Genomic DNA, 72,089 nt, shown 5'->3' on the forward strand with positions numbered 1-72,089 from the left:
ACAATTTCCAAAGGCAGAATGAAATCAGTTTTTACACCGAGTTGTAGAAGGGAACAGAAGTAGCGTATTTAATTCATTTTTCCCTTCCGTAATTTTGAAAATCAAACCCTGCTAAAAAGGCCAGCATGAATTTATATATGCATTTTAATGCCGAATGGTGGAAAAGCACCATCAGATTGGAAGTCCACAAAAATTATAATTATATAATACATATAAAACATATAATTATATATATATATATATATATATATATATATGAAGAGTTCAGATGCAAAAGCCTCTAAGTGCCATCTGAAAATTTCCTCTAGAATGATAATTTTTATAAAGCTTGTATGTTTAAGTTAAGTAATTTCACTTAAATGACAAATAATAGCTAATTTGCATTGCCATTTAAGTGACATTATTGAACTTAAATATATGAGCTTGATAAAAATGATCATTCTAGAAGAAAATTTCAGATGGCACTTAGAGGCTTTTGCATCTGAACTCTTCATATATATATTATTTAAAATTCCCATGACAGTGAGGACTCCAATGATGACATGATAGAAATGAGAAATGGCAGCTGATGCACAGGGCGGACTGACTGTGAAAGCTCCAATTCACAGGAGACGGAGGCTCCAAAGCCCCTAGGAACAAGGTCAGTGGACAAAACAGTTTTTCCTTTTCGCAGGGGAGCAGCAACAAGCCATTTCCCACGCTTAGACTGCAAATCAGCAGGGGGCTGACCCTTACATATTAGTTTGATTATAATATATATTAACTGTAAATTAATTTAAAAAGCGATCTGTGCAAGCACCAGGTAATAATAAGGAGTTTACAGTTAACTTGCCATTAAAATCACACTGCTCAGTATATTCTCAACCAGCCAGAATATTATTGATGATGCAGGCATTCCGGGAGGAACAAATGACTCAGAGTCACAGTGGCTGAGGGTCTTTGTCATAAACACAAGTGACTTGATGGGACGGACAGTGCTTGATTCGTAACATCTTCCTGGAATAGCTATTCATTTTTTTTTATCCGCACCAAGGGAATGTGTTTCTCAGCGTGTGTTCACAGTGTCCCTTAATTTCCTGCTCACAAAGGGTCATCTGAGGCTGCATCAAACGAGTGACTGCATTCTTTTGACAAGGTTCATAGTGATTGTCACTGGCATGTTCAATCAATTGTTATGTGGTTGCTTTATATTTCAGAGGTATGGAACAGAAACTAGTTGTGGTAAATATATAAATATATTTATTTATTTATATTTAAGTTATATAATTTATTTTGATCAATTACTAAAGGTTTCAGGTCTTCAGCAGCTGTTTAATGTGCTTAAATCATGTTGTTGTTTTCATGACATGCTGGCTCATGACTGCCACCTATCTATTATTAGACTGTTGTGGTCCTCCTCTTTCTTTGCAAGATGCTGCCCTCTGCTGACACACATTATAAAAACCTTTTCGAATTTCCCTAGAATGAGATGCTAGGGAACTAAAAAAAGAAAGAAATCGGAGAAAGTGACAAGGACAATGCCATCTTTGCTTCATGGGTACTACTCAGTGCCTTAAAAATAACTGTCATGTCATTTTATTTTATTTTATTAAATCAAATTAAATATTTCTAAATTATAATAAGCATTTCACACTTTTAAGAGCCCAAAAAAAAAAAAAAAAAACTTAATTATGAACTGTAATACAAGTTTATTTTGTGCTTTTAAAAGCCCTGATAATTATATTAAATGCATATAAAATAAGTACTTCAAAAGCCCTAGTAATAAAATAATATAATATAACATTTATTTAAATAATCTAAATTATAATATAAGCATTCTCACACTTTTAAGAACACTAATAATAAAATAAAATTGCATTTAAAAAAAATAAATAATAATAATTATAAAAAGTTTATTTCATGATTTTAAAAGCCCTAATAATACAATTAAATAATTATAAAGCATAAATACAGTGCAATGCATAAGTTAATACACCCATGCTAAAGTTGACTAAAAAGAGGAATAAAAAATCATATTTTGGAAATTGAACTTAATGCCTTAATTAAAAAAATTAGGAAAAATCCAACCTTTAAGGACACCCATTTTCTTTGTGAATGAATAATGTATCGTAAATAAATAAATGTTCTTCCTTAAAATACATGGTGCATAAGTTAGTACACCCCTATGTTAAATTCCCATAGAGGCAGGCAGATTTTTTTTTTTAAAGGCCAGTTACTGCATGGATCCAGGATACTATGCATCCTGATAAAGTTCCCTTGGCCTTTGGAATTAAAATAGCCCCACATCATCACATAGCCTTCACCATACCTAGAGATTGGCATTGAGAGCAATGCAAATCAAACTAGCTTTTAGGCTAACTGAAATAAAATCATGCCAATCTCTAGGTATGGTGAATGCTATGTGATGATGTGGGGCTATTCTAATTCAATTTCCAAAATTAGATTTTTTATTCCTCTTTTTAGTCAACTTTAGCATGGGTGTATTAACTTATGCATTGCACTGTATTTCACACTTATAAAAGCCCCAGTAATAAAATAATATAATATAAAATAAATAATAATTATTATTATATTCCATGCACTTAAGATGCCTAATAATAAATCAAATTAAAATATGCATACTATGTTATAGGTATAATTCACATATTTATTATTAAGAGTCCTAATTATAAATCATAATAAATCAATAAAATAATATAAAACAGTATAACCACTGTTATTATTATTATGTATTATTAATAATAATAAATGTGATTTATGTTGCTTGTAAACATAATTGTGTATTTATGCAGTGGTCATTTATCCGGTGACACAGGAATCCAGTGTTGATGCTGATCTCCCACTAGGTGGCAATGTTGTGTAAATAATTACAAATAGGAAATAAAGCAGGTTGAAATTCCTCTACTTGTAAATCAGGGTTTCTCAAACTCGGTCCTGGAGGGCCACTGTCCTGCACAGTTTAGCTCCAACCCTGATCAAACACACCTAGCTGTGAGTTTCTCGTGATCCTGAAGACACTGATTAGCTTGCTCAGGTGTGTTTGATCAGGGTTGGAGCTAAACTGTGCAGGACAGTGGCCCTCCAAGACCGAGTTTGAGAAACCCTGTTGTAAATAAAGTAAAAATGCATAAATTGAAGACAAATGCTATTAAAGTTTGTCACATGCAATGCAATGGAATGCAATGCTATCTTGATAAATATGCGAGAAAAACTTCATCAAGGTGAAGCATATTGTCAGTTGCTGCTGCTAGTGCGTCAGAGTCCTCTGACTGTGAGCATTGAGGCTTCACTGCATCTGGCTGTAGTCAGTGTGGTGATGACCTTCATGCTGCTGTCTGACTCATCACTCGCTCTGTTCTATTCAACATCTATGAAGACGTGGGATAACAAACAACACTAAATTTACTTTGAGGTCGGATGCACTGTAGTCTGTGAATGGGCCTTTTAACGCTGGCTCCCACTTCTGATGAACATGTTGGTAGGTTTATGGATTTGATTAAACAACACAGGCGTCATTCAGAATCAATGTTTGGTTCTTACATTTGTATTCGACTATCACACATTCAGTATTGCTTGCTAAAGACAAAAACAATGAAGTAGCCTATAACTGTAAAAGTCAAAGGAGGAAATCGCCATATCTGAATGCATTACCCTCATGCATTTATGCAAATCAAAGTAAACAGGTTTAGCCATGAAATGTGTTTTATTTTTAACTGGCTTGCCTAACAGCAGTGGAAAGGGTTTCAGAATATAAATAGCCAACTCAAACCTCTGATAAATGAAGTGCACTTATAAATTCATTACCATAATGATATAGCCTAGTGGCTATTCAGTTATTTATTTGTTTGTGTGTAGGTTTTATATAACGTGTAATTGTGTTATTTTATTATCATTCATATACCATTATGGATTTTGTTAATATATTTAATTAGATTTTATTTTTATATTTTCTGTTTGCATTAAAATTTTAGTTAAAGGTTTAGTAATTTTGTTGTGTTTGTGTCATTTTTACAAGTTTTTTATATTTTTATATACAATTTAGTACTTAACTGCAACTAAACAGAAATGAAAAAAAACTTCCATGGTAGCTGAATATATATTCATATATATACTATATATATATATATATATATATATATATATATATATATATATATATATATATATATATATATAATTAATTTCAGTTAATTTTTATTTTATATTATTAGAATAGTAATTATTTTGTTATGATTTTTAGTGTTAGTAATGATAAAAACACTCATATATATATAATATAATATAATTGAATAATTAAACTTAAAGGGATACTCCACTTTAAAATGAAAATTCTGTCATCATATACTCACCCTCATGTTGTTTCAATCCTTTATGAATTTCTTTCTTCTGCTGAACAGAAAGGAAGATATTTAGAAGAATGTCAGTAACCAGACAGTTTCTGGTCTCATTGACTTCCATAATATTTTTTTTCCCTACTATGGAAGTCAATGAGACCAGAAACTGTCTGGTTACTGACATTCTTCTAAATATCTTCCTTTCTGTTCAGCAGAAGAAAGAAATTCATACAGGTCTGAAACAACATGAGGGTGAGTATATGATGACAGAATTTTCATTTTAAAGTGGAGTATCCCTTTAAATAAGGAAATTAATTAATTTATTTTCCACATTTAAATTGATTTTCTTGTTTTATTGTGTGTTTGTGGAATGTAAACCCTAAAAGCCCACTGACAGGTATAGCATTTTAGCCCTTGCAATGTATCTTTTTATACTTAAAATCACCCTGTTTGAGATCTAATTACTACGGGAACGCAAAACTCAAGTACATGTAGCCCCTCTTTAATCATCAGGACCATCCATCCAATGAGCTTGGGTCTAATGTTGTGTTGAATATAGGGTGTATATCTACTGGACCATCATCTAGCCCCCATTTGGCTGATGAAATTAAAATATTCAGCCATTGTTTCGTTGTAGAATCATATTTCGTCGACAAATTGTGATTGCTTTTGTAGATCAATAATAATATTCATGCGATTACTGTCTAGGCAATGTAATATAGTTTAATGCATAGTCTAGTGTGAAAGCAACCAATGACAAGATTTACAAATACTTATCAAACGCCGGCTCTCAGACAACCTTCCTTTATTTCATTACACGTCTTAGCAAACACAAAGGCTAACAAATCTTTATGGCTGCTGTTATCAAATGCATTTCCTCTTTCTGAACTCCAGTATTTGATTTTCTAACTGGATGATGAACTTTCTCATTACTGTCAGCAGGAACGATGTGGCTTAATCTTGAGCTGAGAGAATCATGTGGACAGCTTTTGCAACCAGGGCCCAAACAGTTGCCTTGGCAACTGTGTAAACCTACACTTCAGGCTGCTCGTTGCTTGTGGGCATCGATGGTTAAATATGAAACACAGGCTCAGTCTGGCCAGTCATGTGCATAACAAGCCTGTTTTTTTCTCATAGTGAAAGTGAAGCATCTGTGATACATCTGCGCACTGGGGCCTTACATGTTCACTCTGTACGCACTGAATAAAAACGGCCATTTTTTATTTGTCAGAACAAACATGCTGTTTAGATATGTTTCTAATGTGACCCATATCCATGTTAGCAAACACACATTATTTCTTTAGTCAAAATTTTATTAATTTGAATTGGACATTTATGTAACAAAAACATTTATAAAACTAAAATAACTTAAAATAAATAGTTGCACACCAACTGCCTCAAAGCGGTCCAGGCAGATTGTCACTTACATGATGCTACACCTTTTTTTTAATTGTAACATTTTAAAACCATTTTCTTTTTCATGATGGTTTTCATTATATTATTTTATTCTTTAAATTTAGATACACCACTGTATCATGGTACCATTATTTTAATAGTCCACACTATCTATAAGTGACTTTGCAACTACATGTCAACTAACTCTCAGAGTATTAGTAGACTGTTATAGATCAGGTGTTAGGATTTGGGTTGGTAGAATAAGTTACTAAATAAAATAAGTTATAAATAAAAAGTTACTTGTAGTCAGTAGAGCGTCAGTTGGGGGACCATCAAAATAAAATAATAGCAGATATTAAGCAGACGGTCTACTAATACTCTAATGAGAGTTAGTTGACGTAGTAGCAACGTTACTTATGTCTAGTGGACTATTAAAATAAAGTGTTAATGTAATAAAAAAAAGAGATAAATAAATAAATGAAGTAAATGAATGCATTAAACAATCAAACACTTTTCTCCATTCTATAAACATAATTTGCTGAAAGTATGCTATAGGCTATGCATACATCGGCAGAGTCCATCGGCATATCTTTTGTGCCGAATACGTGCAGATGCAACTCTACACCAGTGGCTCTGTTGTTCCCTCTTTTGGACAATATTAAATGGGGTCTGGGAATGCAGTGATGAACTCTGAATCCATTGCATGGTTCTCTTCATCTCATGGCACTCCGACTGCCTCAAGCAGCCTTTTTTTTAAGGATCCGCACCGGTCCCTTCCACTTCTTGCCGAGCTTCCATCTTTTGTAGAGCCAAAACGTACCTATGTTTTTCATTTTGGTTCTTCTTCTTCATGTGCTGGTCTGATCGCAATGGCCTTTTTGGTTTTCGCCTTGGCGCTCTTCATCTTGAGCTGGTTGACTAGATTTCGGTAGGTAGCGGATCTGAGGAATCGTGGGTAACAGTCCTTTTCCATGAGAATATAAATGCGGTACTGGGCCATATCGAAGCAAGATGCTGTGGGGCTTTTCAAGTTGGCTTGAGTGATGTCTCGAGTCTCATAGTCGATGTTAACCTGAAAGTGAATGAGAAGTGAATTTAAACATCAACTGTCCACAATATATAATGAGAAAAAAGAGTTAGATTACTGGAGTACGTTTTACAAGAAAATACTATTTCAGTCTTGAACTGTTACTTGTCATTTCTTTGTCATGGATTGTGAAATTCACTTGCTATTTCTGAATGAAAATTGTTTCTACACCAAATTTGTTTTAGTTTAGGAATGATACTGCAGGATATGGTGATTCATTTCATGTCTTTACCTCTCTAGGAGCTTCACTTCCGATAAACTCCTCGTAGATCCTCTTTGCTTTGGATGGCATCTTAGCCGCAGACTTTGTGCTTTTGAAGTCCTCACAGGCCAAATAGAAAGCAATGTTTTCTTCACTAAACTCAGACACCAGGAAAGATCGGAAGGCATATAGTCCATCTGATAGAGGGAGAAAAATGGGGTTAGAGAGAAAGGATCAGTTGTGTAACGTGTCTTATCAGATTAAAGCCCCCCACGCAGCCAGTCGCATCTGTGCACATCAGTCACAAGGCTGCTTTTTACTTGATTCCGTCATTTTTCTATATCATATTTGTGCCATTTAATCATAATAATTTGCTCTAACTCTTTCATTTTTACTTGTTTCATCTTTAAATATACACAATGTGAACCTACGTTTGCTGGACAGGAGCTTCTCAAAAGACATTTTCCACATCAGACATTCCTCCAAGGTCAACCTGCAAAGACGCCAGCCAATCAGAAGAGAAACATTAGGAGACTATACACTCTTTATCAAGCAAAAAAGAACATGTTATGAAATAAGGCGGAGCCAGTGCATTCAATAACTGCGCTTACCTCGGTTTTCTATATCTGCATAGGCTGCTCAAGTCTTGTCTCTGCAGAAATCCACCTACGCATGCCTTTAATCGTTTGGCCCTGATGTTAAAAAAAACATTTATTTAATACACAGCACATGTACACTTTTGTAATATATACGATTCTTACAACAGGATTTAAAAAAAAGACCTCACTGATATTATATAAAAGAGCAGAGGTTTGTTAAGCATTCAGATGATTTAGCATGCATAAATTATTAAGACAAAAAGCACACAACACCTTTAAAAATGCCAATATGAGCGTCATACCTTTCCAGGCAAGTGTTTGGCAGCCCTGTTATTCCTCTGTACATTGTAAAGCCAGAGAGGAAATAAACATCCATTGCGCAGTGTCTCTTAGAAAAAATTATCAGCAGTGTGTCTGTAGAGAGGGGACTGGGAGTTTATATAGAGCAGGAAGCAGAGCGTCATCTCTCCTCTCAGCCAATCAGAATACAGTCCTCTCTACACTAATGTACTGTGTACTGTGCATCTGTGTAAGTGAAAAGTCAGGAAAGTCCACAGTGATGGAAATGTTCACATGTCTGCTTGATGTAAGTTCTCCAATTTAGGACATTTTAGTGTCCTTTTGCGCTGCTCACACGTTGTTCCAGAAATATAATTATTTGGAAAGCATACTGTAAGTAAAAACAACGTCCTCATCTCTGAATCCTTACAGGGATGTTGGTAAAGTGGTGAGAGAGTAGTGCAGTACATCACTTACCAGAAATGTATTTTCCTGTATATTGATGGTCTCTTATTATGTTCATCACATAGACAAAACAGGGAAAGATTATGGACATACAGTTGGCTTAAAAAGTTTAGTCTAAAAAGCTACAAATCTCTTGTTGAGTAATTTTATTTTCAGTTATTATACAGGAAATATTTTATTTTATTTGATCATGCACAGTTTTAAATGACTGCTTGACTAAAGAATACAGTATGGCAACATAAATATGTTTTTATTTTTTTTTATATATTTTGTATACTTCAAAGAGGCTATATGTAGAATTCAGAAAGGCTTGTTATTAGTGACACCGGTGGCCATTGAGTGAACTGCAGCCAGCAATTTAAAGGGATAGTTCACTTTGAAATTAATTTTTGATATGTTTTAGCTTACCTCAAGGGCATCCAAGATGTAGGTGTCTTTGTTTCCGCAGTAGTTTCAATTTTGATATTTTTAGGTCAAACCGTTCTTCTCTGTCAGTCATATAATGCAGGTCTATGGTCACTGGCTCAAAACACAAGCACAGAGTCCAAATTAAAACAATTCCCCATCGTCCAAATGAAACAATTCCCCATCATAAGTACACATTGATGGCCTAAGACACGAAACGAGCGGTTTGTGTGAGAAAACGAACAGTATTTATATCGTTGTTATCTCTTGAACACAGCACACGTCCAAATGATCTGACGGCGCGGGCGGGTATAGATATATACATAGATGTCGCCTTGGCTACTGCAGTTCATTGGAACGAAACCGTAGCCAAGCGACATCTAGTGTATATATCTATACCCGCCCGCTGGCGGGTATAGATGTATACACTAGATGTCGCCTTCGCTACTGCAGTTCATTGGAACGAAACCGTAGCCAAGGCGACATCTATGTATAAATCTATACCCGCCCGCGCCGTCAGATCATCTGGACGTGTGCTGTGTTCAAGAGATAACAACGATATAAATACTGTACGTTTTCTCACACAAACCGCTCGTTTCGTGTCTTAGGCCATCAATGTGTACTTATGATGGGGAATTGTTTCATTTGGACGTGGGGAATTGAATTGAATATTGTACAAGCATTTCAAGTGTCACTGAAGGGAAGAGAGATTCTCGGGAGTGCACAGGCATAACTGTCACATCCTTTGAAATTTCTGGGTGAAACCAGCCCTTCACATTAAAAAAAAATCTGCGTCACAGGCAACCTAGGATGGTCTCGATTGTTTAGTTTCGTTACAAGCTGTTCACACATTGCCAATACAAAAAACGATACATGAAAATTCTTACATACTTACATATGCAAAGAGCTACACAACAAACAGCTGACACTGATTATGCATTTCCTAGTATTATCTGTGAATCAAAATGATACTGATCTCTGCTTCAATGGTGAACCTCACTGAACATGGGCATGACAGACACTTGCTTTAAAATATTCTCAATTTACAAAGGCTTTTCCGTGGCCGTTATAATGTTTGTTAGACTACAGGTGGGTAAACTTTTTGATTGTATGGCCTTACCTTAGTACCTCATTGCATGATATTGCATGGAATATCAGGCAATATATATACTGTTTATAAAATTAATACCAGGTTCTGGCATGAAACTCTATATGGCACAGCTGATTGGTTGCTGTTGCATCAGCGTCAGCTGCTGCTCAACATTTAAATAAATACCGGGGTGTTGCTAGTAGTAGTCTGCAGCGTGCTTTCAGAAACCCTCCACCTTCCCCAGCTCTACCTGCATAGATCTGCTACGGGGGATTATTTCATGGATATTCTGTAAGGTATGGAACTGGCTTCCAGATGATAATTTAATCAGCAACACATGTAATATACATGAAATAATGCTAAAACATGTCCTAAACTGCTATAATATGACATGATACAATCACAATTGGAACATATTTGTTTTTTATAGAGAGTATTTCCTGTTTTCATCAAAAGTCTAATGAAGTTAAACGCCTCACTTCATTGATCCACAAGCCGAATCATGACAGCCGTACCTAACTCGATCAAGCTGTGCTCAGAACGAGGAGCATTTGATTAGGTTTAATATCCCAGAATGATATTGTACCTGAGGGAATCCCAGCTTGGATCAATAACTTATGATGTCGTCAAACATCAAGGTCTTTCTCTCACCCAACATGACTCTCAGGATATAAAAGACCTAACATCTGGTTAAGTGAGGACAAGGGAACTTCTGCATCAGTTGTCCTTGAGATCTCTGCGTCTGCTTTGATGGAAGGCATTCACTTTCACTCCACTGCTTGGAAGCAATTTTTCAGAGACGTGGAAGACATGCAGAGGGGGAAATAAGCTTGTTGTTCACAGTTTCTTTTTCCTTTTTACAGATAATATGCCTTGCAGAAGGGCAATTACACCACCACAAAGAAGTTCCCATGGGTAGAGCAGGATGAAACCCTTTTGTTATAGGTCTCTTCATAGATATAGTAGTGGGTGTCCTACTGCTGCACCATGAGAACAGGAGATGGAGAAGGTGCACTTGAGAGAAAGCACCTTATATGACACAGTCAACCAATCTTACCTTAGGGTGCTGCTAACTTTTTCATGTTAAAGGTGCAGTAAGCAATATCTGAGAATCATTGTTTAACACTGTTGATATTTGAAATCAACCCAAACAAACACACTTCTCCCTCCATTGATCCGCCCCCAAAATGCACAAACATGCAGTGCAAAAGTGGAAGGAAGAACAAAAAATGAACATAGTACACAAGAGCTCGTACAAGCAAGAATTCGTTGTTAGTCAACCAAACCAACAAAACCAATGTTACTCCCGTATGGAGCAGAAACCCGCTTAGGTCTCTCCAGCGCTGGAAAGCTTCTCTAAATATTTACGCGGGTCCTAAAGCTCTTGTCTGATCATAAACCTTTTTCCAGTGATATTCCTGGAAAAATCGGGGTGTTTCTTTTCTCTTTTATAATGAACTTTTCTCTTTGTAATGTCTCTCAGCCATCTCTATCTACATTCATCACACATTTCTTTTTGATTTTGAGACTATTTCAGGATATCAGGGTGAAACGCACCATCCTCTTTATTTTAACATAAGAGTTACAGAAACACACTGTATAGGCCAATAGGCCATAAAGGCAGCTGCAGCCAAATGTTTAACCTTTGTAAGCTTTCTTCTTCAGACGATGACTTCTGTGTCCTCAAAATTACAGAATTATCAGGATAAGAACGATTCATCCTTGAATTTTACATATTTTTTTATTATTTTTCCATCACTCATGATCATATTCTATTCCAAATGATGCTTTATTATTATAGGAGTTTACAAAAAGCTTAATTGTGTGTGTGTGTGTATATATATTTAGGCTATATATACACAGTGTCCAATCTTCCCAGGATTTATTATAAGCCTAATATTTTTGATGACAAGATGAGAATATGCTTAATTTATGATTATAAGCTAAATTTTAAGTTTATACAATACACAATGCAATTGTTTTTGCCATTATATTATGACCACTCAGAACCTTGAATAAAAGCCCACTAATATTTCTAGCTCACGTGTTCTGCTACGATTAGTTTCCTAGCAATACAGGGGTGGGGGTGGGGGGGACAACACTCGCGGCACAGTGCAAATCTCTCGCTCGAGGTTCCTGTCAGCAGTAATGCTCCTAAGGTGTCATGAATTAGCCCTGAGACTCGGTGAGTGGGGATTTTGTCCGGGAATCCACCTACATCAGCTTATATTGGTAAAGGCCAGGCCTGTGATGATTCCTGGCATTACTGTTTTGAAAACCTTGAGTACTGGTTAACATTCACAAAACACTTACAGTACACTTTTAGTATTTGAACAGTTTAATAATGAAACCACGCAAGGTCTTACATGCTACGTGCTCGGTTGATCCTCATTTCAAGTATACTACATATATGACATTACCAGAAAATGTCAGCTGTTGGTCTACACACATATTTTATGGGTCAGGAAAAGCTCCAGTTCAGATTTTACACCTCAGTTAAATGTAATAGTTTGTTTAATATAAAATTGCTAGTTATCTTATTTAAAATGTCATATTGATACTAGCCATGGACATTTACATTAACTATTTAACATTAACAGCTCAGCAAAGAATGAATGTTAGCTCAAAGCAAAAATAACCATTATTTCCCCCTGTAGCCTTTAAAGATTTTTTTTTTTTAAATAAAGATAATAATAATTTTTTAATTTTTTAAAGAATAATTATTTTTAATTAAAAAATACTGTGAATTTATTAAAAACATATACAAATAACTAAGTAATGGCACAGGTTTATATATATATATAAATATATAATAAATATATGCACATTGAATTCTCAAATAAATGTAGAATCACCCTAAAAATATATATTTTAATTATTAATTACTGAATAGTAAGTTTTACTAAGTACCATCAAGGCTATTGCAATACTAATACCTTAAAAAAAAAAAAAAAAAAAAGAAGAAGAAGAAATTAGTAACTGTAGCTATTCAACAGAATATTTGAATCATATTTAATATAGGCAAATTGCAAATGATCAGACTACTGTTTTTTTAGGCCTATCATTAACAACAATTACAGAATATGATCAGTCTTATAGCAACTTTTTATTTCATGAACTGATGGATGGATTTAGCTTTGCTAACAAATAAATAAACAAATATTAATAAAAATGTAAATATATTTTTTACAACATCAAATCAAAATTAGGTTATGAAGTATATCCATTTTTATTGTTTTTATATGTTCTTATTCTTATATAAGTGTACAGTTCTTGTTAACAACAATGCACTGATATTTGGCTGAGTTTCTTTTGACAATGCACGCAGATGCTCATCTGGTGAGAAGCACATCCTGAATTTGCAGAGGTAGATGCATTTCTGGGTCAACATATTTTATTTATCCTGGAACAACATTCCTGTCTGAAAATTTTATCCTAACCATATCTTTACCCCTAAAACAAACCCTAAGTTATCCCTAATGACAGGTGAATAACACTGATGTAGAAGCACCTAACCCTGGTTGTAAGCCTGAAGTTCACATAAATTGTAAACTTGCCCTCCAAATCTGAGTGGTTGATTGGAATGTTGTTTCAGGATCAAGAAAGATTAAAAACAACAAGGATCAGGTTATTGACCTCCGTGAAGTTGGCACCCCATAAAACGAAATAATTTCCCAAACTATGCCATTCGTTTGTGCTGCGTTTGTGCTGATTTGTGCCGCAAAACGAACGTTTGTGCTGGTTTGGTGTTTGAGATATTGAACATTATTTTTTGGGTTGTGTGACGTCACTCTCCACCCCATGTCCTTCAAATCGCTCCAAACCGGTGTCATTCGTTTGTGCTCGATTTGTGCCGGTTTGTGCCATTGAAAGAAACATTGCAACTACGATCCCCTCTTAAACATAAAAAAAGAAACTTTTTAAGTACAGTTACATAACTGTCCACCCCATATGGTCTAAATCGTTGCAAAACTGTGCCGCTCGTTTGTGCTCGATTTGTGCCGTTACGATGAACATTGTATCTTTTCCCCCTCCTTAGAAATAACACATTGGATTTGGGACAGTGACGTCACTCTCCACCCCATGCCGCCCAAATCGCCCCAAACCGGTGCTTTTTGTTTGTGCTCGATTTGTGCTGTTTTGTGCCGTAGAAAGAACCATCATAAATGATTCCATTCTTTAGACATCACAAAATCTCGTCTATGACCTACAAACCTGTCCGGTTCGTTTGTGCTCGCACAGGGCCGCAGCTGTCAGTGTTCTTTTCTTTAGATATGGGAATGTTTTATTTTAGATTTGTGCTATTGACATTTGGTCTTCTTTATATAATCACCAATGCACTATGATATGTAATGTAGGCTACTGTCACTACTCTGGCTGTAAGCTACGTGTGACTGATGCTTCATTTTGTAAAAAAAAATATGTAGGCCCTATTTAAAAAATTGTGTAGTGTCTTAAGTTTTCGGAATACTTTTAACAGCTTACAGTGCCGGTTTTGTGCTGTAAAAAGTTTCGTTTGTGCTGCTTCGGTTTTTTAGATATTAATAGGCAAATTGCAAATGATCAGACTACTGTTTTTTTTAGGCCTATCATTAACAACAATTACAGAATATGATCAGTCTTATAGCAACTTTTTATTTCATGAACTGATGGATGGATTTAGCTTTGCTAACAAATAAATAAACAAATATTAATAAAAATTTAAATATATTTTTTACAACATCAAATCAAAATTTTGCACAAACCAGCACAAACCGAGCAGAAACGAATGACACCGGTTTGGTGCGATTTAGATGAGGTGGGGAGGAGAGTGACGTCACAGCTCCCGAATTAAATTTGTTATATCTGCGAAAGGAAAACAGATACAGTGTTTGTTTTAACGGCACAAACCAGCACAAACCGAGCACAAACGAATGACACCGGTTTGGAGCGATTTGAAGGACATGGGGTGGAGAGTGACGTCACACAACCCAAAAAATAATGTTCAATATCTCAAACACCAAACCAGCACAAACGTTCGTTTTTGCGGCACAAATCAGCACAAACGCAGCACAAACGAATGGCATGGTTTGGGAAATTATTTCGATTTATGGGGTGCCAACTTCACGGAGGTAAAATACCGCCATACTAGGCTGCACGAGAAAGCACACGCCATCACTTCTCTTCATCACCTTCATCAGCATCACCCAATGCATTCAGCTGTAATGATGAGTTTTAGAAAGATCATTTTGGCAATTTGAACAATGGAATTCTTAAAGAGGATTAGGCTGTAATTAACCTGAGCTCCCACCTGAATGGTTCCCCTCCTTCTCCCATGGTAACAGGGTCTTCACATAGCTTTGATAGGGAGGCATGCGCCTGAGGCTCGTGAATATGTTCACGATGCCTCCAGGGAGAACTTTGCCCCAGGCCAACAGATGTTCTCTCTGTCTTAAACAGTTCAGGGAGCACTGATCTGAAGGGGTGGAAGATCTAATTATTCCATCTGCGCTATAGCCCTTGGAAGAAACCAAATGAGCCAAGAGCTTCACATCTATGTGCTGAAGAGCTTTTATAACATTTGCAATCTGTCTGTGGTCATGTGTACCTATTTATTGTAGAGTATTCTATATATAGAGTATTCTATTGCCATACTGTAAAAAGTAGCAACATGTAATTGTTACCTCAAAGGGGTAATTCACCGCTGGCAATAAACTCTCAATAAAACTTGTCTGCTTATGCTGTAGAAAAACAAAAATTATTCTAGTCTATGTTACCTGATTAGAGAAAACAGAGAAAAAGGGCTGTTGTCTTCCTTTTTTGCCAAATAAGTAGGGAAACTTCAACATCTATAAAGCTCCTATTAAATAGGCTTGACCAGAGTCAAATACTGCCTTGCTTTAGTAGGAAATACTTCTTTGCAAACTTTTAGGCTACGTTTAAGTCAGATGTACGCCATTGCTTACGTTTGCACGATTGCACACTACTAGCGGAACCTGTGCAATGGGTTTAAATGGAACAGCCTAAGCCATTGATGAATAAATGAATCTGCATCGGTCAGGTGGTACTGCGGTCTCGTGGTACAAGTAAGAGCTCTCAGAAAGTACCCATCTTACAAGCTGTAATTACGAGCTCTACAAGGACGTGAAAACTTTTTACAAGTTGAAATCCCGTAATTATGGTCATAAAACATGGTGTGAATGCATGTAAAATCGAGTCTGTCCAAATAAACTTCCCTTGTCCACTTGATGAAGTTGAAGGCACTTCAAAATGGCGGTGGGGATTCCCCCGAGGGGAAGTGCTTAGGGATGTTTGCGAGTGTAGTATGTCTAAAAGTGGAGTTAAATGCAGCCGTAGTTAAAATGCTGTCAACTTGTATGAGTGCAAGAATAAACAAAGATCCAGCTCATTGTAGACAGTGGCTAAAGGCTGCAAAGAAACATATATGGAGAGAACACTATACTTATGCACTATGTACTCAACTGTGGTGTATGAATTTTGAGTTGAGAGCATGAAGTGTCCAACATTCCACACTTCATTTTTTTTCCTGTTAATTGTGCATCATCCAGAATTTTCAGTGTGAAAATGCTACAAAACAACATAGAATAGTGCATTGGGACACAAAAGAGAACACACACCAACACCGTAATTGAAGCGACATGCTTTACTTGATCTAGTACAATCACTGGAGAACATGTCATTGTAAACCATTAGCACATTTACATCTGAAAGAATAAACTTAAATAAATTAATAATCAACAAAGTAAACAAAGATAAATAATACATAATGCCATATACTCGGAAATAGTTTTTTTTTTTTTTTCTCAGAGAAAAAAATATATTTTGTGTGCGTATGTGTGTATAATTATATTTCGATTTTAAGAGAAAGGATTCAATGAGAGATGACACAGGCCGAGGCTGCATGCAGTAACACAGCAGGCATGTCTTATCGAAACATATCAGTGTTAATGTGTACACAAGTTACATTGAAGTTAAGAAAAATAAATTATCATACTCTACTCTTACATATTACCCATGTAGAGACTGATTTACATGTACACCCTTGCCAGCATTCAGAAGAAACATTGACCATTCTATCACAATTGAGAGGGTGAGAATATAGTTCAAATAGAACTGGGAAAATAAGTAAATTACAGGGTCATGTTTTAGTTAAGATGCACAAACTAGCAAGGAACTAGTTAATTTTTTTAAAACCTTTTTTATTTGATTACTCTCATCTAATTATTTTGTAAACACACAGACTATGCTATATATTACAATTAAAGTCTGCTTTATTATCTCAATATCATCTAACCAGGCAAGCAAAATAACATCTTTCGTAGACATTAACTTTTAAACAGATTTCCTCTGACAGTATATCTGTGTCCTGTTCAGTAAGTCCTGATAGATCTTTGATCTTATAAACCTAGGAAAGGAGTCTTTCTCCATGAGGCTGTACACTTTAGCTTGGACTTCATTGAGACTGTTGGACGTTGGCTCCAGAAGCCTCTGTTTGGTTTCTTCTCTGGTCCTGTGGTCTATGTTAACCTTCAGAGATATAACAGTTAGAGAATATTAAATTCTGTACAAATACTCTTGATAACAGCATAGAATCAAACAAACCATTTCCCAGCACAGCCAAAGTGGATAGACTATAAATGGTATGGTCATCAAAGTTCACACAAAAACATCTATCACTGTCTCTGATGATCACGGTTCACGCTTCTCCACCGTCAACATTTTTATTAAGTTTGTTGGTGCACTGTCTGAGCCAAGAGAGCAGGGTTATTACATTTGGCAGATATGTCTCGTCTTGAAGGAGCCAAACTGAAGCTATTTGTGTTTTCTGTGACCCGCACAATCAGGATGCTTAAGGACAACGCTGTGCTTCCCGAATAACAAGCAGTGATTCACAATGTAACTGAAGGTCATGCTGAACAAGAAGATGATCTTCAGGTTTGAAGCCAGGGAACAACTAAAGTGAGCGTAGGTGGTGCTAAAGAACAAACTCAGAGGGAGGAAAACTCTTTATAGCACAGGTCTCAAACTTGGAAGTGCATTGCATAAGCAATTAAAAAGTCATATATATATATATATATATATATATATATATATATATATACACATATATATCTATATATATATATATATATACACACACATATATATATATACACACACATATACATATACACACATATACATACATATACACACATACATATATATATATATATATATATATATATATATATATATATATATATACACACATATGGGGTGGTGGTGGCGCAATGGATAAGACATATATATATGAACATTTTCAGCAGCCATTGCAGCCTTCAGTGTCACATGATTCTTCTGAAATGATTTAATTTCCTTTTTTAATTTTATTATTTTATTTAATTTTAATTTTGATAAGTGTTGAAAACAAATGTGTTTACCATTTAATATTGTGGATTCTTTGTTGAATAGAATGTTCAAAAGAACAACATGATATATACATAACAAATATATATATACAATTCTGCCTGCCAGGATAAGACACGAACGCCTGTTACTATCACAGAACGTGCTGATAAAAGCTCACAAAGACAATGAAGAACGGGAAACTGAATCTTTAACACCAAAACTCAGGAAAATCTCACAGAATATACTTCACACACGTTACCATTGACAAAGACAGACAAACACAGAGGGAGAACTGAAGGCTTAAGTACACAGAGCAAATGAGATAATTAACGAGGTGATTGAGAAGGCACAGGTGAATGGGATAACTAATTAAGCAGACTGAGGAAAACTAGGTCACAGGACAAAACCAAAAACACAATGAAAACAACAGAACAGGGTATTACAATTGTTACATCTGGGGCCTATACCATGATGGTAGTTAAACAAACTCTGGGTAACAGGATTAGTTTCGAGTTGACAAAACCAAAGCAATCCAACCAGGCTTTGTTGGTACCATGATGCTTATCATCAACTTTCTCTGTCAACTCAGGTTTTGATCCTTTAGGAGTTTAGGTGTGACATCAGTCGCAAACAGCCAATCACATGCTGAGAAAGAGTGAAACTGCGATTCATTTCTCGCGAGAGAAGCAGCGCGATTCACTTCTCTCTTCTGCAGAATATTACGAGATTAAAAAGAATTTAAACAAATTTACACAGCAAGAAGAAAATAGCTGTCTATGAAAGAGGATAACTAAAGAAAAAGTATTGCTATATCAGTGCAAGTAAAAGTTGTGAAGTTAGTTTATACAGTTGATAAAGGTATTGAGAGAATTTAACACATGTAGTCATTTTATAGCTTTATCTATTGATTTTAAAGCATATTTATATTACCTTTAAATATTTCTTCATTTAAACTGTGAATAATAATAATTGATAAACTAAACTTGTACATGTGTGATCGATTAAGGGTATAATAATTAGTCTACATAATATCTAAATCATACAAAATTACTATTCTAAATAAGCATTACTAAAAGCCCGAAGATTTTGCCTTTAAAAATCATTTGCTATGTAGTGACCGTTAATTTGGAGTAGAAACAGGTGGAGTGACTTTATCGCATCAGACATGTGTCACTTTGCTCACCGCTGATTGGTCCAAGTTTGGTTTGCAACCTCTAACCTGGAACATAACCTGCCCCAGACCTGATTAGCCGTGGAGTGGAAGTTAGGCTGGATCCCAAATGGCACACTTCATGTGGACTCGCGGTCTCGTGGCCTTAAATTGCGTGTGCTCGCCTAGTGTACGAGTCCGTAGGGTGTCCCATTCTGCCCTCGATGTGGACTGAAGCGAAGCCTGCACTTTCGCACCCTCCACACGAGTTACCTACCCAGGAATTATTGTGAACGCCCAATCAGATAAATGAGGGGAGGAGTTTCGGTGGCATGATGTCATCAAGCCTGTCCCAAAATACACTCTTGCGTGCTCTTGTGGACTCGAGGCCAGCGCCCCTTAGGTCTGCACTTCCTGACGTCAACAAGTGTGAACTCTAAGGAGGTCCACAAGGCCGGAGTGTGCCATTTGGGATCCAGCCTTACTATGGCGATGAACACTCAAAGCCAAACCACTGTCATGGTGCCTAAAACCCAGGGTTGACGCAAACTAAACTGAAACATACCTGGCTATCCACCTAAACCGGCATCATGGTATAGGCCCCTGGAAACATTGCGTACATACAAATTGGAATGTTTTAATATACTCTTTGCAATTACGTTATTTAGCAACACCATGAAAAGCTTTGGTGATTCAAACAAATACTGTTTGTTCAGGTGTAGTTGCTATGGTTTTATAGAAGGAGTCAACATACCTCTCTGGGTGCATGAATGTCAATAAATTCCTTGAAGATCTTACTGGCCTTAGACATCATCTTAGCAGGGGATTTGATCTTTTTATAGTCCTCACAAGCCAACCAGAACTCGATATTTTCATCACTGAACTCTGTTTTGAGGAAGGTTCTGAAAGCTGCCAAACCATCTATGAAATAAAGATGAATACGATTACAGATAAACATCTTACTTACTATATTAAAACCAACATATCTTTGTCATGTCTAATATGCCATATCTTGGCCATGCTGGCTACAGGAAATTCTTCTCATTGACACCAAGCTGCAGAAGTCTAACATGTTCCTGGATCAACATATTTGTAGGTCCTGGAACAACATTCCAATCTACCAATAAGATTTGAGGGACAAGTTTACAGTTTATGACAAGTTTAGGCTTACAAGCATGGTTAGATGCTTATATATCAGGGTTATTCACCTAGCATTTAGGGGTATGGGTATGGGTTAGGGGTAGGGATAGGATTACATTTTCAGACAGGAATGTTGTTCCAGGATCAACAAAATATGTTGACCCAGGAACGCATATAATCAGGACGTGCCACCAAGCAAAAGCAATTTTTTTCTTTGTCATATTTGTGATGTGCTTAAAATGAGACAATACACCAACATTCATCTGTTTCAGATAAAACTGAATGCACTTTTAGCATCACTCACTGCACATTTCACTTTGAAAGGGCTGCATAATGTGCAAGAAGCAACATAATATCATTCTGCAGAAATGTCGCCACAGGGATGTTTTTCCAATGAGCCTGGTTGGATTAAACATGTATGATTCTATGATCATTATATGTTTTTTTTTTTTTTTTTTTTTTTTTTTAAATTGCTTATTTTTACCCTGAATCCTTTTTTTTGTGTGAGGTAGACTTCTCAGTTAAAGTCCACACAAACAGCAGGGTGGGTAAATGAGACAATAGTGCTTCTCTGGAAATTCAATGAAAGGACAATCAAGAGGCAGTACAGAGGCTAAATGTTCTCCTGTTGGCTAGCGAACAAAATGTTCTCCTTTGTTGCCTCCATTGTTTTTATTTTATAAAGTGATTTTCCGCTGAACATGTATCCTGTTAGACACAGGAAGTCATTTATATCTGAAAAGCTTTTTACAGATCACGCTACCTGAAGGGGAGATTTTACACAGCATACCCTGGTAATTAATTGAAAGTGAGTGAAAGACACAGCCATAATGGTCATTGAAATACATAACATCAACAAGTATTTCATTTTACACATGGGGTACTTTTTTATCCCTGTGTTCACCAAACCCATATTAAGTGTTTGCTGTCAAAAAAAGCTATTTTTTTGTTTCATCTGACTGTAGAACCTGTCCCGTTTGAAGTTCCAGTAGTGTTAGTAACTTTTCAAACATTCTATGGACAGATGAAACAAAGAAACAAAAAAGAGCTTTTTGGCAGCAAACACTTAATATGGGTTTGGTTCATACAAGGATAAAAAGTACCCCATGTGTAAAATGAAATACTCTGTTGTATCTTTAATGCTGTGGGCCTAATTTTCTGCCAGAGGTCCTGGACATCTTGTTCAGATACATGGCATCATGGATTCGGTTAAATGCCAACAGATAAAAAATCAAAACCTGACAATCTCTGCTAGAAATCTTATAACGGGCCATGTTTGGATCTTCCAACAGGACAGTGATCCAAAAACAAACATCAAAATCAAAACAAAAATGGGTCACTGAGCACAAAACCAAGCATCTGCAATGGCCATCCCAGTCCCCTGACCTGAACCCTATAGAAAATGAGTGGGCTGAACTGAAGAGAAGAAGCACCAACATGGATCTGGGAATCTGAAGGATCTGGAGAGATTTTGTATGGAGGAATGGTCTCTGATCTCTTATCAGGTGTTCTCCAAACTCATCAGGCATTATAGGAGGAGACTCAGAGCTGTTATCTTGGAAAAAGGAGGTTGCAAAAAGTATTTAATAAAAGGGGGCAAATAATTGTTCCCAATGTGTTTTGGAGAAAGACATTTTATTTCATAATGTGATCCCCCCCCCCCCCCCCCCCCCCCCCCCCCACTTTCAATTATTTTACTTCAATAAAAGGTTAGATTTTTGCTTTTTTTTTTAATAAAACATCAAAAGGATAAACAATGCAGATTTATTTTTTACAGCCATCTTTGATCATATTTACCAAGGGGGCAAATAATTCTGACCAGCACTGTATATCTGTCACAGTTTAGGCACTTGGTTGCTTAAGTTAAAAAGAACATATCACCAAGTCTTCATTCTTGTACCCAGATATGGGATGGATCCCTCCTTTATTCCCAATAGGTGAAAATTTAATATATGATCACTTAGGGAAAAAAGCAATAGCACAACTCTCCTCAACAAGTTGCATGATTTGATCAATGTTCATGATATAACTGCGTATGTGGGATGAGTTCTGAATTATAATACCTAGCATTAGGGTGTACCTCAGCTTTAGCAATGGTTTGCTGACTTGTTTCTAAATACTACTATTGACAGATTTTAGAAGTCTTTAGCATGAACAAATGTCCTGTTAACAGCACTGAGAGAGGCTATTTGTGGCACGTCTGGGGTGTCATTGCTGTGAGATTCAGGGAAAGACACACACTCACACTGTTCTAATTGATGCTCGAATTAAGCCTGAGGAAATAAGGCCTGTCATTTTGTGTGCAATCGACGAGAGAAGTCACAGCCAAACGCGTGACTCACAGGGAAATGGCGCCCTTTACTTAATATGGAAAGCGTCTTACATAACTTGCTGGTGAACTTGGCTATATCATGGCTGAACTACAGTACATCCCTGTAGAAATGCAACTGACTGAAAAGACAAAGACAATTTTTTTGTAAGAATGATTTGGAGAAGTGTGGCTGGTGTACAGTGTTAAAAAACACACACGCACGCTCACACACACATATAAAAACACAATTCGCTTAAATATATATTATAATTTCTTTGTTTCAATTAAAGGTGATTTTTTTTTTTTTTACAGTAGCACTTTTCACAACACAGAAAAGCTTTTTTAAAGCAGCTTTACAGAAAATATTTTCTTAAGATAAGAAAATATCTTACTATCTTCATGCCTTATAATTGCATTTAGTAGAGTAGAGCTCGTTGATAGTATTGTTTATATTTTTTACATTTTGCGACAATACAAACTATCAAAAGAAGTTGAACTACAGGGCTCAACGCTAAGGATTTTTACTACTGGTTGGGCCAGTAGTGGTTCGAATATTTACTTGTGACCCCACCACAAAAAAAGTAATTGATAAATAAAATATGCCTATATTGTCTTCGTTGTTTTTGACCCATAACCTTAACAAATAAGGTTGTGACACCAAAACCTACTAACCTAACTCATATAAATTTTAAGTATTGTTAAAGACAAGTAAACTGTCAAAAATATACAATAGAACAAACATACACATAAAATAAACACTGTCTAACAGTAATTTTCACATTTTCAGGTAGAGAAAATGAATAATCAAATGTAAAAAAGCACTGCATAGTCTTCACTGTATAAAATAAATATAGATGAATCCTTATTAAAGTTACAAAAGTTATTCAGTCAAGAGCAGTAAATACTTTTTTTTGTCTTTTTTGTTTGATTAACATTACAAGACAGCAGGTTTATTAAGCTGCTGTCACTTTAAGAGATGCACGATCCAATATACTGTTAAACATGCGTTTTATTTCTCAACTGTTTATGTTCACTTAAGACATAAAAGACTATGTTTACTAGGATGCTCGCCGAGTCCGGCCTTTTTGATGTAATTTTGTGTGAATATGCCCATTCAAGCGTAAGAAGGCTTGAAAGAGAGCTCAATTCAGCATTCGCACGCTGTCTGAGAAGCGGCTTTCTGGGCGCACACTTCGAATGCCCCAACTGAAGAATAACGCAAATAAGCTCAATAATTCAGACCCATAAACTTTATCACACTGTAAAAAATTTCTAACCCTCCCAAATCAAAAATTTCAAGTGACCGATAACATCTAAATTTTTCAATTGGCCCAAGTGAAATTCTGTACATTATAAAATTAAATGTACAGAATTTCACTTGGGCCAATTGAAAAATGTAGATGTTATCGGTCACTTGAAATTTTTGATTTGGGAGGGTTAGAAATTTTTTACAGTGAATAGTGTGACTTACATTTATTGGACAGCAGAGCATCAAATGAATCTGCCCATCTGGTCACTTCATCATTGGATAACCTGAGACGGCCAAAGATACATGATCAGGCACAGTTATGAGACCATTATGAGACAGCTAATTAACTATTTTCCTTTTTTTTTTTCTTGAGAGAACAACATATTACTGACTTCAAGTATCTTGTGGACCTCTCCTGAGCGGGAGGCAGGAATTCTGAAAAATCGCTGCATGAGTCTGATTTGTTAGACAGGCACCCTAGTCTAGTTTTCATGGCCCTGAAAAAAAAAAGAAGAGGAAAAAAGATAAAAGCAATCTTAAATAACAAGAGATTAACAGCTGTCAATGACATTAGTGTATTCATAAGAGACCGGTGATGATTTATTTTTAGAACATACCAAATTACTGATAATAATGACAACAGCTCAGGTGTGCATAATAGCCTGTCTGATTAGATTGCATTGATGCTCACAGATGCATTATACAACACACCATTGCAATGTTCACTAATTATCTGGAGATGTGGATTCACTGTATTGTAAACATGAATATTCTTTCAAAATGGGAATCATTGAAATGCAACAGCGCACCTGGCCCTAAAAAAGGCATTATCATGAATTCTGTATGTATATTTACATCATAGAAGAATCAATCAGGGCCGAGAGTGAGAGAGCGAGAGAAAGAGAGATACTCACATTTACTCTTACATGATAAACTATAAGATAAATGGATACTCACTGAATGTCCTTGCAATGCAGTTTCTTCCAGTCAAGTGAGGAGTTGATTTGCCTGTGAAAATGATAAAGATATAAACGTGTATATATACTACTCATCAGTGAGCATATTTTTCTAATTACTATTCCCAAGGCTCACAATTACTAGAATGCCAGATGCCACCTTTTCCCTTGATGCAATATAAAACATTTGGACCAACATAAGACTCACGTTATTTTGCTTTTGTTATTGCACCTGCAGTTCCAGGCACGTTCAGTTCTTCCAAAGGAACATTTCCAAAAAGTGAATAAATAACATTTCACCCTCTTACCATTTCAATCCACAAAGCTGATGCAACCTATTGCTTTCACATGTAGTTATTTTTAATTGGAAACACTGCATGGAATTGACCATTCTTTTTCTGAAGGATCGTGATTTTCTGACACAGAAAATAGGCATGAGTAATTCCACTCAACATGCATAAAAAAAAAGAACCATGAGAACAGGACTTTGTGTTATTGTACACTTTGATGGGAATCAGAAAATTCACTGGTATGTCTTCCAACGGATATTATGAAAGAGGAGGTATAGTCCAAGGTATATTTTAATCTGTGTGCTTGCATGGTTAGCTTTAGTAGTTCTTGGCATAAAAAGCAGGTTAATTTGAGTCAAGTATCACATTTCTGTTTATTTTTGTTTTGTTGTATTCATCATTGAATATTTTCCTGTTTCTGATAATTGCTAAATGGAGTGCAAGTTAAAGGAAATAATGACATCATTTATTATTATTTCTCAACCCTGTTTTCGTATTTTTTTTTTCATTTGACTAATTACAGCTGAAAGGTTAAAAAGTTTATGGATCAAATCTAAATATGCTGAAGTAAAGTGAATTATTTTATAGTGCTTCCATTACTGAATATCTTTTTCAAGCAGGGTGAAATAGATAAATAACATGAGCCCCCTGGTGTTTTAACCATATGTCCCTTCTAAAGCATCACAGAAATTATGAATTTCTAATTGCAGTCTGACAAACAATCCGAAAATTCTCTCAAGATTGGAATATTTTAGTGATTCGCCGGATGCTTGAGGCTTATTCTTCATTTCCTTGCTTTGGATGAGAACACGTGCCATGCTATTTATAAAATGCTCTGACGAATCTATCTAGGCAGGGAGAAGCCAGTTCATGTTCTATCCATGCATGCAGCACAAATGGAGCTACAAGGAGCTAAATAAAAGATACTCTGATGTTTCACCCTTATAAAATCGCCATGAGATGCCCAAAGAAATAAAAACATAGCTAACATTCTCCTTCCGTTTTTTTGTGAGTGCTCGGAATTTAATATTCTCAATTTCTCTTTGATGTAGGAATCCGAGTTTCTGTGCTGAGTAATTTCATAGTTGTGGGTCCTGTCTCACTTCAAATGGAATGTTAATGGGTTGCAGTGAAACTCCCAAATGCTGAATTTTTGTCTGTTTAGTTAAGCATACACTGCTAGAAATGCAGTTCATAGCAGGACAGCATAATCACAATGTTAAACTAAAAGCTTATAATATAATATAATATAATATAATATAATATAATATAATATAATATAATATAATATAATATAATATAATATAATATAATATAATATAATATAATATAATATAATATAATATAATATAGGCTAATCTAATTGTCACGATCATGCCTTGTTTAGTTTCATTTTCACAGTCTTTGCCTGAGTTCTCCTTTGTTACCATGGCTTACGCATGCTAGGCCAGTAGTTGGCGATGCCACTTTGTAAAGAAACACTACGCGCCTATAAACTAAACACGTAATACGTATGCCCATGACATCACCGTTTTCACAAATTTGCGTTTTTTGTAGTTACACAAACTACAAAAAAAACTACAGTACACTGAGAAAATAACGGTGTTTTTTTCAAGAACATGCACTTTGGAACCTGTTTTCAAAAGTTTGTGATTTCAGGCCCCCAAAACACTATTGTTGTGTAAATGAACAGCCAAAACGCATAAAAAGTTTTAAAAACGGTGTCGTGCAAACGCCCTAAGCCCTCAGCTTTCAACGGTTAAGCTGTAGTGTTTTTCTAGTTCTGTGTTTATTAAAGTCTCTTTATCTTGTTCATTATATACTATACAATGCTGTGACAATAATGTATTATAAAACTTTATTTGTGAACATTCTGTTGACTATAAGTAACTTTGCAACTACATGTCAACTAAGTCTCATTAGAGTATTAGACTGTCTGCTTAATATCTGCTATCACTTTATTGTGATGTTCCTCCTCCAACAGACATTCTACTGACTAGGAACTTTGCAATTACGTCAACTTATTCTGACCCTAGCCCTACCAATCTACTAATACTCTACTAACACTCTAATGAGAGTTAAAAAATATATATATTTTGGGCTAATCAATGATAAATCAGTAACATGACAACTGGCACATTGATTTTGATGGTCCCCTCACAGATAACTGAAAAGATTTCATGAAAAGTGCCCCATACCCTAATGCTCAGTAGAACATGTGAAGGTCCCTGTAGTGTTACTGTCTGATGGAGCTCAGTGAGATGTCAGGTTTCCCGCTGAGCCTCCTCTACCCACTATCAATTTGCTATGCCATCTGATCTTCAACCCTCGCTCTTGCTATTTTTAAATTCCAAGCTCTTTGGTCGTCCATGTTAAAAAAATAATGTACTTGCTTTTACCAGCCTTAAATTAGTTTTGCGTTCCACGTACTGGAATAAACAAGGTGAATATTTAACCTTTAGAGTGCCTAAGATTTTAAATATTTTAAAGTTTTCCAGCAATGCTTACAGACAACATATGTTGACTCATGTATAATAAATTGCTTGTGATGTTCCTCATTTGCCAAGTCGCTTAGGATGAAAGCATCTGTTGAATGATTAAATGTAAATGTTGCTTTGATAAAACACTTTAAACTATGGTCTCCCAGCCTGACCAAGCTGGTTTCCAAGACCAATTATCTTAAAAGTGCTCAAAAAACCATAAAAACAGACCAGGAGGCCACCTAACCTTAGGCTGAACTAAGCTGTTTTTTTTTTTTTTTTCTCCAGCATGTTGTAATCCACTAAAAGAACATTTCTCTTAGGGGTTTGTGGGAGTGAGGGTTTAGCTCCTGTTTTAGAAAGGTGCATCTGTGCCCCAGAGACACTACCTTCATTTACACCCTGCTTCACGCTTTGCCATGACAGTTGCAAGGTAATGCCTGGCTACAGCCCGCCAACGTTTCTTTCCCTTCTATTTTTGTCAATGCCCTTTCCTCTTTGAGGTCCTCACCTATGTAACGTGATGGCTACTGTCTCCTCAAATCACATTCGCTCCAACAAAACTCTGAAGTTAAGGTCACCGTTACTTTATTTAGATATCTTCAAAATAGCAAGGCCTGTTTGACTTTTCTATGATAAATTATTTCATGTGATTTGATGTTGTACACATTATGCAGAAAATTGAGAATAAGTGCTCCTTATCGGTGTGAGGTCTCATTAAATCTGGGACAGAGAGACATCTGTTTGAAAAAGGTTAGCACACAGTGGCTATTCTGGGAAATGGGACATAATTCAGACAAATTGGATAGAACTGCAATTGTGTGAATGTGGTACGAACAATAAGCATTAGCACAATTACATGAGGAACACTTTTTCTCAAATGCCACTGTCTGGTTTTAATATATTCATACTCTCTTTGCTGGCAGGCCCAATCCAAAGACACCAAGATTTAGATCAACATACCTTGGTAGAACTTTATAAAAAATTATGGTACTAAGTCATTAAAAACAATATATAAATATAAAAATATATATTATCTGCTTTTTCTACACTTATTTTCAAGGAAATTAATGACAACATTATTTAAACATGGTAAACATTATTTAAACATTCTCATAAAATGAGAATGATACACTCCTGTTGAAAATATATATATATAAAATTCAACAAAATATTTAACAAATGAACATGCAAAAATGGTGTGGGTGAGGGTGGTTGGTGTTAAACTTTGTCAGTGACAGGTATTTCAATTCTGTGGAAATCTGCAAAGCTTTTTGTGTATGCAGATCAAGTGGGACTACAGATTGTGCATAATCGATTATTAACATAAATAAAACTAAACATCCATTAAAAGGAATTAGGCCTACTAAAAGATAATTGATTAAAAAAGATTTTTCAACTATTTGAAAGCGCATTAACTAAAACAGACATGCTACATCCGCCATGTTGTCATTATCATGTGACCTACCAGCGTCAGTGACGTCGCTTCACTTCCATTCATAAATCGTCTCCTGTGGCCTCATGGGATAGTAAAGTGTCCGTCGTACGCGCATTTCAGAATCTCGCCTGAAGTAGTAGGTCATCCGGGTACTTTTCGCCTACTGTTTTTCAAATACTATAAATTCGGACATACTACTCTGTTGGCGTACTATTTTTCGCATACAATATAACAGGGAAGTATTCAATTTCGGACACAGCGTATGTTTTGATCATCATTCTGAATCAGATCTGCATGTAGTCTTTGACAGAAAAAAGTGTTCTTCTCAGCTTTTTGCTCAAAATGTTGCTTTATGAAACTATTAAGCTAGAATAAAACATTTTATTTTTTTTCGTTTAAAAGCAGAGGCTATATATTGCCTATTGATATATTGCCTGTTCACAACAAAATATTCTGGGGGCCATGATAATTTTGTGATAGTGATAATGATAATGATAAAAATGCTGGTTGTGGCTGGCAACTTAAAAAAAATTATAAAAAAAACGCTGGTAGGGAAAGAGTTAATTAATGAATGCCAATATGTCATTGATGCATGCTATTATAATAACATATTATAATAACATTAGTTTAGTTAGATTAGTTATCCATACCTCAAGTGTTTCTGCTAAGAAAATTCCCGTTGGAATTGATAAACATCCCACATAAAGTTACGAGTCTCTTACATATTTATGTGCATTGTGCTGTTTAACTACAGTTTCACCATTTCAAAGATTGATAAATGTCTGCTAAATGATTCCATGTAAAATGTAAATGATTATAACATCCATGCAGAGAATGGATGCTGTTGTTGAGTCTGTACAGCAGAATGAAACATATCTCCAGTGTGTCTTAAAAAGAGCAGTGGGTGGTGAGTGTGGATGCTTCAAAGTCTCTCCTCATCTCTGTCACTTCCCCTCGCTGACATTTACAAACCTACAAAGCCCTCACAGTTACTGCTGGAGAGATGGATTAGCTGCCCAATCCCTTCAACAAACAGTTTTCATTGTGCATGTCAGAAAATAAAAATGGTGTGTGGTTTAAGTAATTGATATGACATATTATTATTTGATTAGACAGTATAACTCAAATAAAATTAATGTTCTGTATGTTTTTTTCTGTGAATGAAAAAAATAATAATCAGCATTCATGGAAACACGTTTAAACAACGTCCACAAAAGAACACTGGCAACATCATAAAAAATTTAAAAATATCACAAACTGCAGTTTCCATCATTTATAAATGTTACAATGTGAAAGCCAAATAGATGATCTGTTTTTCTTAGTTGCACCCAATTCCCTACACAAGAGAAGACATGACAGAAGGACAGATGGTGAGAACTGTGCGCTATGACAAATATCCTAGACACACAAAGCCAGTGTGAGCAGCAACTTATGCAACAATCGATCAGTGATATGAATATGGAGCCTTTACCTTTACAGTTCACTGCCGTTGATGGCAGCTCTTTGATTCAGGATGGAGACGCTTCTTTATCCGATGGGTTTAACGTGGCTCTGTTCTTGTGTAGAGATATCTACTGTTGCCCACATGTAGCAATCATCACACAGCGTGTTCATCGGTGTGAAAGCGTGAGGGAGCGATGAACGGGAGAGAGAGAGAGAGAGAGAGAGAGAGAGAGGAGGCAGAGAGATGAGACGAGAGGGGAGAAAAATAAGCAGAGGGAGAGGCTTTGTCAACACACTGGTCTCTCTGGAGATTCAAAGGGCATTACTATGCCGTTTTGTTTTGCTCCGTCTAGGCTTTTCAGTGTCATGTTTGTGTTGCGAGGTCTCTCGCTGTCAAACTGTTATTCTGCATGGATGTATGTCATACACAAGAGGGAAATTTGAGGTCTAGCATGCAGGTTTTGGCCGAGGTAATGGGTTCCTTTGAGGAGAGGAACAAGGAGACTAAATCAAGCCGGCGTAGACATCAAAGCTGCCTTTTTATCCCGCACTCACAGTGGCAAATCCTAGCTGGGTTTAAAATGGGGACATGCTGGCCTCATTTGATAGCTCTTATCTGTGTGTGGGCTGTAGACTGACTACTTGAGTACCCAGTATTCTCAGTTCTCAACTGGAGGCATATTATGTCCTCAAAATAGTGTCGTATCATCTTAGACACTCACGTGAACACATACAGGCACATGTGAATAATGCACAGCCCGCATGAATTGGAGGTTGCTGACGAATTGTTCAACACCTTCATTAGAGCTTTTTCAGCTGATGCTATTCACTGCCTCTATAAAAGACTTTCAGAATCATTGTTTTAAAGGCAGTTGCCTTAAGGATGGCCCACACTAAAAGTTATTTAAAATCTTATCAGATTTTCAAAATGTGAGAGACCAAAAACATGACGATAAAACAGTTTTGTTCCTATAGTGTGTGGAGTGCCGCGATGTGACCAAGACAGCGCAACAGAACAGATTCCATTCATAGTTAACCAGGGTCCCGACTGTGAACACGGGAAATCTCTCGCGTTCAAACGTGACTTCACAGTAAACAAACATGGAAGACGACCGGCACGAAGAAATGGGGATAATAGTGTTTGGACTGCTTTTTACAAAAAAAATTGAGGGGATAAAAAAGAAAAAGGTTTGGATGAAGTTGTGTTAGGCTTCCGTATTCTGTCTGCTCACTTTCTGATTTGGTATTGTGTTGTTTGGCATGACAATTTACAGAGTGTGTGCGCATTTGTCCTTGGGGTTCCCCGCCACACAACAGGATTTCTAATCGTAAATATTCACTGCAGCTGAGAAAGACCTACAATATTCGAGTTACTGTTTTGAAGGCAGTTTTGAGAGCAAATACAGACATATAACTAAGTTACTACATCCTGGCATTTTCCATGGGGTTGAGGATGTTTCACTTGAAATAATATCTATATTAACTCTACCCTGGCAACATTTTTTTTTTTTTTTTTTTTGCCATCATTTTCACAAACTTTTCATGGTCCCAAGAATATTCCAACCCAGGCTCATTGGAAATACGTTGCTCTGCCTACATTTTTGCAAAACCTGAAACACGTACCTCCAGGTACGTTTCCCTGCACTTTTCGGGTGAAACGTCCACTAGAGGAGCTAAGTGGTATAAATTTTTCTCCGTTCCAGATGCATGTTTATTTAAAGGTTATAAAAGCGAAAATATCAGTAAATTATATTCAGACTTCTCAGAATACACTCATTTTAATATAAATTAGGAATTACTTCCACGCTTTAAGGTGCCACAACAACCCAGTCTCATGGCAGTTCGTGAAATGGTCACGTAATTTAATCTATTGATTCGTGACACGGACATGTTTATTCTGTTATTTTCGTGATATCAGCACGTTTTTTAAACTAATGTATTTCAATGGGAAGCATCTTTCGTGATCACAGCACGATCCTTTCTGCCTGTCGAGCTGCAGCAGAGAAGCTGTTTAATCAACATTTATTCACGAGGTCTTATCTTATCATGGTTTATGTCTTTTTTTTATGTTATTGTCACAGGTCGGGATGGGCCAAGCCGGACTGCGCCCACCCCTGAACCAGGACCACCCTGAGGAGCGTGTCAGAGACGAGACGGAAACAGAATTCAAGGGAATCACAGTTCTTTTTATTAAAGTTAAAAGTAATTTGAATAACCTAAGCTAAAATCTTCCTTTCCTCTTCTTCCCCGGAATCGAGGCAATGCAGCAGTCTCCGGGGCCCACTCCCACGCCGATACAAGGTTCGCAATGGCCTGAGATGGATCGATGGATTTCCACGGGTGTGTATGCGGTCGGGGCTGTTCCTCTTCCCGCACTGATGCGGGGTCCGCAGGGACCTACGACAGACAGGTGAGTTTCCACAGGTGAGCAGACGGTCGGGCTGTTCCTCTTCCCACACTGATGCAGGGTTCACAGGGACCGACGACAGGCAGGTGAGTTTCCACAGGTGAGTAGACGGTCGGGCTGTTCCTCTTCCCACACTGATGCAGGGTTCACAGGGACCGACGACAGACAGGTGAGTTTCCACAGGTGAGTAGACGGTCGGGCTGTTCCTCTTCCCACACTGATGCAGGGTTCACAGGGACCGACGACAGACAGGTGAGTTTCCACAGGTGAGTAGACAGTTGGAACTCTAGGGCTACAGCAGACTCGAGTCAACAGGCTGAACGGAGCTTCTCTAGGGCAGACAGTTAGAACAGACAGAGTCAGCTTCAACAGCAGTATATAGGCCTCACGTGTGTTGCCGGGGACAGGTGACTCCACACCATGCAGATGGGCCGGGGGCTATAGCAGACTCAAAGTGCAGGCCGAGCGGAGCTTCTCCTGGACAGACAGAATCAACTTCAACAGCAATATACCACTCTCACGTGTGTTGCGGGGGACCGCTAACTTCGCACCATGCAGATGGACTTGGGATTGTAACAGACTCAAAGTCGCAGCTGAGCAGGGCTGCTCTAAGACAGACAAAATCAACTTCACCACAGTATACAGTTCTTACGTGTGTTGCAGGGGACAGATAACTTCACACCATGCAGATGGACCGGGGGCTATAGCAGATTCAAGTCGCAGGCTGAGTGGAGCTTCTCTAGAACAGACAGAATCAACTTCAACAGCGGTATACAATTCTCACGTGTGTTGCAGGGGACAGATGACTTCACACCATGCAGAATGGACTTGGGGTTGTAGCAGACTCAAGTCGCAGGCTAAGGTGAACTTCTCTAGGACAGACAGAATCAACTTCAACAGCAGTATACAGTTCTCACGTGTGTTGCAGGGGACAGATAACTTCACACCATGCAGATGGACTTGGGGTTGTAGCAGACTCAAGTCGCAGGCTGAGGTGAACTTCTCTAGGACAGACAGAATCAACTTCAACAGCAGTATACAGTTCTCACGTGTGTTGCAGGGGACAGATAACTTCACACCATGCAGATGGACTTGGGGTTGTAGCAGGTTCAAGTCGCGGGCTGAGTGGAGCTTCTCTAGAACAGACAGAATCAACTTCAACAGCAGTATACAATTCTCACGTGTGTTGCAGGGGACAGATGACTTCGCACCATGCAGAATGGACTTGGGGTTGTAGCAGACTCCAGTCGCAGGCTGAGGTGAGCTTCTCTAGGACAGACAGAATCAACTTCAACAGCAGTATACAGTTCTCACGTGTGTTGCAGGGGACAGATAACTTCACACCGTACAGGTGGGCTTAGGGCTGCAGCAGACTCAAAGTCAACAGGCTGAGCGGAGCTCCTGCTAAGACAGACAAAATCACGATTGCAGATAGAGTGTGCAGTCTCACGTATGTTGCAAGGGGGCAAACCTTCTCACCATACAGGTGGGTTGACAGGCAAGTAGCGAACTTAAGTCAACAGGCTGGACAGAGCTTCTTCTAAGACAGTCAGAATCACTACTTCAAAACAGAGAGGTTAGTTTGACTCACAGATGCTATTCCTTCTAGTCCTCAACAGATGGGACCGATCGAATTATTAAGCTCCAATTACTGACAGTAGACCAGCATGGCACGTGGGGAGTGCACGGCAAGAGAAAATAAATCTTCCACACACACACGGCAATTTCACTCCAAACATGCAACGTGAGGGGGGAAACGTCAATTTAAGCACTGCAATCCACTTCAATAAGTGCAGATAAGGCCAGCACTCACCCAGGGGTCTCCGTGCCACAAGCAACGAGCTCCAATGTTGGGGAAAAGATGTTTCAGGGTTTTCCTCCACAAACATAGACGGATTCACATCACCGTTCCAACACGGGGGAAGAGGGCAAGAGATCGAACATGAATCAGTATAATTCACTCAGTGACGTTTAGGTAGCACAATCAAAGCACTCCAATCCACCTCAAATTCAGTGTTGAAACATGCAGGTACGAGATACGATGGTCGATTACTTATCTCTCTCCCTTCCAGGCAAACGGTGTGTTTTCACAACTCTTCCACACTCCTCAAGTCCCCTCCAGCAGCACTTCCCTTTGCACCCCGCAATTCCTCTCTGCAACACTCAAATAGAACGACTTCTCACGGGAGAGAACCACGCCACAGTCTCTCTTCACTGGCTTTTTATATCCTTCTCAATGCCCACATGGCTTTGTCATGGCTCCAAATTAATTGCTCACACCTGGTGTCAATTTCCTCATCCCGGTTGGCAGGGCAACAGATATACACTTACACGGGGGGTAGTGTTTCCCTATTATTGTACCGGAGGGGACACAATTGCGGCGAACTTTAGTTCCGCCCTCATTTGTCACACCGTGACATACTCCCCCGCCAAACCGTTCTAGTCCCGAGAACGGGAGCCAGACACCCATTCTCCATATCTAGCTGGGGGCCGACCTCGGTTCTCCCGCTGGGGCCGCCTGGGTGGAGAAATAGGCTCTTCGGGCCGTGGCTCTATGCCTAGTCCCCTCGGGACCACCGCCCATCCTACCAACTGGGGCATCCATGCTGTTTCACCGGGGGGCTTTTCGGCAGCAGGAGTCGGATAGTTCGGACAGGGGCGAATCAGGTTGCGATGCAACACCCGCTCTGGACCGGCTCTCCCTTCGGGACGGATGGCATAAACCGGCTGGTCTGGGTGTGGTTGCCGCTGGACTACATAGGGCTGTGACTCCCACCGGTCGCTTAATTTGCCCTTTCCCTGGCGACGGTTGTCCCTTACCAATACTCTCTCCCCTGGTAGTAGCGGTGCTTCCCGAGCCGTCCGGTCGTATAGCCTTTTGTTCTTCGCTGCAGCCCGACCGATCTGATCCGAGACCTGCTCATAAGCCGACTGAAGGCGCTGGTGGTGCCTGGTCACCCAATCGGTCAGACTGCTCCCTTCTTCCGCCGCCATGGTCCCCAAAAGCAAATCAGTTGGAAGCCTCGCATGCCTTCCAAACATCAGATAAGTTGGGGCGTAGCCCGTAGTACTGTGTACGCTATTGTTGTATGCCTGAACTAATGCCGGAAGTCTGTCGGCCCAATGGCCCTGCTGGTCCTCCTCCAGGGTCCCCAGCAGGCTCAGCAGCGTCTGGTTAAATCTCTCACAACCCCCGTTCCCTTGGGGGTGATAAGGGGTCGTATGGGTCTTCTTCCCTCCATACAGCTGGCACAGCTCGTGGATCACCCTGGACTCAAAGTTAGGCCCCTGATCAGAATGGAATATTTCGGGACACCCGAACGGCTGGATCACGTACTTCCACAAGGCGTTGGCGGTGGTAATAGCGGTCTGATCTAGGGTCGGAACGGCCCAAGCGTACTTCGTGAACAGGTCCGTCACCACAAGGATATACTGGATCCGGTCCACCGGCCGACCCAGGGTCAGATAGTCCATAGCGACAATGTGCAAGGGTGCCTTGGCCTGAATTGGAACCAGGGGAGCCCGTACCTCTTTCTTGGTCTTAAACAATATACAGCGTGGACACTTCTGTAGATAGGCCCTCGTTGTGCCCTCCATTCCGGGCCAATAGAAGTGTCGCCGTAATAAGGCTGTCGTCCTCTCTTGCCCTTGATGCCCCATCCTGGTGTGATAGGCTTCCAACAACGCTGGCCAGCGGCCCTCTGGGACCACCACCTGACAGACCCTGTCACCCCTCTTGGGATCTTGAAGGGCCCTGCAGATCACCCCTTCCTTCAAGTAGAGTCTCTCTCTCTGGCCCAACAGTCCTCGCACTGTCCGGGTCTGAGCTCGGCATTCCGCACCATCGGGCCATGCCTTCCGCCTCAGCCAAGTCCGGACCACCAGCAGATCCTCGTCCTCGCCCTGCCATACCCTCCAGCGCTGCGGGTCCCATCCCCAACAACCCGGGGGTTCTTCCAAGGGCTGGCCTGGTGCCTCCACAATCCCCACCATTAGTCCTTCGTCATGTCCTGCTTCATGAGCCAATACCGGGCCCGATGATCCTTCCTCTGGCAGCCTAGATAGGACGTCGGCGTTGGTATGTTCCCTCCCTGGCCGGTACTGGAGCTGGTAATCGAAGTTCGCCAGTTGTGCCACCCATCTCTGTTCTACCGCCCCCAGCTTGGCGGTCTGCAGATGTACGAGTGGATTATTGTCCGTAACCACTTGCACCCTGGCTCCCCACAGGTAATCTTTAAATTTTTCACTCACCGCCCACTTCATTGCCAGCAGCTCGAGTTTAAAGGAACTGTAATTGGCGTCGTTTCTCTCGGTGGGGTGCAGGCTTCGGCTCGCATAAGCGATTACCCTCTCCTTTCCTTGTTGCTTCTGAGCCAGAACAGCTCCTAACCCCAGGTTACTGGCATCTGTGTACAGGATGAAAGGTTGTGTGAAGTCGGCATAAGCCAAAATCGGGGCCTGTAATAACTCCTGTTTGAGCCTCTGAAAGGCCTCCTCACACGCCGGATCCCACTGGATCGACGGCGACCCTCGACCCCGAACTCGTCCCGTACCTCCCAGCAGCTGGTTGATCGGCTTGGCGATTCTGGAGAAGTCTTTAATGAACCGCCTATAATATCCGACGAAGCCCAGGAAGGATCTAACCTGCCGTACCGTCTTAGGGGTGGCCCACCCCTGCACAGCCGCCACCTTCTCCGGATCGACAGAAATCCCTCCAGCACTCACAATGTGGCCCAAGAATTTTACCTCCTTTCGGAAAAGCTGACATTTCCCCGGCTGGAGTTTCAGCCCATACTTCTCCAGGGAGAGAAAGACCTGTTCCAGGTGTTGGAGATGGGACCCGAAATCCGGAGAATAGACGATCACGTCGTCGAGGTAGACAAGCGTGGTTTCCATTAGTTGGCCGCCCAGGCAACGCTGCATGAGCCGTTGGAAGGTGGCTGGGGCGTTGCAGAGGCCAAAGGGCATCCGGTCCCACTCATATAACCCAAAGGGGGTAGTGAACGCAGTCTTCTCCCTGTCCCGCTCATCCACCTGGACTTGCCAGTATCCGCTGGCCAGATCGAGTGTCGAATACCAAGCTGCTTGGGTAAGGCTGGTGAGAGAATCCTCTACTCGGGGCAATGGGAAAGCATCCCTTTTGGTCACCTGGTTGAGCCGCCGGTAGTCCACACAGAACCTCCAAGAACCATTTTTCTTCCGTACCAGTACTATCGGCGCGGCCCAAGGACTGCTGCTCTCCCGGATAATTCCCTTATCCAACATCCCCCTCAGGAGGGTGCGAACCTCTGAATACAGGGTCGGAGGCACGGGTCGATAACGCTCCCTGCTGGGTGTGGCCTCTCCGGTCGGGATCTGGTGCTTAACTGCATCCGTACGGCCGTAGTCCTCGTCGTGGGTAGAGAACAAATGTTGCCATTTCGTCAAGAAACATTGAAGTTGTTGGACTTGGTCCTCTTTCAATCCCTCTCCACGTAACGACTCTCCTTCCAGGTGTGTCGGCAGTCTTCCTCCAACCTCTTCCACGTGTCGACCCGTTTGTGCCAGGGCCACCTCTACCACTGTTGGACTTACTCGACAGAATTCCACTTCTCCCTGTTCTCGAATTTGATGGGGCTTCACCGAGGTAACTCGGGCCAGGCGTTGGTGGCGGTATAGATGGATCGGGAAAGAATTTGTGTTTCGGACTCTAACTGAGACTCGGCCTCTCCTTGCGGACGCCAGCCCCCGAGCAACTTCCACCTTGGGGCCATCCGGGTAGGGCTCCACCAAAACCCACTCCTGGGGGCTATAAAGCCGAGAGGGCACCCTGGCCCAGACCACGGCTTCACTTCGAGCGGGAACGGACAAGGCATAACGGCAGGCCACTCTCCCAGTACTCTCCCGTTCGCCCTGCTGCTCGGCCAGGCAAACCCGGCGACAGTCGGCTCTCACCCGATCCCACTCCTGGCCATCCGATGACGAGGCAGCTCGCACTGGTCTGCCCCGGAACAGTTCCTCCCAACACTCAGAGATCACGTTCATGCCCAGTAGGGCCCGATGAGACCCCAGACAGCCATCTCGCACCACCACTACTCCCTTCTGGGGTACCACAACCCCGTGTATCTCCAGATCCATCACCAAATATCCAACGTATGGTATGTCAAGTCCATTTGCCCCACGCAGGGTCAACCAGGGGGCTTCGGCCGTCGACCGACCCTGGGCACCAAATAACTCATGAGTCAGGCTCTCCGCAAACAAGGTTACTTGCGACCCGGTGTCCAGGAGGCATTGTACTTCCTGGCCGTTGACCTGAATCGCCACAACCGGGCAACGGCCCACCAGGTGTTCGTTGGGGAGTGTGGGAAGCTGAGGGTCTAACAAGGGGGTCCCGACCACTTGACCCACAGTGGCCGGACGCTCTAAAAACCCCCCTGCGATGCCCGTCTGGAGGAGCACTGACGGAAATAATGACCCGGTTCTCCACAGTTATTGCAGAGAGGACGACCCTGTTCATCCCACTGGAATCGAGGCCCCAAAGGCCGAAGTGGACGGCGTTCTGGGAGATGGCCCCCATCGGAGTACGCCCGCTCCCGTGGCGGAGGCAATGAACGGGGATGTTCCCGGCGAAGTTCTGCCACGAGGGACTTAGACAGTTCGGACAGTTGCTCACGTACGTCCTTCTTCAGCTCCTCCCGAAGGGCCTGTTTCCAGTCCGATGTAGCAGGGGGCGGTGGAACACTAGTGGCGTTGGTAGCCAGACAACTGGGAGGGTCTACGCTCGCAGCATGGTCACGTTCAAGGGCTAAAGCTTCTCCACGCAGTTCTTCAAAAGTGAGGTCGGGTTCTCGTCGTAGTTGGACCCGCAGACTCTGACGCACAGGGCCTTCTCGTAATCCTAATAGAAACTGATCTCTCAACAGGACTTCCTCATCCCCCAGACCGTGATCCTGTCTTCCTTTCAAACGGGAGAACTGTTCCCTCATCTGTAGTGTGAATGCACGGACATTTTGTCGAGGCCCTTGTCTACAATTGAAAAACTGCGTTCGCAGGACAGCTACCGGGGTGGTGTCTCCATATTGCCCCGTGAGAAATTCAAAGATTGCTTGGACCGTCGTTCGATTTGCTTCCGGCGCTGCCTGTACCTCTCTTCTTGCTTCTCCTTCCAGGGAATTTAAAACAAACTGTACTTTCTGGGGGGCACTCAGACCTTGAAGTCCGGCTAAGTACTCGACCTGCGCTTTCCAACATGACAAACTCACTTCTGATCCAGGGCCTCCGTACTTCTGGGCCCACGGGGCTCCCATAAAAATCGGCATTGCCGGTTGCCGCACTACTGGCTCTTCTTCAGCCATCTCACTCTGATCGCTCAACTCAAGGTGGTATCCTGCCGACTTACGCCAAATCTGTCACAGGTCGGGATGGGCCAAGCCGGACTGCGCCCACCCCTGAACCAGGACCACCCTGAGGAGCGTGTCAGAGACGAGACGGAAACAGAATTCAAGGGAATCACAGTTCTTTTTATTAAAGTTAAAAGTAATTTGAATAACCTAAGCTAAAATCTTCCTTTCCTCTTCTTCCCCGGAATCGAGGCAATGCAGCAGTCTCCGGGGCCCACTCCCACGCCGATACAAGGTTCGCAATGGCCTGAGATGGATCGATGGATTTCCACGGGTGTGTATGCGGTCGGGGCTGTTCCTCTTCCCGCACTGATGCGGGGTCCGCAGGGACCTACGACAGACAGGTGAGTTTCCACAGGTGAGCAGACGGTCGGGCTGTTCCTCTTCCCACACTGATGCAGGGTTCACAGGGACCGACGACAGGCAGGTGAGTTTCCACAGGTGAGTAGACGGTCGGGCTGTTCCTCTTCCCACACTGATGCAGGGTTCACAGGGACCGACGACAGACAGGTGAGTTTCCACAGGTGAGTAGACGGTCGGGCTGTTCCTCTTCCCACACTGATGCAGGGTTCACAGGGACCGACGACAGACAGGTGAGTTTCCACAGGTGAGTAGACAGTTGGAACTCTAGGGCTACAGCAGACTCGAGTCAACAGGCTGAACGGAGCTTCTCTAGGGCAGACAGTTAGAACAGACAGAGTCAGCTTCAACAGCAGTATATAGGCCTCACGTGTGTTGCCGGGGACAGGTGACTCCACACCATGCAGATGGGCCGGGGGCTATAGCAGACTCAAAGTGCAGGCCGAGCGGAGCTTCTCCTGGACAGACAGAATCAACTTCAACAGCAATATACCACTCTCACGTGTGTTGCGGGGGACCGCTAACTTCGCACCATGCAGATGGACTTGGGATTGTAACAGACTCAAAGTCGCAGCTGAGCAGGGCTGCTCTAAGACAGACAAAATCAACTTCACCACAGTATACAGTTCTTACGTGTGTTGCAGGGGACAGATAACTTCACACCATGCAGATGGACCGGGGGCTATAGCAGATTCAAGTCGCAGGCTGAGTGGAGCTTCTCTAGAACAGACAGAATCAACTTCAACAGCGGTATACAATTCTCACGTGTGTTGCAGGGGACAGATGACTTCACACCATGCAGAATGGACTTGGGGTTGTAGCAGACTCAAGTCGCAGGCTAAGGTGAACTTCTCTAGGACAGACAGAATCAACTTCAACAGCAGTATACAGTTCTCACGTGTGTTGCAGGGGACAGATAACTTCACACCATGCAGATGGACTTGGGGTTGTAGCAGGTTCAAGTCGCGGGCTGAGTGGAGCTTCTCTAGAACAGACAGAATCAACTTCAACAGCAGTATACAATTCTCACGTGTGTTGCAGGGGACAGATGACTTCGCACCATGCAGAATGGACTTGGGGTTGTAGCAGACTCCAGTCGCAGGCTGAGGTGAGCTTCTCTAGGACAGACAGAATCAACTTCAACAGCAGTATACAGTTCTCACGTGTGTTGCAGGGGACAGATAACTTCACACCGTACAGGTGGGCTTAGGGCTGCAGCAGACTCAAAGTCAACAGGCTGAGCGGAGCTCCTGCTAAGACAGACAAAATCACGATTGCAGATAGAGTGTGCAGTCTCACGTATGTTGCAAGGGGGCAAACCTTCTCACCATACAGGTGGGTTGACAGGCAAGTAGCGAACTTAAGTCAACAGGCTGGACAGAGCTTCTTCTAAGACAGTCAGAATCACTACTTCAAAACAGAGAGGTTAGTTTGACTCACAGATGCTATTCCTTCTAGTCCTCAACAGATGGGACCGATCGAATTATTAAGCTCCAATTACTGACAGTAGACCAGCATGGCACGTGGGGAGTGCACGGCAAGAGAAAATAAATCTTCCACACACACACGGCAATTTCACTCCAAACATGCAACGTGAGGGGGGAAACGTCAATTTAAGCACTGCAATCCACTTCAATAAGTGCAGATAAGGCCAGCACTCACCCAGGGGTCTCCGTGCCACAAGCAACGAGCTCCAATGTTGGGGAAAAGATGTTTCAGGGTTTTCCTCCACAAACATAGACGGATTCACATCACCGTTCCAACACGGGGGAAGAGGGCAAGAGATCGAACATGAATCAGTATAATTCACTCAGTGACGTTTAGGTAGCACAATCAAAGCACTCCAATCCACCTCAAATTCAGTGTTGAAACATGCAGGTACGAGATACGATGGTCGATTACTTATCTCTCTCCCTTCCAGGCAAACGGTGTGTTTTCACAACTCTTCCACACTCCTCAAGTCCCCTCCAGCAGCACTTCCCTTTGCACCCCGCAATTCCTCTCTGCAACACTCAAATAGAACGACTTCTCACGGGAGAGAACCACGCCACAGTCTCTCTTCACTGGCTTTTTATATCCTTCTCAATGCCCACATGGCTTTGTCATGGCTCCAAATTAATTGCTCACACCTGGTGTCAATTTCCTCATCCCGGTTGGCAGGGCAACAGATATACACTTACACGGGGGGTAGTGTTTCCCTATTATTGTACCGGAGGGGACACAATTGCGGCGAACTTTAGTTCCGCCCTCATTTGTCACACCGTGACATTATTATTTCGGTCTTACTGCCAGGGAAGCTGGATTGCTTTGCTGTTTAATGATATTTTTAAAATTATATTTTATCAGTAGGAAATCGCGCTGAAGAAGTCTCGTTCCGAACACATCGCGATATTTGGCATCAGTTCACGTGTGCCAGATGTTAGTAAGTAGTAAATGCTGTCCTAATAATGTGTGATATATTGTCTTTTCTGTTTGTCGATATTAATCAGATTAGCTCATGTTCAGTCACTGCATTATATCTTTCATCTCCACGGAGGCTTTGCGTTTCATTGCTTTTCTAATTCAAAACAGGATGATTAAACACTGTCTGTCACGTGACGTGCAATCAGTTAATCATATTCATATCAGATTTAAAGTAGTGCAATTAGTTCCAAAGTTGTATTTGTAGTAGAAGCACAGTAAAAACAACACTTACCATGCTTTTACCACAGTAACATTAGTTTTACTGTGATAAGTGTAGTAAAAAGACAGTAATGCCTCCGTGGAGATGACAGATATAATGCATATATAATATAGTGCTGTGATCACGAAAGATGCTTCCCATTGAAATACATTAGTTTAAAAAACGTGCTGATATCACGAAAATAACACGAAAATTCCGTCAATGGGAAGCATTGTCTCATAAATTACGGAAATGTCCGTCAATGGCGGGGAAAGAGTTAATAAATAATTTTATATTTGATGAAATGGCCCCACAAAGTGCATGATGTGGAGAGCCACCCTGTGGATTGTCAAGGATGATGGGCCTTTTCTGAAGCAGCTGTTTGATAAACTCTGCATGCATGTTAGAATAAGCATCCCTCTTTAGGGTTGAAGAGATAGCATGCTCACTGGATGACTAATCATCAAGGAAATGTTCATGACAATAGAGTCCAGTAATTAATTTTTTCTCTCTTTCCCCCCTCTCTCTTTTCTTTTTACATTTATTCATTTCTGTCAATTTGCATGTTGGGGTGAATTTTCTATGTCTTGTGTGTTTGAATAGATGCTATTTTTTTATTTTTTTATTAGTTTACTAAAGTACAATTTAGGCCGCCACTTAAATGCACAGGGCCAGATTTTGTTTTTTTTTATCGGTGCACGTTTTCTCCCCAATCCAATTATTCAAATCAATCATCAAAAAGAAGCAAGCAGTAAAGATGTACTTAGTTGCTGGCTGAACCACTATATTGGGATTAAGCCTACATATACAGCTCAGACATTACACAATGTGTACTGCATTACCTATTTAAACATCATATTTTACGGTCAGTGCACACTGACTTATAGTACAGTGCAACACTTACATCACCATTATCAAAATTTAATTGTAATATATACACTAAATTACATTATCGTGAGGTTACACAACAAGCAAACGCACATCCGGGTCCTTCGGTGTCTAATGATTCGTTAAGCATTATACAATGTAAAAATGTTTCTTAATTTAAATGACTTTTGGGTCATTAAAGCTACTATATGTAAAAAAAAAAAAAAAATCGCCGCTAGGGGTCGCTAACCTCTTACAATAACAAAGGTGTAGGTTGATGACGCAGTGATAAGCGGAATGATAGGACTTGCTGTCATGCTGATGGATGTAAAAATGTTTATGGATGAATGAAAACATTCATGTTTATTAACATGACTGTGTTATGAAGCAGGTCGCGATTGCTAAAGAGAGACAGATATCAGCGCCACATGCGAGTCCCGTGGATATAAAGGAATAAGGACATTTAATTCTACTGAACTACCTGCAAGTGCTGAATTACTACTCACACAGGTCAGTTAATTTGATGAATTAAACTTGTGAGGTAACGTAGCGCTGTTTCATTTGGTCTAACGTTACACTATCATACTAAACAGCATTTGAGTGTGTTGAAAGTTATAATGTTATTCTATGTGTTAGATTTGTTTGTTTGCTATATGAGACTCGCAGTAAGCTAGATCAACATTAGAATAACATACTGATCATATTCTAACATTTCATCATGTTGAGCTATATAACGTCTCGGGTTACGACTGTAACCCTGGTTCCCTGAAGAGGGAACGAGACGCTGCGTCGAGACGATGTGGGAACCTCTCTGCATGATTGTGTCATGAAGCACTTATGAAATCAGTCCAATCAGTCATGTGACGTCATCGACCAGGAAACTATAAAGCATACCTGGAACAAACCGTCACTGGCTTCTGATAGGCTGAAGCAAGTTGCTCACAGGCACGCAGGGAGTATGGCAGGGCAGCGCATCGTCTCGTTCCCTCTTCAGGGAACCAGGGTTACAGTCCTAACCTGAGACGTTCCCTTTCAAGGGAACTCGAGCTGCATTGAGATGCTGTGGGAACACTGTACCCACGACGCCATAGTAACAAGTGCCTGTCCGTGTGAAATCTCTACGCACACCAAGACAAAAGCACCTGCGCCCCTGGAGTGGAGCCGAGGTCAAGGTAAAAAACCTCACTAATGTGTGCGGCGAGGCAACATCCTGCAAACATATTGGAGGGAACTCCTGACGATAATGTTTTAGAAGCAGCCATACTCCTAGTCTCTTGGTCACAGTGCCACAAAGGAAACGTTACTAGAGGGTGTATCCCCGAGGATACACCACTTAAAGGGACGTGGTAAGCAGCTAAGGCCGCCATGTACACCTTTATTGTGGAGGGGGATAGACCTACGGAGAAATGCTCCTGCAGGAACACCAGCACTGCAACCACTGGGCAGATAACTGGGTCCGGTTGCACCAGAAAGTGCTCTCCGCACCAGGAAGTGAAAAATATCCACTTCAGGGTGTAGAGTTTCCTCATGGAGGGAGCTCTGGAGTGGAGGATGGTCTCAACAACCTCAGTTGAGAGACCTGAACTTATGAGCTGGGCCCCCTCAGAGGCCAAGCCCAAAGTTTCCACAATTCTGGGCAGGGGTGAAGGATCAACCCGCTCGCTTGAGAGAAAAGGTCCCCCCTGAGCGGAATCTCCAGAGGAGAGCCATCGAGGAGAGACTCTAGGTCCGAGAACCGTACTCGGGCTAGCCAAAACGGGGCAATTAACAGAAGACGGGCCCCGTCCCGGCAAACTCTGAAAGTTATAATGTTCCGGCAGGGAACAACCGAACTGACTGTTTTAAGACCCTCCTCGGAGGATCGTTCGGGAACGCTGATACCTCGGTGCCCTGAAGCGACGAACCGGCAGGGAACAACTGAACTGGCAGTGCTGCAACCCTCCTCAGAGAGTCGCTTTCCAGAGGGCATCGAAGAGAAACGGGCACTGTATTTTGATGAGGTGGAAACCATTTCTCCCCGGAGGAGACTGCCCTCAGAAGTCTGACGGCCTCAGCGTCAGGACTACTTCTTAGTCAAAGCCTTCTTCGAGATAACGACTGTCCTCAGATCTGTCTTATCCCAAGACGACTACGGCTGAGACTACTAAAGGAACCAGAATCCAGCGTCCTGAAACGGATAACCGGCAGGAAACAACCAAACTAACCCCTCCTAAACCCTCCTTCTGCGAATCAGACACTGAGACTAGAACTCGCTGGAGGGCACCAAAGGGAGATGGGCACCATATAATGAGGTGTTATCCATTTCCCCCCAGGAATTCACCATTTATTTCCTCAGAATTAAATGACTCCTCAAAGATAAGATGAGTACATATTTAATTTTCTCAAAAATTAAATGCAGCCAAATATCAACCAGACAAGTAGAAACAGTCTAGGTGAAAGGCTGAATATAGTGTATTAATATAGACTTCAAATCAGAAGAGTATTTAACATTTAATTTCGTCAAAATTAAATGCAGCCAGAAACAAGCAGACAAGAATACATGGTCTGAATGACAGGCTGAATATTTTTCATATTATAATCTCAAACAAAAAGAACCATAGCCTAAATAATAGTATGCAAACACTAGTTTGTACGCAATCATAAGAGAAAGAGAGAAAGGGAACTTCTGTTGAAGTTCAACCTGAGCATCAGAATGGGGGAGAAAGGTGATTTAAGTGACTTTGAAAGTGGCATGGTTGCAGGTACCAGGCGGCCTGGTCTGAGTATTTCAGAAAATGCTGATCTACTGGGATTTTCACACACAACCATATCTAGGGATTACAGAGAATGGTCCGAAAAAGAGAAAATATTCAGTGAGCAGCAATTCTGTGGGCGAAAATGCCTTGCTTGTTGATTATGGATCGAGCTGATAGAAAGGAAACAGTAACTCAAATAACCACTTATTATTACAACAGAGGTTTGCAGAAGAGCATCTCTGAACGCACATCACCTCAAACCTTGAAACAGATGGGCTACAGCAGCAGAAGACCACAGCCGGTGCCATTCCTGTCAGTTAAGAACAGGAAACTGAGGCTACAATTCGCACGGGCACCAAAATTGGACAATAGAAGATTGGAAAAACATTGCCTAGACTGATGAGTCTCGATTTCTACTGCGACATTCAGGTGGTAGGTCAGAATTTGGTGTAAACAACATGAAAGCTTGGATCCTCCCTTGTATAAACAGTTCAGGCTGTGACCATCCTTAGTACCAATTGAGTATCGTTTAAACATCACAGCCTACCTGTGTATTGTTGCTGACCATGTCCATCCCTTTGTGACCACAATGTACCCATCTTCTGATGGCTACTTCCAGCAGGATAGCATGCCATGTCACAAAGCTCAAATCATCTCAAACTAATTCTTGAACATGACAATGAGTTCACTATACTCAAATGGTGTCCTTAGTCACCAGATCTCAATCCAATAGAGCACCTTTGGGATGTGGTGGAACTGAAGATTCGCATCATGGATGTGTAGCCGACAAATCTGAAGCAACTGCATGGTACTATCATGTCAATATGAATCACTAAAATCTTTGAGGAATGTTTCCAGCACTTTGTTGAATCCATGCCATGAAGAAAAAGGGCAAAAGGGGGTCCAACCCAGTACCAGCAAGTGGCCAGTGAGTGTGTGCACTATAGGTTATATAAATAGGTTCATATGATATTTATAGTATGGTATTTATTTAAATCTCTTAAAATTGCACTGACATAAATCTGTAAAATATCTTGTAGAGTGGGTCACTGTGGACAGACAGACAATGAGTGCTGGAGTGATTTTAGTCGGTAGCTTGTAAGTAGGGTAGCACTCAGCCATAAATGTTGTTATCTGGTCAGAGGGAACATCCCAGTTTAATCAGCTTCAAAGGTGGATTTAGTAAGCTTTTAAATCTCTGGAAAAGCCTGATGTGATGAAGGTTGTTAAATGCTCTTTTGAAATGAAAAGATATGACATCGTGTAAAAAAAAATACACACAGCAAATGCCTATTTTGATGTCTTTGAATAGAAAGTCACTGCAGATTTATGCAGCTCCATGCTCAGACTTGATGTGGCACTTTGCAAGATGTTTTTGCACAGGAATTTTTACGTGAATAAAAGTATGAATATATATAAATTTAGGTGAATGAATGCATGACCACATTATAATTAAGAATAAAGGGTTAAAGGTAGACTGGTTTGCTTGTCCCTGCTGGTCTCATGATTACATTTTCAGCATCTCAAAAAAAAAAATAGAATTGTGAGTTATTAACTCGCAACTGAGATAAATAAAGTCACAATTGTGAGATATAAACTCGCAATTGCGAATTATAATGTCTGTATTGTGAGAAATAGATGCAAAATGGCAAGAATTACCTTTGCAAGTTGCAATTACCTTTTTTTATTTTTCTGAGGCGGACTCATGCTTACATAAAACATGTATTTAAGTTAAATATATCTTTATTTTATTTATTTTTTATTTTACAAATATTATAGCCTATACAAGATTATTGGGAATGCTAATAGCATTATTGTCCCTGAAGAGTTTTAATGGAGAGTTGTTGAGCATTGAGAGCTAAGCACACTCAACCTGCCAAAAATAATTCAGAAGTGATACTGTACATCCAAAACAGATGTGTTTATATTGAAACTCATTATTATTTCATCAAGAGCGAGTGCAATAATGGCACTCATGGTGCTGAAGGTGAGCTACAAAAGGTACAGTCTACTCAATGGGATTATTAACCCAGCTGCCCTCAAACAACAAAAGATCAGCAGTTGTGTTATTATTCAGTGTGCTCCCCTGTTCTCTCTGCTCCACAGTTCTCTCCCAGATATCAGTCTGTTTAAATGCCTCCTACTTTCTCTTTTAACTCTGGGTTGCCCCCTGTGACAAGTATGTATTCCCTCTGTAATTAACCTACTCTTACAGCCATTAGATTCCCCCTTTTTGTCACTTTCCATGGAGTCACTGATTACACGTTGGCAGGAATCCCAAAAGATCACTAGTGAAAGCACAGCGTTTAGGGAAGCTCGTTCATTGTAACGTGATGACAGGAGAGAGGGGACAGTTCTACACCCACACACTGTAGGTGGAGAGATTATGAAGATGAAAGAATGCCTTTCAGATGCCTCTGCAGGAGACCGCTTTGTATGGCCTTATCTGTTGGACGATTGATTTGTAATGCTTGTAGTTTATGTCCAAATTGGGAATGTCAATCATCTGTCTAAAGTTGATCCTGCACATAAAGACACCTTCTGATTTTCACAACGAACAACATAATAGAGTGAGAATTTTAACCTCAAAAGGTTATACTTTATTTCGATGGTCAACTTTTGACATTCTGTTAACTGTAAGTAACTTTGCAACTACATGTCAACTAACTCTCAGAATATTAGACTGATAGGTGTAAGTACACAGGTACATGAAAAGTTACTTACAGTCAGTAGAATGTCTGTTGGGAAAGCATCACAATAAAGTGATAGCAGATATTAATAGACCATAATGTGAAGAAAGCTAATAAAAAAGCTCTATTTTTTTTTTCAATCATGTTACCAAAGTTATTGCAACAAAGAGAAGAAATATTGCTATTTCAGTTTCAAGAATCACATTTTTAAACTTCAACTTTGAATCATATAAAATGAAACAGGATATAATAATATTTAGTTTGACATCCTGATGTGATATGTATGCACATCTCCTCAGTGATCAAAATAATTTAATAAATTATAAAGTCTTAAATTGGATGTGGAAGTGTACCTATGCAAATAGTTCTTACGTAACGGTTATTAAGCTCAATAGTTAGTGCAAACATAATGGCTATAACCGTTAAGCTATAAGTAAACACAAGACATTAAACATTATGTCATCATGTAGATGACATAAGAGGAAGTCTTTGTCACAGTGGAAACAGAGATGACAGCATGACGAAGCATAAAGTGAGGCAAGTGTGCAAACTCCATTCCAATTAGACTCAGCTGATAACAGTGTTCCAACTATAGCTATTGAGCTTATGTCTGTGGCACTGTTTCTCAAACTTTACAACAAGCAGATTACATCATGGTCATTTTTACTTTTTAAAACTTTAGGTATGCATTCATATGCCCATTTGCATTTAATAAAAAATGAGGATACTGTAGATAGATAGATAGATAGATAGATAGATAGATAGATAGATAGATAGATAGATAGATAGATAGATAGATAGATAGATAGATAGATAGATAGATAGATTTTTTGTTGTTGTCATTCTTCCATCAGATCTAAGATATGTAGATTTGCAGGGAGTGTGTTGAAGCTAATGTGCAGAATGAGAGCGCCCGGGCGGTGAATGACGACCCAAAGCTTTTCACCTGATCCAAATGTCTCTAAGGACCTTTTGCTGTAATGAACTGAGCTACTTGCACACCCACAGACAACTTAACTAGCATAGATGTTAATGGAGGATTATATGAAAGACATGACTCTTCATAAATCTCCCCCCATTTACCATTTCAAATTTACCATTCATTCATCTACAGAGAATTTTCCATTGAATGAAATTGTGGCAATACTGTCTTGGTAACTATTAGGCTTTATTAAGAAACAGGATGACAACAACAACATTAGTGTAATAATGAATTAGCATTATTTTCCAGCACAGAACTTCCATCTTCCAGTGTCATGGTTATAAAAGTATTTTATAAAAGGAGTTCATCTCAGACTTCAGTGTCGCTTTTTTTTGCCCCAAACAAAGTGAAAAATAACATTAGCAGTCTTGTGGTTACAGCTGGAAGTAAATCATCACTCATAAGACTGGAAGCAATGGCTATTTTTGTTAAACAAAAGTGGCTTTGGATGCAGACGTTATTGTTAGCACCGGTTGCATGCATGGCAAATGATTAATGGCGTGTTACATAAACGGTAGACAAAAGCTTTTTTTATTTCGAGACAGTTTTAGATTTTGATTTGGGTTATTTTTATAGGTTTTGTGGCCTTTAGCTTGTTGATAAATGATCGGAAATGTATCCAGAACAGCTTCTACGGTCGACTTTTTAGAAAAGCAGTTTATGCATGGCAGAATCCACAGCACAAAATCAAGTTACAAATGTATTAGTGTAGTTGCTCTGCCCTCTTGTGGGCATAGAGGAACATTAGGCTACTTCACCTCCTCCCAGTGATGTCAAAAGCACCAGAAAAATCTAAGTCCATTTCATGTTTTATAGTCGTTTTTATAATATATATATATTTATTCCATGTATAGTTCCTTATGAAACAAGTGTGAAATATCCTTCTACAAAAGAGTGTATGTGTTTGTCCTTTCTATTTTATTGAAAATGAAACACCAAGCACAGAAGTATAAAAAGTTCCTTTCAGCCTTTGGTTTTAATCACCATAGTCAAAGTAAGAGGTGAAATCACAGTATTTATCATGAACAGTTATCATCTAAGTTGTTAACATTACATGTCACATACTAACACTGTTCTGCACAGAAGATAAGCAGAATTGTTGGCCCTGCCTTTACAATCTCCTATGTTCTTCATTTTTTGTTTTTAAGCAGATATCAAGGCTACAAGATACACTTGAGCCTAATTTAGGACTGGCTATTTAAATCTCCATTGTAAGTTTGGGGGCCTTAAAGTCATCATGGAATTAAAATAGACAATTCTCTAAGGCTGCAGCACCCTTATTTATAGACAATCTTATAGTTCATGTATTGTATGTCTTTTTTTGTGTCTCCATGAATAGCTGTGCTTGTGATGCCTGCAGGAATACATTTGTGCTAGTTATGTAATATTAAAATGCTTATAGAAATCGTAATCTTATTTTGTTTTTCATTTTTACAGTAAGATGTGTACTATTTTAAACCGTTACACAACTGGGATTATTCTGAATTACACAACTAGAATGCATTCGAAATGAGCCATTCTATCCTTGACCGCTAGGGGTCTCTCTTGACAACTGTTAATCTTCAGTGAATGACCTAGGCCAACAGATGATCAATCATTAAGCTCGATCATTTTTGTCTAGTCGTCCAGTGTGAATGTGAAATATCAGTCTGTGAACCACGATCCTGGGAGTGAAAAATATTCCCATTTGCAAAGAAAGTCAAGACATAGGCCTATAGTATTTCCTCCATGCTCTATGCGGCTAATGGAATATAGCCATCGGTCCAGAGCAAGGCTTATCTGTCTCATCCTACCCCACTGGATCAATACTAATTGCATGGGGTAAGTAGTACTGACCACACACTGTATGAGGTATGCATTTAATCAACCCTTATGCCCTAGATGAAAATAATGAGCTATAATAGAGGTGATCTCATATTCAGCACCAGAGGTGAAGTAGGAAGTAGGTCAGAGTTGCTAATGATCTTTCAGTGGGTTTAATATCTTCATGAGAATATGATAAAGAAATAAATGAGTCAGCACAGACATATTTGTGGTGATTAATTATGACAGGCCTTGCGGGGTGTGGTAAAGGATTTATATGCTAATATAAATGACAAACAGAAACAAACAGAGTCAGCTACAAGCAAACTTCTCAAAATTAAATCGTTGTAGGTGGGTCAATTTAATGCATTAAATTAGTAAAATTAATGATAACGATTTTCAAACTAAATTTATCATGCCCTCTAAATATTTTCCTACTATTTGAGCAAAACTACTACAAACTTCCCCAAAAAAAAACACACACACACAAAAAAAAAAAACACACCAGAGACGGTCAGCTCGTACATTGTATGTAAATGGGAGAAACTGTAACACTGGTTATGTATAACAACTCATGATACCATTGTTGTCATGTTTTATTTTTGTAGTATCTTATTGCTAATAGCTGCCTGTGAGTGTTATGAATATGGCTGCAGAGTAACTGACTTGCCTTAAAGGGATTTTGACCTCACCATGATTAAATTGCTGTGCTTTTAGTCTTTAGTAGGTGTTCATGCAGTATTCTGCCACTTTAAAGTTAGTTGACAATATTTGTAGAGCTGATAAAAAAAAATAAAAAATAAGACATTTTATTTTGACAATCAGTTTTGTTGCTGATAAAAAAATAAAAAAATAAATAAATATTATGCAATACCATGAACAGGATGTATGAATCAAACTCATTCGGAATGGAAATAATCTGATTCTTCTCTCTTGTGAGTGACATATGCTTGACTCCTCCAATCATCGCGTCCTCTTAAACTCCTCCCCTTTCTTAAAATTGTCTGCAAGCTTGAATTCAGATCAGATTACAGGTAATGCAAGTTATTTTTTTTGATGACTTCTTCAAGTAACTAGTAAAGTTATGCATTACTTTTAAATTCACAACAAAATATGAGTTACTTTTCCAAACGAGTAATTCAAGTTACATTGTTTTCTCATTTATTAGACACCTCTCCGTTCCACGTTGATAGAAATGAAGAGTAAGTGCACAGGCGTTGTGTGCACTGTGTAAACATGATGCTTATTGCAGTTCTAGACTAAATTTGAGCATGCATTTACTCATCTCACTTGCACAAAAACAAATTCAGTATTCCTCAAAAGGAATAAAAACAGTGAAAAGCAAACTCAATATCACGCAAATCTGCAGTAAATAAATATGTTAAAGAACACAGATATAAATAATATGTTAAATAACCAATGTTTTTGCTGCTGACCTTCGATGATCCAATTTAACCATACACATAAGCAAAAAATGACTTTAGATAAACATCACATTTGTGTTTCAATGTCCAATTTTATTGCTGAAATAAGAGTGTTGCACTTTATTCTCCTGCATCTTATTCTTCTGCCATCCAGAATGGAAGCACAGCTGAAAGGTTTATTTGAGCTGTGTCTTACAGGCGTGAATTTGCATCTCCTTCAGCCTGAGGCTTATTCATTTCACGTTTGGTGTAAAAGGGCCTTTATATTTGCAAAAAAACAGAACTTTTGTTTAGTTAAAAAAACAAACAAGATGGCACAGCCCATGTGAGACAAAAGTAGCGTAACATGTTACTTTCCATAAAAATAAACAAAATAACGCAAATTGTTACTTTTTTAGGAAGTAACGCAATATTATAACACTAATTTTAAAAGTAACTTTCCCAACTCTGGTCGCTACTTCCATTAAATTGCAACTATAACCATATTGCCTATACACCGGTCTACAGTATCTCACAAGATTTCTCACATTTTTCAGCTTTGAGAAGTTGAGAAAATGACCAGATATGGGTATATCATCACAAATCAGCAAATCTAGTTGAAAATAAATGACTTCGGATCGCTTGTCGCTACTGTGAGAACACTCTTTTTCAGTAAAAAAGAACGGAGTGAAACCGAAAGAAACATGCAGGTAAATGCGAACATGCATTCTTGGAAATGCTAAAGAGCTGTTTTCTGGAAAGTTCCAATAGAAATACAAAATATATGCGCATAAAAAAACGAATTCACTCGTACAAAATGACAAAGTTGTCCTTATCCAATATCAGGCGTAAGAAATGTGTGTGACGTGATTTGTTGTTTACTGCTGTGGCAGACTGATGAAGGCAGGCACAAGTTCAAGTGAAAAATCCCTGGAGGGGTGTTTATTTTGTACAAGAGAATAAAGTAAGTGTGTCCGCTGGTGTTGTTGTGCTGGGAAGTGTCGGGGTTATAGTGACTTGTGGGGGCAAGCAGGCGTCCCAGTTTTCTCACTTCCTTCCAGTGGAAAATCTGGTGTGTATGAGATTTAAAGCTCACTTTATTGAGATCCTGCCACACATTTTGTTCTCACCTTCGATTCTGACCGATGGGGCACAGATATCCCTAGCTCATTTGCTTTTCTTGCTCATATGACCAGGAGATTATTGTTGCCCAGGGCAACGCTGATAGGCATCGAGCTGGCTCGCAATCACACTGTATAGCTGAGACAGGATGGGAATCTTTGAATTGGATGGTACAAAGTGAGTGCTGCCTATATCAATGACCCATGAAATCAGAATTGGGACCATGCGTGACAGATCTGATCTGAAATGGCCTATATTCAGCAAGTGTGCTCCTAAAAGTTGACTGAAGACTTAATTTTGGCAGATATAGGCTTTATAGGCATTTTTATTGTTGGAGTCTTTCTCTTCCATGCAGGTCATAGTTCTTAGATGAGCAGGTGGGAGTCTTTTAGGTTTTTTATATAAAGAAATTAAATAACTATTAAGGGATTTAAATGAATTAAGTGTATAGTTTTAACTACGCTAAATGTAAAGTAATCAATGTAATTTTATTTTTCAAAATATGCACACATTCACTATTGTATGTCTTATATCGAAAATGCAAACTTCATCACATTCAGTTATGAATTACATGAAACATGTAAATGTATTTTCAATTCAAAATGGAAAAATGTGATAAAACAGTTGAGTAGTTCGCAACACTGGATATTATATCAGTCGTTGAATCTTTCTACTTAGCTACTTACACCTAACCACATACTTGCTCATTAAAATTCATACTCTTTCTGTGAACTGTGTTTTCATCCACATTCCATTCTCTCTCTCTCTCTCTCTCTCTCTCTCTCTCTCTCTCTCTCTCTCTCTTTTTCGTCTTTCTTTAGATATTAAACTCGCATACTGTATAAGAACAAGAGGCTTTCCAAGAGTGCAGAACATACTGTACCAAGCAATCATTTGTATTGCAGCTCTACCACAGTATGAAACAGAGGCAAACCTCCAAATTCAATTTTCAAACACTTTAAATCATTGCCCTGCAACATCTCCTCATGACGAGCCGGCACCTTTGCCCTTTTTAGACTCAGTAATCAATAGTGTGGCGGCATTGTGACAACATCCTGTGCTCTCCGCAGTAGTGCGTGTCGAGAGGGGAACGCTGTCGCCCTACACACCTCACTATGACCCGTGACGCCTCCATCAGACTAGCATTGCTCAAACTCTGACATATGTCAGTCTTCAGGTACATTTTGGAGCCTGAGGTACAACTGTGACAGGAAGGTGGGAAGGTGAGCAGCACTTTTCGACCCTGGCAAAGCTAAAATAAGGTTTCCCACTGTGAGTGCTTTTGTAATTCACGCGGGGACATTGTCCTTCTCCGGCTTGCTTTTTTCAGCTTCTGTTGTTGTTGAAAGTCTTTGCCCCTCTTGAATTGATGATGTGTCACCACAAAAGCCTGTTAGCACAGCCCTGTTAGAGTAGACAGGTGGCTTTACGCAGGTGTTAGATTGTGTGAAGACAGCCTGCCTGAATCTTCGAGAGTCTCTCACATGAGCATGCAAGCAACACATGAACAAAACATTTGACAGGCAGCCTTGAGAAACAAATGAACAGTTATAAGAGGGTAGAATAACCCTTTTCTAGAAGTAAATATAGCAGCTGTTTCTTAAAGGCGTATATATGCCACTTACAGAAACCTGTTTAAAAACCGTCATCATTTTTGCAGTCAGAATTTTTTGAACGTTTTTATAAGGCAAGAAAGGGTAGGTGACACCCCTCCTCTCCTCTTTTATATGAGAAAAAATAAAAAATAAAATCACCATTATCTTAAATTTGTTTTAAAAGAAGTCACTAAATCTCATCTCAACACATTTTTGAAAGGTTATACTCTTATTAATCTTTTGAAAGAAATATATATATATATATAATGATTAATGATTCAATATTCGGTATTGTATTAAGTCGTGTGTGTTTGTTATTCATTTTGTCAAAACATAAGTTTACATAGAACATGTGATTTATTATTTCACATTAATGACACCTTTTTCAAAAATTCATTATTGGAAATGATATAAGATGTATCTTATAAAATCAAAAAGAAGCTGGGATAAAGGGTTGATTTTTGATTTTTTTTTTTTTTTTTTTTTCATATATAGTTTTGTGCAATAACAACTAAATTGGCAAATGTTTCCATTTATTTCTCCACATAACATATTGGATATGTTGCATTATCATCCTGTACATGCTAACCTAAATTTTAACACACACACACACACACACACACACACACACACACACACACACACACACACACACACACACACACACACACACACACACACACACACACACACACACACACACACACACACACACACACACACACACACACACACACACACACACACACAGAGAGAGAGAAATTAAAAGCCTATTATTTAGCTGTTTACTGCATAAATTTCCACAAAACATATTCTGTTTCATTGGTTCAGTCTTTAACAATTCCAGGCCACTTTCACAAGGGGGCACTGTTGACACATTAGCGTTGTTTCTGTTTGAGAGCTGAAACGTGTCCATCAACTACCAATATGCTAGAAAATAGCTCAACAAAGGATTCATTTGCTAGCGCTTGTTTAAAATCCAATGTTTCTTCAAAGGCTGCTAGTGCCATCTGCTGACTAATTTCACTTCAGTGGCAGAAATGCTCTGCTGATCTGTGCTTAAATTAGAAGAGTAAAAACAGTTTGTTCTTAAGTTACTCTGTCTTGTGCCATAATGACATGGATCTTATTATACTGACAAAATCTTTAAGGATGAAGGGGAGCTTAGTGTGTCCTCAACCTAAAGCAAAGTGAGGAATGTGTGCAAATAACAAATATAAGCAACACCAGCCAGGGATTCCCACAAAGCTCCTTTGACATTTTGTTTGATGTACCACTGGGTCACTTAACATTTGCCATGAGTGGCACTTATCGACAAACACCTGGATTTCTGAAGCTTTGGTTTATTCAGGGTATTTGTCGACCATGAGAAGGCTATACAAAGGACATGAATGATACGACTCCCTCTGGAACTTTGACTTCATTGTCGACAATAACAGAGAGGCTGCGCTGACAAATGTCATACGAAACAACCAGGCATAAACCTTGAGAGGACTGTTGCTATTGACAAGTTATTAAATATTCAAGACACCGTGGCCTTTTCATTTTGCTTTGCTTGCTTGAAAATAATCGCTAATAATAAAATGAGAAATTATAGTGCCTTGGAGACAACAAAGTGCTTGTTTTTTTTTTTTTTTTTTTTGTGGTTGGGTTATTTTATCGCAATTTTATTGTAGCTTAGTGCTGTATTATCATTATTTTTTATCACCCATTAGTACTTAAATTAGTTGGCCTGGATTTTCAATGTTCATTTTTCAAAATAAGCAGCAGATCTCATGATTCTTTTGAGTGTCTGTCTCGGGCAGCATCAAAGTCCTATTTACCCAAAGCAAATGGACAATCATCATGATTGGCTACAGTCCCCAGATATTAGAACTTTATTAATCATCAAATGAATCATAAAATAGATTTTGCATGGTGATGTTTCTGCCAATTAAAAAAAATATCTATTAAAAGTTGCGCATTAAGCCTCATTATGGATCATTAATATGCAGTGCACGGCCGAGGCCTAATCAATCAAGGTCACTACAGTGATGATGTCCTACTTGGAGCGATGTGGGAATAGATAGCCGCCATTTCATAAGGTTCTCGCAGCTTGTGGAGAAGTGAAACTGATGCAGAAATGTACAGTGCTGTAGATCTCCCTCAAATCAGTGTTGTCAGGCAAAGTTCTCTCTGGTTTCCACACACAGATCTGATCAAATGCTTTAATGCATCCACTGTATTCAAGCTGTATTCCTTAGGGACCTATGTAAGTATATCTAAACAATTGAATTCATAAAACTAACAATTTAATAATCCAATAAAATGTTAACAATAACAATTCCCTATAATATACTCCCCACAGAAATGTCTTTTTTTTGTTTTTTGTTTTTTTGTTTAATGATTAAATAAAAAAATCACAAACGTGGTAATCAAATGAATGCATAACATTTTTTTAATGCAATTTTTCTAACAATTTAATTAATATTAAAGCTACACTGTGTAATTTTTTTAGTTGATTCTTAGCAAAAAACACTTAGTTCTTTCAAAAATATATGTGCTCATTAATGTATATTTACTTCTTTCAAGTAATAAAGTATTCTCGTAAGTTTATAATCTGCCATTGAAAGTACATACGGGTGAGGGGTTCGAATGCCGGTCGCCATGTTGCCCCTCCATCTTGAAACTACATTAGCCAAAGAGGGACATACCTGTAAATTCAAGCTTCGCCTTTCGCGCTTTACACTCAGTGACACAGAGACGAATGCGAGGGGGAGATTACTCTCGACTGCCGGCAGATTTGAAAGATTGCTGATGGAGGATCATGCCTATTTTCGAGGACATGTAGCAGAGTCGCCAAGGAAGTGAAAGAGATAATTAAAACGTCAACGCGACAGGCAAATCAGCGAGATCAAAGTTAATACTGGAGTAACTTTTCCCAGATGGAAAGAGCTCATGAGGAGCAAAGATTTTAAAACGGACGCCTAGGTTGCCTGCTTTCTTCTCGACAGGTAATTCAGCCTATTTGTGTAAATTCGAAGTTTTATAGTTGCTTGTCTAACCATAGCATGGTTGTGCATAACGCCAGAACGACCTCTAGTATAACTTGCGTTACTTTTCCTCACGTCAATGGTGAAAAAGTATTGTTTACCTTGTAACATAAATCTGTGCTGCGATCACAGGTGATAGTTTTAAAGGCGCAATTGGACGAAGTCGAACTGGAAGCCATGTTAATCTTGGAATAATACGGCCACCGTAGGAGTTCAAACGCCCTCGAAATTGAAAGGAACAGAAACTAATATTCACTGGGTAGTCATATACAATTTCACCGCTAGATGGGGGAAAATATCACACAGTGTAGCTTTAAGTTAATCTTGAATTATCATTTAAAATGTACCATTCCTATTTGTGCATTAAAGGGATACTTCACCTCTGGAAAGATGAATGTGTATTTAAATTGGGTCATTTATGTAGTAGAAATGTGAAATTATTTTTGAATTTGGAGCCTTCTAGAATGAGAAAAGCCAGAAAATGTATTTTTGGCTCATGTTGATGAAAGACAACAACTCCCAGAATGCCCTAGGAGGCCACTCCCAAGCCACGCCTACCGGTTAGAGAGCAGTTAAACAACAAAGCTAAGCTACTAGTGAGCTACTAAGCTACTCCGTCTGCCCGGGTTTTTGAGATCGCACAAAATGTCCGGGATTCGGCTTTTGTGTTCTACAGTCGCCATTCATCATGTTTACTGTGGCGAGCAGGACGAGGCTAGAGCTGTGGGAGAACGACGCGAGGCCGGTGGCGTGATTACTGATGCAGACGCACCGGTCTCGTATCTGTCACGGAGGAGTGGGTATTTTCTTAGCAATGGTAAAACGCACATCAACCGATCACTTGTGTAGCGTTCATGTAAAAACTACATTCAGATTCACCAATCGGAATGAATTCAGTTAGATTGAAACAAAAGGTGTGCATATAAACAATGAATGGCGACCGCAGAAAGCAAAAGCTGAATCCTGGACATTTTTGGACGATCTCGATGGCCGGACATGTCTGGGAAAAATAGGATGTATGGTAACCCCCTACTACTCAGCTTTCTCCACAGAATAAGAACCTGTTAGCTTAGCTTCCAAATAAAAGATGTCTGACACTGTTTGTACATTCAGTGAGAGTGAGGGAGTGAGATCCCACCCTCTATGGGTGGGTTGAAAACATGTGGAACGAGCTCCTACTACTGGCTGTAGTTTCTAGCCTCTGGCCAAAAAATCCTCCGATGATGCAAAATGACGATTTTTGCGTCATCGGAGGATTTTTTTCCAGACAAAAAATACATAAATCTCTCGTCTCAGGGGGATATGAGGGAGGAAAGCATGGTAAAGCTTAATGCTAAATCCTGAAGTATCCCTTTAAGCGATTTTAATGCATGACATGGAAGCAAAGAACCACCTGACTCGAAGCAGTGCGCATTCAAATTGTTTAATGCACAGGTAACCGTAGATTATCCCGCTTATACCATGGTCATTTGCAAGCATTGCCAAGTTAAAGCTGTTATCGATGTTTGCAGCAAAATATTTGACTTGAAGGGTAACATTTTTATATCGTCAGTTACTGCTCGTTAGCATTCTGCCCTCTTTAAATCAGACACAGAGATAAACTAGTGTGGAAGATTATTTGAAAGAATGAATTGTAGCTTTATTTGAATGAAATATCGAAAGAGAGCATGTGTAAATTACCTGCGTCTGTGTGGCGTCTGCTGATAATGAAGCTGCGAGTTTCAGAAACTTCAAAAACATCTATGTTATCCCGTCAACGCTGGTGATTATAATGTAGCAATTCAGTAGCGAAGCTAATTTGTTAATAAAAGCCACGGGGGAACACTGATAAGTTTCTGTCCTCCTGAATGTTTGTGTGTGCGCAGCACCATCTCCGATTTGTGTGCGTGCTCGCTTTACTGAAAGCAGCACATTAATATACAATGGTGATTAAACTGACTGGAACTACCTGTGCATCAAACAATTTTAATGCACACCTTCCAGCCAATCGGAATTGAGTATTCAGACAGACCATGGTATAATTCTGACAAACTTTCTATAAGTTAAACTGAACCTTTATTTTTACGGGTTTTAGTGACCTTTGAGTTTCAGTGTGTTTATCTGAAGAAATATTGAAATGCTGTTGAAGTGAACAGCTCTGGAGATGAAGTTGTGAACTGTCCTCATATATTGAGATGGCAGATGCTGAAAACTCCATGAGCATCGCGTGTGCTTGAGTATGTAGTATAAAACTGCGCCTATCATTCACATAGAGCCTAGAGGCACACATACTTCAGATTTAAGCAGTCTTTTTGCGGTTTGTCACAGGCACTAGTCCATATCACGATTTTATTAGGTGTAGAGCCATACTTTTGATTTATGTATCTACATTTTGCCAAATTCAGCGTAATTTTTGTGACTGGATTTCGCAATTCTGTCTGCATTTTTATTGCATCCCGGAAATCATAGGGCCCTGACAACGCAACATTTAAATTGCATTTCATGCAGAAACTGGGTATCTTTAAAATAGTCTCCTGTTTCCACAGGCACGGTCACCTGGTGGACTTTACTAGCTGCAAAAAATAGCGATAATCCAATGCACGGAAAGCAAAATGTGTTTGCCGCTCCAGGCAATACAGCTGCATAACATTAAATTATTATACTAAACAATAATTGAAAGTAGAGACAGGGGAGAAACAATCAAAGAGACCATGAGAATCCTTAGTGACATCCAATTGGCTTTGGAATGCCACATTTATTATCATAATTAAAATAGACCTTTCTGCGAATCGCATAAGGTCAAACTAAGCTCAGGGCGGATAAATTTTGAATAGGAATTCATTTATTAATCATATTTTCTCTCTTTGAGGGGTTTAAATTTGAAGCCCGTGCTTTTTTGACCTTGCTGCCGCATTGAACTCTTTTGCCCCTATGTTATACATTCTTTCAGAGCGATGTAGGATTTTAGATTAGCTGACTAAATGACACAAATGACTACACTTCCTCTCTCAGGTCCGCCCTACTCGTCCACTGTTTTTTTTTTTTTTTGTAACCGACCATTCACATTCCAACGAGTCCAGCGTTCATGCATTTTACATCACTGCTTGTGGCGGTGCAGCCCTTATAAATATCTGACAAATACTGATGTGCTTCTCTATTTGCTGCTGCCGAAAAGCGTACAATCCCATTTCATGATGACTACGCAGTTTTTCGCCTCCTTCTGCTTTCCCTCTGTTTAGTGGTTAGAAAAGCCAGCAATTCCTAATGCCGTCGCTGTATACAGTGCGCAGCAGATTGGCTGTATGTTGATAAATTGCTCTGCCGGATAAGAGGGTAAAGCAGCAATAATTAGTGCTGGACTTCAGGCTCCTTATGTACTGTAGGTTCAGCCAGGTATAGAGTCGAGAGCCTCCCCTCACTGTCTTATCTGTTCGTCCAACCGAGGCCAGGGGCAGAGGGTGCTTGTAATAGTGCCACAACATTGGTAGGTGATTGCCTGCTTATTAAGAGGGTACTGGAGTGGAACATAACATTTTCAGTTTCAATTAAGTCTACGAGAGCATATATAATGCATTTTAAGACCTTACTGCGCGAGGAGCCTTTTGAATTCACATGAGGCTGTTGTTGATATGACACTGAAATTAGCTCACGTGCGACTGTTCATCAGAGCTATCAGTCTACTCTGGATTCAGAACACTTAATGTGGTGGCATATAGTACGTCTGCATGGAATGTTGGTCTGCCATTCTTGGAATTAAAAAAATATGTTCAAATCCTTTGTTTCTGGCCATCAGAGGGGAAGGCAGTTATTTTATTGCACAAAGGGGTTTCATATACATTGCATATACATGTAAGTGTTTGTATTATTTATATAATATTATAGTATTTATTAATACATTAACTTTTTTGTGCTTTTGTAAAAAAAAATTATTAGTTTTTGAATATTCCTGTTTCGCTTTATTTAAATTTTATTTCCATTTTAGCCATTTAAGGCGAGACACGGCAGGCAAAAACATCGATTTTCATGCAGTGGTCAGTTTTGAGATTTTGGGTTAGTTTACTCCTTCAATATGTGTTCTTTCAAGCTGCTAAAAAGAAAACGTTGAAAATATACATTAAGATGTTTATTTTATTACATTTTGTTTACTTGCGGCAGTAAGTTTCTCCCGAATTTACCAGGAAGTTAGCATTCCAACGCGACATGCCGAGTTCCATCTGTTTACTGAAGTCTGTCATGACCAAGGGGGTAATCTTTCAGAAAAAACTGAAGCTTCCCCGGGGGCCGCCATTGATTAGCAGACCATCACCTGCTGTTAGCATCCCATTGACCATTCATTTTGGCGTCACTTTGACAGCGAATAACTTTACATCTGAGGCGTTTAAAGACTCCATTTGTCCATTATTTATTTCTAAAGAAACACGAAAATGTATTAAAGGCTCCATTACCTTGTATCTTACGTTATGGCCCCGTAGAAACAGTTTTTGTAAAAATAGGCTAACGATTCCGTCATAACCACGCGACTCTCTGTCGCACAGTAGATAAATTACCGTATGGACAGGAGAAGCTCGCGGGCAATCGGGTGGACGTAGAGGCAAAAAATGACAAAATAATTAATCAGAATACTTAGCAAAAGCTCATGGACACCTCCTACTCACACTCTCCGTCTCTGCAAGTTTCGGAAGGGAATGATTCAGATTTCTCTTGGCACAGCTACTAGAAGACAGACAGGTTGCTCACGTCACATCTACGTCGTCAAGCTCAGTTTGAGTCTGCGCAGTACGGTCAGCCATCAGGAAGTGAGTGCTTCTAATTGACTTCACTTTTCTCCGTTGAATCCAATGGGGTCGCTGTGTCCATTTCTTTTACTGTCTATGGTCATGACCGGTATCGAGTCTCCTGCACAACGCTATGTAACCCAAATATGGGCATTTCCTTTCTATTAGTAACCAATCGTGAATGTCCAAAGGGGGATTTAAAGCTAATGACAAAATCTCATTTAGAGCTATTTAAATCTTTAAATGCCGTTTTCTCAAAATGAGTTTTTTGTCATTCTCCAGTACAAACATCTCAGCCTATGTAGCACCTATGTACACCAAACTTTCCCGTTGTACACTTAGCAGTATTCTGAAGATATTTTCAGAGGGATTTGTTAATAAATCATTACTGGAATGATTTTTGAATTTTGCACTTGGCTTTATCATATGTTCAGATCTATCTACCGAAAATCGCGCATATTTAACGAGATAATGCATAATTAGCATAATTAAACATACAAATTTCAAAAACTTGTAATACATTTGTGTAAGTAATTAACTGAGGAAGTTTCATGGTGATATCTATCATTTAAAAATGTTACCCTATTCACCTGTAGTGTCTTGCCTTAAAGCTTACACTTATCTTCAGTTAGTTGCAAAGGCAATATTTCTAGTTGTTGTTTAAGTTTAAGTTTTCAATAGTTTTGAAAGGTTTTTATTAAATCTTGCATTGAAAAATAGAAACGTAACCTGATAAACCAAATCTAGTTACATTTTAAAAGAAGATTATGGAATGATTAATATCAGCCATTGGCCTAAAACTTGGATCTTATTAATTCATGTTAATTTCTAGTTAAAATTTCTCATCTGAGACTCTTGAGCATACGCTGTAATACATGGCACATGCTCACTGAATTGGGACATCGCTGCGGGGAAGAACTAGAAAGTGTTTTACAATGAATTATTTGTTTTAGGCAGTCAAAAGTAACCAACAGATTGTTGTGTCTTCCTTGCTTTGCATAATTGTCATTATGTGAACTATGGATCTGAAAAATATGATTATGTTAATTCTGACAATGGACAAAAACAACCTCAAGAGCTAACTCCGCGTGGAATAATAGCTTGGTAATACTTCATTACCGACGTGGAAAGCATTATTTGTGCTACAATAGATTTGACCTCAGGCTTTAAATTGTTTTGGCACTGTTTTTCAGGAGAAATGACTGCAACAATCCATTTAATGCATTTGCATGTGTAGCAATAAAAGAGAACATGTTAGAGCTTCAGATGTTTTGCATCTGCATAAATTCACCGAAACCAGCAACGTGTAGAATGTGCTTCTTACATACAAAATGTGTGGGTTCATTCATATCTCACTGTCATTCCCACTGATTTGTGCATTAAACTTGGCTACTCAACGTAATTATTTGTATGTTGCAAGAATTAATATGGAATATGTATACATATACATATATTGTATTTATGCATGCACATTTTATATATATCTACACACACACACACACACACACACACACACACACACACACACACACACACACACACACACACACACACACACACACACACACACACACACACACACACACACACACACACACACGGGGTCAGTAAGTTTTTGAAAATAAATTAATATTTGGACATGAAATTGATCAAAACTTACATTTTGTACCAAAAATTCTAATTCAATACATGCTGTTTAACTTTATATTAATCAAATAATCCTAAAAAAAGAATCCATTAAGGTTTCCAGAAAAATATTCAAATCCCATCACTGTTTTAAACATTGATAAAAAATTTTTTTTTTTTTTTGAGCACCAAATCAGCATATTAATGTTTTCTGAAGGATCATACACTGAAGACTGGAATAATGGCCGCTGAAAATTCAGCGTTCTCATCACATGAATAAATTACATAGAATATATATAGTTAGTTTTGTTATAGTGTTTCAGAAGGAAATATCACTTTACATTTCCAAACATTTTGCCATAGTGTCTTGGAGACGTTGCTGCAGTTCTTTTGGATTAAGTTTGTCTCTGTTTTTTTCTGTTTCTTCATGTAATCACAGACAGACTCTGATGTTGAGATCAGATCTCCGCGTGGAGCATGTATACCAGCTGTTGTCAGACTCCTTGTGCATACAAAAATCTCACTGGATTATTACAGTTAATGGCAAAATTAATGTTTGGAAATGTAAACTGATATTTCTGACACACTACAGCAAAATATACAAATAACTGGCTTAAACCCTTTTTTTTTTTTGGGTGAAAATACTAATGTGCCTAAGACTTTTGCACAGTACTGTATATATATTGTAATACATTTTCACAATCACTGTTTTCACTGTATTTATGATCAATTAAATGCAGCCTTCATGGTACATAAGAGTCTTCTTTAAAAAAGAAAACGTTCATACTGCCCGCAAATATTTTAACACGACATTATCTAACAAATATTAATTAACAATAATTTGTTAGATAATTAGAAAGTTTTCTCATTGTTATACAAATATAATTCAAAATGATTACCATATTGATTAATTTATTATTATTACTTTTAAATGTGTACATGTAAATATAAATCAATATAATCATAAGAATTATATTTGTAAAATAATGCTGATCTAAAACTTTCTAACCTGTAAAATCACATAAAACTACTGAATTATATCATTGGACATTTCAAGTATTGATTAAATATTTTCTTCTTAATAAAAGACCCATGCCACTTTTGAGACCGAGATGATTGATGTCCAAATTTGAGAATGTTGCGTAAGACCCTAAAACCTTGGAGCGTGCATAAAATTTTATGGACTTATGTAAGTGCATAATATACTGATTAAATCCAAGGCTCTAACTGCTGTCCTCAGTGGTGTCTCGGGGGGGTTGGAACAAAGAACTGGCCATTGGCAGGCATCAGCCGAAAGATGCCAGCTTCCATCTCTGCCATGTCGCCCAACAATCTAACTAACTTTCAGAGCCCTCTTGACTCCTTGGCTGCTCCTCTCCCCTTTGATGTCTGTTCTCTTTTGCCAAAACCATTTGCTCCTTTACTTTCAGAGCTTCCGGCTGTGCCCTCTTCATCCCTCCTTTTTAGTAGCTCCTCTGCTTGTTCGCTTTCCCTCATTCAGACACCCCTTTTTCTTTTTGCCCTTCATCAATTCTTCCATTTCTCGATCGCTGCCTCTCTATCACTTTGCTCTGTCTGGCCTTTATTCTATTACTCTCTCTCTCTCAACCCCCTTTTTCTCCTTTTATTGCATTGCGGTCTCTCCTTCCCTTAGCCCCCTCCTCATCTGTCCCTCTCTGCCTCCACGCAAAACTAATCCCTCACCTCTCGCTACATCTGAGACTCTTCAAAGCTAGGTCACCGATAGCATGTCTATCGATAGCTGCTGTGTTCTCAACTAGATCACAAGTCCAAGAGTATCTTTCTTTTTGCTAATGCTACCCCAAGGGCAGACGGCTAATCTCTTCGCTCAACCCACTATTCTCGATGTTTTTCAGAACGGTCGATTTCAATAAACATGTAGCGACGTTCGCATGAATTATAGCCTAGCACCATATTGGCCATCAGACTGATTTGGATGAACCCAGATGGATGCAGTCTGACAATGTTTAGTATCTTCTATAATTACATGCTTTGGCAAGTGTTGGTGATTTTTTGGTATTTTTTTTTTCCCCAGAAGTGAGAGTGTGATTATCTCGATCTCTCTTCTAGTGAAAGCGTGGTGATTTTATCATGCTGTACTCCTTGTTTGTTAGTCTACTACACATTCAGACTGTGGACATTGTGTATTCTCCTAAGGGGCCTAATTATCCCTGCTGTTCGTGGAGCTGTATTCATCTTTTGTCAATAATTTTGCACTAAGTTTGTAGAAGTGAAACAAATCAAAAGGCCAGCTCCACTACTAGACGACTTATTCATGATTTACATCATTTTGGCCTTTGTAATTGGCATGTAAGGTTGGCAGCGACTTGGGAGGGTGAGCGCAATCTAATGTAAGAAGGGGAAAGAGGGGAGCATGGCTTTCCTTTAACCAGAGCAGAGGAAAACATTAATCATGAGCCATATCCCAGAATCCTATGCAAAACATGGATTTAGAAACTATGAGCTATGATACAGTTTACTGAATCACTGCAAAAGCGTCATTTTACATTCTCCCTTATTTTATACTAGCTCTGTGCCTTTGATTTCATTGTCAGAAATGATGGCACGTACTAGTACATCTCTTTTCTCTTGATACTTGCTGAGAGCCAGTGTAGTCGTTTGTCTTCTGTAGTGATGATGACTGAGGGACATCACACACTATCAGTTGATATGCCAGTCCTAATACTGCAAAGCCATCTCTGAGACAGGGCGATGTCCCAGTGCCTTTTCCCCTCAATGAATACTGCTCACGTCTCTCTTTATCTCCAGCAATGCATGGTAGTGAATGGAGGGAATGGCGATTGTGCTTACATAAGCATTATTTGGATGATTACTAATTAACTTATAATATTATGGGTCAAGGGTGAAATTTAAAGATATTTATTTAGACATGCTTAATTGGAGAGATGTTTAAAACTATATTTTAAGCGGGTGGGTCATTTGAAAGACTAGTACGTCTTAAAGGGATACTCCACTTTTTTTGGAAATAGGCTCATTTTACAACTCCCCCAGAGTTAAACAGTTGAGTTTTACCGTTTTCGAATCCATTCAGCCGATCTCCGGGTCTGGCGGTACCACTTTTAGCATAGCTTAGCATAGATCATTGAATCGGACAAGACCATTAGCATCTCTCTCAAAAAAATGACCAAAGAGTTTAGATATTTTTCCTATTTAAAACTTGACTCTTCTGTAGTTACATCGTGTACTAAGACCGACGGAAAATGTAAAGTTGCGATTTTCTAGGCTGATCCTGCGTAATAATCAAGAAACTTTGCTGCCGTACCATGAGTCCAGCAGGTGTAATGATATGACGCAGCGGCTTAAAATAGTCCCCAGCTCAGTAACTTCCAACGTGACTGGGACTAAGTTTGTCTAACCTATTAGACCTATTTTCAGGCGCTGCGTCATATCATTACGCCTGCTGGACTCATGGTACGGCAGCAAAGTTTCTTGATTATTACGCAGGAATGAGAGTATAGTTCCTCGCCATATCAGCCTAGAAAATTGCAACTTTACATTTTCCGTCGGTCTTAGTACACAATGTAACTACAGAAGAGTCAAGTTTTAAATAGGAAAAATATCGAAACTCTTTGGTCATTTTTTTGAGAGAGATGCTAATGGTCTTGTCCGATTCAATGATCTATACTAAGCTATGCTAAAAGTGGTAACGCCAGACCTGGCGATCGGCTGAATGGATTCGAAAACGGTAAAACTCAACTGTTTAACTCTGGGGGAGTTGTAAAATGAGCCTATTTCCAAAAAAAGTGGAGTATCCCTTTAAGTATGCCTATTTTTTTTACCTTTCTTAAATATATAATATTGGCTTTTTTGCATAATGTAGCAAATTAGCTCAAAAGAGAAATATGAATAATGAATTATAACTCACAATTAATTACAAATATTTGGATCAGTTAATAAAGTAACTTGATGTAGCTAGCTGAATTAAAATTACAATCAGTTAATCTTTTCGTCCAGCGAACACTCCATATTGATCGTCTATCAACTCTTTTAGAAAGGATATTTTTCATGGTCACAGAAAAATAACTCTATCTTAACATGGAGCTGTGATCGCATCGTTAAAGAGACATTGATTTCCAAGCAGGGACGAGAATCAAGCTCATGTGACTGTGCGCAAAAGTTTTATTTAACTTAACCATCAACACATACAACTAATCTAAACAAACACCTACTCACAATCACGCAAACATGGGTAAAATGGAAAGTGGAAGTGAATAAAATGAAATGAAGCTATGGAAAAGAGTCATGTGTAACCATCTGAACAGAACCATCAGTTTCTTATTTCAAAGCACCTTGTTAACAAGATGTGTACAGCGTATACTAAACCTCTGTTTAGTTAGTTAATTGTACGATACGTGCAATGTCTTAGCCGTACAACGAGCGACCGGATGCAGTCTCGGGAGAAAGTCTTGATGGTTCAGTAAGTCGATGGTGTTGAAGTTGCAATCAATTTCTTCCCCGTTGACAGAAGAAATTATGATGAACTTGCGATGTTAGCCTGACTCGGTCATTGAGGTCCTGTCAGCGCTGTGGCGTGTCTCCGGAAACAAAGGTCCTGTGGCGTTCCACATGAACAGCAACCCGAGGCGAGCAGAAGAGAGGGAGGGGAACTGTGAAGTTTCCCTTTAACTTCTGTAGAGGTCACACCTCCAGGGGACCAGTGAGCTATTAGGGACTTAAACTTTCAGAGGAAGAGTTTACCATCCGTTGTCTTCGAGCATGGTAACTGGATTGGGTGTTGATGATATGGTATCAACATATGATATACACAATTATTTAGATCATCAAAATACAAATTTGTAGATCCCAAAAATGGTATAGGTGAGATTACATTAACTAGTGGTTATATCATAAAGCATGCATCAAATGGTATACAATACAAAATATACTATATAAGACAGTAATAATCATACACACAAGACACAATGTCCTGGAGATATGCATGTTCATTCATAGAAGGGTTGCCTATGAATTAATGGAAAGAAGACCTTATGTGTCTTTCCTATGGGGAGACGGAGTGAGAATTACTCTCCCCACATTCCTTTGGGCAATAAAACAGTTTTATCCGATGATTTTTTTGTTGCTTACCATGGTAACCAGAGGCATGGTCCTCAGTGTAAATTGCTATTTGGGGGTTAAGGGTTTTAACAATCATTTGTTAAATATAACAAATTATTGTGTCTGATTTGTGTCCGTCGTAAAAATTATAAGTTGTTTATCTCTCGTGAAAAAGTACACATAAGAGTGCTTACGGAAATATATACTTAAGTGTGAACTGAATGTAATGTTTGCAATTAAATGAAAATCAACTAAAATTATAGTTGAAATTGATATTAAATAAAGTTAGTCATTTTTGACCCACTTAAGTAGGACTTCATTATTTCATATTTTTATAATTTGATTGTCTTTGATTTAATTTGAATTGTCTTTGTCTTATGGTTAAAGTGTACTGCTGAATGTACTGACAAGCATCTAAAATAAGTAAACTAAACCATACTTCAATATAATTTGTAGTTACACAGTTTAGTACATTTCAAATATATGAACCCTAATAATAAACAACATACTACAGTTAAAATCATAATTTTTAGTATGTTGTATGGACTATACTTTTTTAAAGCATGACAAAAATTAAACAATGATTTAAAAATGTACTTTAAAGAAAAACTTAAAATTTGACATTATTACAAAGTGCACTTTAACTGTACTCAAGTGTGTTAAGAAACAGTCATGAAAGTGCACTCTAAGTACCCTTAAGAGTTTTTATTTGATTAATATTATATAATCTATATAGTTGTTTAAATATGCTTTTAAGATTTGAAGTACCACTATATGTGCACATTCAACACAACGCAAAACAAAATCCTAATAAAAGATGCCCTGGAGAGGCTGACATGTTGAGTTTGTATGACCAGTTGAACCTCATTCA

General features: G+C 39.3%; 1 protein-coding gene across 1 annotated transcript; it reads right to left on the reverse strand.

The window, feature by feature from the left end:
• Nucleotides 1-6,416: 6,416 nt before the first annotated feature.
• Nucleotides 6,417-30,853, reverse strand: rgs16 (regulator of G protein signaling 16). Its single transcript, XM_084426934.1, has 12 exons — nucleotides 30,733-30,853; nucleotides 25,055-25,105; nucleotides 24,490-24,594; nucleotides 24,320-24,381; nucleotides 20,152-20,318; nucleotides 17,195-17,383; nucleotides 15,147-15,354; nucleotides 7,920-8,031; nucleotides 7,630-7,710; nucleotides 7,450-7,511; nucleotides 7,049-7,215; nucleotides 6,417-6,801 (listed from the first exon to the last, which is right to left on the reverse strand). Exons 3-12 carry the CDS (start codon nucleotides 24,588-24,590, stop codon nucleotides 6,559-6,561), a joined length of 1,392 nt encoding a protein of 463 aa, XP_084283060.1. The 5' UTR covers nucleotides 24,591-24,594; nucleotides 25,055-25,105; nucleotides 30,733-30,853; the 3' UTR covers nucleotides 6,417-6,558.
• Between the last annotated feature and the right edge of the window lie 41,236 nt (nucleotides 30,854-72,089).

This window comes from Rutilus rutilus (genome assembly GCF_951802725.1).
Source record: "Rutilus rutilus genome assembly, chromosome: 12".
NCBI classification, from domain to species: domain Eukaryota; kingdom Metazoa; phylum Chordata; class Actinopteri; order Cypriniformes; family Leuciscidae; genus Rutilus; species Rutilus rutilus.

Excerpts from the sequence above, each read along its gene's own strand:
- rgs16 (XM_084426934.1), bottom strand. The coding sequence starts at position 24,590 with ATGAAAACTAGACTAGGGTGCCTGTCTAACAAATCAGACTCATGCAGC. Across the intron at positions 8,032-15,146 it reads GAAGGAGGGGAACCATTCAG|ACACACTGCTGATAATTTTT; the intron begins GTGGGAGCTCAG and ends CCCTCTCTACAG. Across the intron at positions 6,802-7,048 it reads GAAGTGAAGCTCCTAGAGAG|GTTAACATCGACTATGAGAC; the intron begins GTAAAGACATGA and ends ATTCACTTTCAG.